The 71046-nt window shown below is 43.0% G+C and overlaps 2 protein-coding genes across 2 annotated transcripts in view; both read right to left on the bottom strand.

The window, feature by feature from the left end:
- prdm2a (PR domain containing 2, with ZNF domain a) overlaps positions 1–4065 on the bottom strand; it is an 8216-nt gene extending 4151 nt beyond the window's left edge. The window contains 3 exon segments of the mRNA XM_061075448.1: positions 1–1553; positions 1556–1652; positions 3853–4065. The exon segment at positions 1–1553 is cut by the window's left edge and continues 2504 nt beyond it. Coding sequence (XP_060931431.1) covers positions 1–1553; positions 1556–1586 — 1584 coding nt within the window. The 5' untranslated portion in view covers positions 1587–1652; positions 3853–4065.
- A 23405-nt stretch (positions 4066–27470) lies between these two features.
- On the bottom strand, positions 27471–70834 carry LOC133005659 (forkhead box protein J3-like). Its single transcript, XM_061075406.1, has 11 exons — positions 70472–70834; positions 56424–56498; positions 54340–54423; positions 47433–47534; positions 44152–44316; positions 39397–39610; positions 34647–34940; positions 31718–31819; positions 30167–30439; positions 29027–29131; positions 27471–27922 (listed from the first exon to the last, which is right to left on the bottom strand). Exons 1-11 carry the CDS (start codon positions 70832–70834, stop codon positions 27807–27809), a joined length of 1893 nt encoding a protein of 630 aa, XP_060931389.1. The 3' UTR covers positions 27471–27806.
- Positions 70835–71046: the final 212 nt, after the last annotated feature.

The raw sequence follows: 71046 nt of genomic DNA, 5'->3' as shown, positions 1-71046 counted from the left end.
GACTATGGCAAAGTCGGTAAGTAAAGAATTATCTAGACTCCCCAGGCTTACATTTTGCTCTCCGATATTCATGAAGGTTTTCGCCATCATGCACGAATTTAATGTTTCTTCTGTCAAAACTGCCTGTGAGACTAAATTTATTGTCAGTCCACATTCGCCTAGCCTTCTCTGCAAACTTAAATCCAGCACAGCATCAGACAACGCTAAATCTTCATTTCTTTTGACTGTATTAGAGAGATCCAGTGGTTGCTGGTTACAGGAATTGCCACCAGTCATGGGGAGCCAGCTCTCCGTTGAGACGGGTTTCACTGCTGGCTCCTCCACAGGTGGTGAAGCATCATCTTTCTCACTGGCTGTTAGAGGCACAGCGGAGATCTGCTGGGTCTCCATCTGTCCTGTTCCTTCAGCAACAATATTTCCAGTGTCTGACACTGGCGTTTCCTCGATGGACGTTGAGTTTGTTGGAGATCCGGTCCGTCTTTTAAACCTTCCAGTTCCAATGGGAAGGACGGAGAGAGAGACGGGCGAACAAGACTTCTGACCCTCTGTGATCAGGGCGAGTGTCGGATGAAGGCCCTCCTGCTTCTCCAGAAGCTGCTTCAGCTTTGGGGACAGAAACACTGTTCTTTCTTTCTGCAAAACTGTGGACTCTGTATTCAGGGGAAGCAGAGTCTCAATCAAAGATGACACAAGCGATGAGGAGGAAGTGGACACCACCACCTCAGACTCCAGCTCAGTTTTAATTTGTGGTAAAAGAGGTGGTGTTGCAGTTCTTCTCTTGGCCAGTGGTTGACCAGGTATCTCTGAGACTGAATCTGTATTCAGAACCTGGCTGATATGGGCAGGGTCCAGAATCAGGGCATCCAGTCCAACTAAAGCAGAGGAACCTGAATGAGCCTCAGCTGCTTCACAGCTACTTAATGTACTTGTTGACACAATCTTTCCATCAATGTAGAAGCTGAGATTCTCTGAAATGTTGCTAGAGACATCTAGCATGTATTGTGCTTGTTGCCCTGCATTCTTCAGAATGGTTGCAGATGTTATATTTTCCCCAAGTTGTGTTATCTGTTCAGCTGCTTCACTGAAAATCCTCTCAAGATTTTCCTCCACAAGCAGCTGGGGGTTTTCTTCACCAGCAAGATGCTGGTGTGCCCCATGTTCGTCTGGCTGAGCGATGTAGTCTCCGGCTGTCAACAAGGAAGTATAAGAGCCTGCAGGGGATGAAGTATAATGTTGCATGACAGAATCCAAAGGCTTCATTATCTCAGGCTGCAACTCCCCTTGAGTTGTACCTGAAGACATGCTGCCGTTATTGCTTATATGCACATGTTCCTCGCTGTTTGCCAAAGCATGGACGTGCATGTGTCCCTCCAAGCCTGGTTTGCTGTTAAAATGTCTCTCACAGTGCTGACAGGGAAAAGCCTCCAAAACTTTCTCAGTATCCTGATGGGGATGTTTGGGAATATCTGGGTGTAGAGACTTGATCACGTCTGGTTCCATGTTAGTTTCAACTTGATTAATATCCACCTCCCCTATATCTGCACTGTTTCCAGATTAAAACAGTACGAGTGAGGGGAGTCCTCCATCTGCTGTGGAAGTTAGATCCAGTTTTCTGATGTAGGTTTCACACAAGACTCCAGTAGATATCACACCTGTTAAATAGATGAAAAAAATACTGTTATTTAGCAGAACTGCAATTTAGCATTGCATAAAATAAACTAAAATGTCAAAAACATCATATACATCTGTGCAGTCTAATCATTGAAACTTTACAATGCAAATCAATAAATTAAAACTTCTATTAGTTGTCCTCCTAATCAAATTGTTATATATAAATTGTTTAACTAGTTATATCTGTAAGAGTATTGTATTTATCACTTATAATATAATATTGCCACTAAATAAGACAACTGTACTGTAAAATATTATATTAGACAGGTGGACATTATATTGTATAAATACCAATATCAATACCTTGATGTAATTCTTTCGATAATCTATTTGTTTGGGCATATTGAATTAGCCCTTAACATTATTTTAGAGTAGGTGCAATAGAGGGCACATACACTGATTCACACACACACACATTAATTCAGCACTACTATATGCTGCGCTTCTTCTATCATACACTGCAATGGCATGTGGCCACATGGCATGTGGACTGGGGGAGCCAGGGATCGAACCCCCAACATTCTGATTAGTGGACAACCCGCTCGACCAACTGAACGCAAGCCGCCCACAGCACAGAGGGCCACCCCTTATGGTTAATATCTTAAATGCTACATAAATTCAAGCATGCATTTAGTTAACAGAAACATTAAAAGACTGTAGAATTCTTGTCACACCATCTTACCATTTTAATGGTCAGCGTAAGACAGAGGGCATGTTTGAATGGATTGATTAACTTTTTCCTTTCTTTTATTTACAATATGACGTATTTGCTCAAAGCTAAAAACGGTCAGAGTGGACAGTCCTGTCTTGGTAACTTTAGCTTCTGTTCCTCAAGTAACGTTTACATTAAGAACCAGCAGATGCAGCAGGAGCCCACACTTTGTAGATCTGTTCATTCCAAGTTAAAAGTGTCTCCAGCCTGAGGGGAATCCTGTGGTACGATGGAATGTCTTAACTGTCCATTTATTTCTTTATTATTTTGCACTAATCAGTCTGTCATATATAATTTGTGATGTTGTCAAGGAATGTTTGTGTTTCTCTTCAATAAAGTTCTAAAAAAAAAAGTGTCTCCAGTGAGTACAGCTAACCAGTTTAGGATTACCTCATCCACCCCGGTAGTGCCACCTTACACGTACACCACCTGCTGATTCACACATATCAACTGCCACCTACCTACCCCCCCCCCCCCACACACACACACACACACACACACATACACACACTATAATCATATATTAGAGCCACCACTGTTGACACTTTACGTCTGGAATCTTCTATTTTAACTACATGTATTTACAACTTCTTCATATTATAGAAGTATGTATTTAGATACAGTAAATTCAAAATTATATTGGTTTGACAAATGCCAATATAATGTTGCTTGAACTTTGTGAAACACCCCCATCTCGTATTTAATTTCTGAATTGAATCCTTGCAGTGCATTCATTTAACCCTTTTATTCTGATAACCACTGAACAGTAACTTTCATTGTTGGTAATGTTTGCATTTTGACTCATCTGCTGCCTGCTCTGACAAAATGGCAGGTCCATGATGTGTGTGGCAGGGCTGTCGTGCTCTTGAACCATTCATTTATTTAAAAAGATCATTTTTTCTTTCATCTACCTTGCAGAAATATTACATAAATAGCGCAATTTCGTTTTCAGGCATTTGTGGAGACAGAAGAAATGTAAACAAACACTATATAGCTCGAGTTTAAAAACATTATTTCTCGAGTATTCTACGCGAGCATGCAATAAAGCACACATCAAAATGTCCCAGAGTCACCTGATCATTTTTAGCCCGAAACCGAAATTAGTTCCCACACCATTCATGGCCTGTGTTTATTATTTAAAACCGATTATTTTAAAATACAATTCGACACTTATTTCCTTTCATCTGCACTGCAACACATGGATTTGACACCAAACAGATGCTCTTCTATTTGTTTGATCTTTGATTCGGTTTAGCTTCGGGCTGCGTTCACATCACGCCTGCACCTGGTGTGATGACGCTGCCCCCCCCCAGTCCTTGCACCATTGCTCGCTGCTCTCACAACACGTCGTCACTTCGAGAGGCGGAAAGGTCAACACACGCTTCTCCAGCACAGACCCCCGCACACACAGGACAACACAACCCCAAAGCAACACACAACCCACAGCTCACAGCGAGGGCTCCACTTACCAGGTGGAAGAAATCAGCTGTTATCGCCATTAACCCACTGACAATATGCTGCTAGCTTCAGTGCTAGCCCCTAAGCTACAGCTCGTACAGTTCGCTGCAGTGACGTAGAGAGGGGACGCTGCAGTTCCCGGACATACTCGTGTTCTCAGTGAGAAGCAGCAGGAAGCTTTGATATAATCTTCTCATGCAGGTTGTGGACATTGGTGTGTGTTTTTTTTTTCTTCCTCTCCTCTTCCTTTAATGCACCAACAAGCTTCCGGCGCTCTCATTGGTCAGAGGATGGGGGATGTCAGATTTGGACCAATCAGCGACCGGTTTGTTAAGCTGCGGGACATCACAGCCCCAGACAGCTGTCCCCATCAGTGACGTATGGCTGCCCCCGCCCCCACCCACTTGTATTTACTGTTTCATTCAAATATACTGATATACTCTCGTTTATAAATATAAATAATAAAACAAGAAAGTATCAGAATATATATTGGAACAACTCTTCAGATGCTCATTCTGTCTCATGCTAGTATTTTTAGTATTCGAATTGATTCATGTTGTGGTTAGGTATGCACAATATGGATTTTCCCGGGCAATAACTGATAACTACATAATTCACAGGGCCTATACAGGCTATGAACTTATTTTTAAGAAGCTTCACGTTTCTTAAAAATAAGTTCATAGCCTGTAGTTTAAGAACCTGAGGGTACAATTGCTAAATATAGTAAGAGAATATGGATGAATTAATTCTCCATTGCTAACACAACAAAAACAGTTGTGACTCAGTTCTGGCTGTTTGTTTAGTTTTTTTGTGAAGTACATCAGAAAACTGCAAACAACTCTAGGTGGAGAAGGAACATTTCAAGTTATGGGATTTGAACTTGTAAACACTGAAAATTTAAATAATTTGATTTGTAAATAGAATTGGTTTGTTAATAAATGTTAATAAAATGTTGCTTGAAGTAAGTAAAACAACACTATCTCAAATTTAATTTCTGAACTTAATCCTTGCAGTGCATTAATTTAACCTGTAGAGAGCGCCACATAATCGAGTCTCAACCATAGACTGTCTCAACATAGAGATGCATTTGTGCCATTCAATTCACTTACAGTGGGCGTCTGGCAGTGATCATTTACATCAAACACATAGTTACACATAGCTATATTATAGTATATTATATATAATGTTTGTATTAGATCATATTAGATTACATTATATTTGATTATATCAAAGAATAAGCGGTATAAAAAATTAATGAATGCATATTAACCTAAGGCTTGAGACAAATGTATAACAATAATGAACCTATTAATTAACATTTTGTCAGCAGAAACATTACGGCTTAAATGCTGTCTTATTTTAACCTGCATGTTCATAAAACATTTACTTGATATGATTTAATCTTGCAGAACTTATAAGATAGTTCATTGGCAGTTTTAATGTGGATGTTTGAAGTCAGCCATAACGCAATCCTTTCTTGAACACACATTACTGCAGTCCCACAGCTGTAGAGTATTCTCTATTCTCCCCAACAATTGTCAATTGACACACAAGTCACACACTGATAAGACTCACACCTACACTGATAGAGATTGTTCCCTATGGTTTCACATGGTTCCACCTCCAGAATCATACCAGCATGAAAGCTCGTCTTGGAAAGAATCTGTAGGAGTTCACCGGACCCCATAGGTCCATCTGGGACATTGCAGAGCACATGGGTGGTGCTCTCATGGCCCGTCTCTTGTTCTAATAGATACGTGGGTTGAGCAGCATTTTTTCGCAATCATACCACCAGACCTCTGCAAAGCCATAATGAGAGATCACACAAAACAGGCCTTTACTCAGGCTTCTCTCCTTCTCTGCGTTTAAGATCTAACTTCCCAAACACCGTCTGACACCAAGTGTTGCAACATACAGTGGCTCTTAGGTTACAACCTTCAGTCATCTGTTAAATCAGTGGCCGGCTCACTGTGATCATGTTTGTCTACAGTCACTCTGGACATGTCCGTGGCTCCGGCGTGTCTTTCACAGTTGATGGCAGTCACAGGTGTTGAATTATGGTGAAAAGTTCCCGACTGGGTCTGCTGGTCCGACACATATGTCAAATCATTAGACAAGCAGGTGCTGACCGACTGGAAGCCCTGGCGCACACATGGCTAAGCAGTCAAAGTCATAGGAGGTAGTTTTGCTGCAGCTAAAAGCAAATCAACATATCGGTAAATAATCAAAAATATGAGAAGTAAGAAAAGCGATGCTGCTTTGCACTATGGCAGTCAGTTCCTACCGTAAATCAGTGCTCTGGCTTGAGGCCCAGTGATAATGCTGGTTGGAAGCTGCAGTCACATGTCACAGGATCCAGCATCCCCGTTCTAAAAAGACGTCAGAGTCGAAACATCATCTGCCCCGGATCGAATAAGCAACTTGTGCCGCTGCCAGTTTTAAGGTTAACATGCAACACCTCACCTGGTTTGACTGTAAATAACCTTGCTGGCATGTGTTCTCGTAATGTTGAAAACAAAATTCACGACAATCGTAAAGGTATAAATATTGAGTGTGACAGCTGGGGTTTGGTTATCAGCAACAGATACAAGTAAACTGACAATCTGGGGATAGAAATATGGAACTTTTAATTATTTGTTTGCATTACCAACTGCATCAGGACAGAGGATTTCAACACACATTACCCTAAACCGTGTATTTTCACATTTATATGAGTGTTTTAGTGTACATTTGGACCGGCAGGTATGGTTTTAATGTATGTGAACTATATCAGTGATGAACTTTGGATCTCAGATGAATTATCATTTCTTTTGGTGTTGAAGATAAAGGCACAATTAAAAATTAGACACTATAATTGTTTTAACCTTACCCAGGTTAAAACCTTTTTTGTTTTGTTTGTAAGTTTGTGTGTCTGTGAGCAAGATTGTAAAAAACCTACCGAATGGATTATCACAAACCTTGGTGGAAGGATGCCGTATGGCTAAGGGAAAAACTCATTACATTTAGTCATGGATCTAGATCAGGGTTGGGTGTATGCAGGATTTATTTTTCACTTTTTTTAACATTGCGAGCGAAATTTTCACTAATCTTCTAGCGAGTACTTCGTGGATCTTGATGGAAAAAAACAATCACATATAGGGAACAGATTTCTACAAGTGTGTCTAATTCGGTGCGACTTGACTTAATTAAAGGGGACTGTTGTTTCTTGGCGGAAGTATGCGCTCCCCTGAGTGCCATTCTAGTTTTAAAAAGAATTCCTTTAGCTTGAAGATGCCGAATGGTCTGAAAGTCAAGTTAAAATCAAACAGGAAACTCAGTGATTGTGAGAGAGAACTGAGACAAAGTGTGCTCCAGATTCGATGTATGGCAACGCATCCTGTGGCAGTGGGCGCCCGGTTCGGGCCAATGACTCCACGCACAATGAAACATTCACCCTCACCCTCCACATGAACATGCAGGACAAGAAAAGACAAAGAGGGAGAGGTGGTCCACAATGTGTCTGTGTATCAGGCGGATCACAACGCCGGACTCTGGCATGAAACAATAAGGATCTCTTATAGAACATGTGTGGCACACAGTGCGGAAACAAAGGCCCGTCTGTTTCTGGACAACAGGTCATGTCACTGGGACAAAATCAAATTTTATTGCTTCATGTTGTGGGACGCCAGATGTGCAGGGAAGAACATGCAAATGAGACGACATCAGAGCACTTGTACAAACTGTACAAAACAAAAGGCCATGATACTGTACATACATACACACAACAGGGGCTCATTGTGCCAACACACACACACACTCACACACACACACACACATGCCACACCCATGCTAATAATCCCCCAAAGACCAATAGACACGTGCCCTCCAGAACCAGTGCCCCTTCTCAGGTCTGGACACACACACGTACACACATGCACACATATTTAGAGATGCACCCTGACCTCCATAAAGTAACACACCACATGCACAGATACTGTACACACATACACACACTTAACATGCCACACACACACCATCCCGTCTCCTCTTTCACTTTCCCCCCCGCCTCTCTGCTGCCACACACAAGTACATTCAGCTCTTCCCTGCATCTCCCGTGCTGCATCTGACCACACACACTAACACACCATGTCTGCGCCTGTCACCTAACTTTGTGCCCCTTCTCTCTCTCGTCCCTGCAGCCCCACCCCACCCCACTCCATCCATCCAGCCCGGGGCCCAGCTGTCTGCGGCACTCAAAACCCAAGGGGGCTCCGGGCTTGACATTTTCCCCGTGACATCTCAAACCCAGGCACTCCTCAGGTTTGACATGTGGCGCTCCTCGCACGCACCCAGACCCACATACTGCTGCTGTGCCCGGGTCACTATAGGATGGCATACATGACAACTCCATGAGCTGCAGACTTGAGCAACATGCATGGAGAAAACCTTGAGGTGTTTACCCAAAAAACTTGTCTGTCATATGCTATGTTGTAAGCATATCCTATATATACTTCCTTATTTTTATCTGACTTAAAACCACATTTTTGAAAAGTCAAGCCCCAGATAGAGGTGATATAAAGATTCAAGATTCAAGATTCAAGATTCAAGATTCAAGATTTTTATTGTCAAATGAACAGAGATAACATGAAGTAGTCACTGTCAATGAAATGCTTGGGTCACACACTCTCTTTAAGCAATGCTCAGTAATTTCAACCCAAAGAAAATAAAATAAAAATACAAATAGTATAAAATAGAATAAAATAGAATAACAATGAAATAGAATATCAAAAATTTAAAATAGAAAATTGGATACAGCCAATCACATGATAGTAGCAAGAAGGTCCTGACCAGTTGAGGCCTTTCTGTGTGGACTTTTCATGTTCTATCTATGTTTGTATACTGGCTACATTTCACCCACATGTTCATCCAAAGACTGAACTGGCCACCCAAGATAGCTTATATGTTTAAATGTTTCCGACTAGATGCATGACATCAACCGGATGTAAGAGGAATCTATTTGTCCCAGTATGACATAACGTTGTTTATATTGCCAGTAACCACACAATGGACACTAGACACATAACGTGCATGTTTGAAGGAGTCCACTGTCGGATGTTTAATGTTCGTTTTGTCCTGTTTTTTTTCCAACATTCAACAAGAAGACACAAGCGGTATATTCTTCTTATTCTACTTATTTGTTCAGGCCAGTTTATAGCAACAGTTTGTACAAATGTTGGTTTAAAAGCTATATTTGTTCAAGAGAGCAGAAAGAACAACAACAAAAAAATTGTATCCTAGTTAAGTAACGGTATGTTGAGATCATAGTAGCAACCTAATAGAGAGGAGAGGTCGGGGCCAATCCCTGCTGACATTGGCTGGAGGCAGACACACTCACAACCAATCACACCTACAGTTAATCTAGAGGCTCCCATAACGCCCAATGTCTTTGGATTTTAGGAGGAAGCTGGACTACCTGCAGAATTTGTTTTATAATATGAGCAGCAGTTATAATTAAAGAAACCTTGGTGGAGATATACCAAGGCTTTTATGGTAACTGTTATCACCATAGAAATATATAAAGACTAGATGTCTCGTCTGCGTTGCCGGCCAACGGAGTCGAACGTCCACACATGGCGGCCATCTTGCCAGAGGTTGCTCGCTCACCCATAACATTGTGTTGGTTGTGGTAAATAACCATAACCTGCTAAATTTTCAACCGATTTTTAAATGGTTTGGTTTGTTATAAACGCCATGTGGTGACGTCCGGCTCCGTCGAATGAGACGTCTTCTTTATATATATCTATGGTTATCACATTATCTTAATATATGTTTCCTTTTTTTTTAACATTTTTTGTCTGGGTGTCGTGTATAATAATAGTAATAATAGTAAGCTTAATGATAGTAATGATATTAATAACAGTCCAATAGAGTCCAATTGGCGGATGTGAGGCAGTGGCAGGTTATACAGTATATAGTATATATAGATATATAGTATTGTGGATCTTTGGTTATATTTGTATTGGTATTATTTGTTGTATGAACTTTCACTGCACAGCTGAACCTGTTTGTGTCTCATCTTTGTTTGACTGTAAACTCGATAAAAAACTCATATTGACAGTGTAGGATTCCATCGTTCATTTAAGTTTTTCTCTTTACAAAGTTTTTTGCCAGTTTGATAAATTGATGAGAGGGATCACACACAGCCTACAAGCCAAAATGTCTCATAAGACACACATCCTCACCTGCCAGAGACCAATGTAGCAGAATGAACCCTCCTGCCTCTTTATTTATTTTCAATCCTCCGTTGTCATACAATCTGCTCTTTCTTTACACAGTCAGGATTATAATTTGCTGAGTCGGCGCCTACAGTTTTACCTGCAAATAAAAAATGATGAGCAGTTTCGACCACACTCTTCTGTGAGGAATATGTCACAAACCTGCAGCATACAGTCGGCTATAAGCAACTGTGCACTTGTGGCTGCCGCAAAAAAATAAACACCCATGTCTTCTTTTAAATGAAAAATACACAGGTCTGGTTTTATTTAGGGGGAGAGATGTTGCCTCATCCATCTGTCTAGAACAGAGAGGCTTCTTCCTTCCTCTCAGACGTCTTCAGTCACCTCCAGACCAGCACAGGAAAGAGGTGGGAAACTTTGTGCGGTGACTAAACTCTGATGACTCCATTACTGGGATTCGTTTTTACCAGTAAACACGCACACTCACAGGTTCTGTGTTCAGATGTAGAATTCACACACACTTACATTTAAGTCTATCCACCCCAAATGAGGCAGTTTTCAAGTTGGACAATTAACTATGAGACATTAATGTGTGTGTTTAGTCGTAACTATGTGTCATGAATCTGACTGGGACTCTTTTCTAGTGATTCACACACTTTTATGGTGAGCTGCCTTTCTGGGACATTCTGCTGGCGCTCGACTGTTATGATTGGTTTAACATGTGCTCATCCGCACAGAGAGGGCACAGAGTTGGTTGCTTCTGAGTGTTTCTGAGTGTGTGTGTGTGTGTGTGAGAGTGCAACACACATGATCAATGCTGGCGTGCCCACCCAGGAAGTGACTCCACCCTCTAGCGATGTACAGAATTCCCCCTTTTGCTGAAGGGGAGAGAGCGGGAGCTACTGGTGAGCAGCTTCACAGCCGTGGCCCATAGCCTCACCATCTGCCCCTCTCAAAAGACTCCATTGTTCCCAGCAGTCTGAGGCGAGAGAGAGAGAGCTAAAGGGAGCCGTGGAGCTGGCTGGCGGGGCAGAGGTTGGGGCGGTGGGCGTTGGACTGCTGCCTAAAACCACACGGAGGAGAGGGAGCCAGACACAGAGCATCTCTGTGAGACTCACAGTCCACTTTTGGAGCCCTGCCTCGGCTTAACAGCGCCGTACGAAAAACTCCACAACATGACATAAAATACACACCTAACTGTCAGAGGGCTCAACGGACTCAACGGTCCGAGGCCGCGTGGTCGTTCATATTTGATGATGTTTGCCTACGCTCTGAAAAAAGAGGTTGTGTTTTGAACATCTGAAGCGTTACTTGAATGGGCCAATCAGAGCAGGCCGCTGGACGTTGCCCCTGTGAGCTCGCTGATGATGTGTATGAGTTGCACTTGGAAACAGAAAACAAGTGTCATGTGATTTTAACCGTCACAAGTATTTGAATAGAGAGCTGCTCAAGGACATGTTGACTTTGAGGCGTTGCCACGGTAACTGCGTAATCTAATTGCTATGGAGAAGGATGAGACAAATGACAACAGAAAGAAAAGCTGTTCGGAATTCATTTGATGAACCGGAGACAAAAGGAAGCGTTCAGAGAAATATGTTCTGGAGTGTTTTCAGTTTTTTATTGAAACAGTATGAACAAAAACACTGCAATTAAATACAAGGTTCAAACAAATCAGATGGCACAAATTAAAGACCTAGAACTGATAATATGAGGCAAAGCAGAAGGGAGGACGCGGACACATGTCGTTGCAAACGTTTGCAGTGTCTAAAGCCTAGTCATTAACCATTACATCACTCAGTCAGTGCACATATTAAACCAGTTTGGAAAGCCAGCAGAGCAAAGCTGAGACTTCATAAATTGTACACCCATTTAGCGCACGTACAATTGCAAAAAATAACAAAAAAATGCGGGGGCATTGCTGCCTAACACTGTGCACTAAAACTAAGTGCAACTATAAAAATGTCCTCCTGTGCACACAATCTGGGGTTAGCCCAATGTAAAGACTGGACGGCTGTTCTGGTAATCTACCTATTAACACAAGTACTGTGAGCACACTGTCGAGACAATGCAATCACCACGTCTAGCAGCCGCTGGGTGAGAGGCTTCCTATGGACCGAGCCAGGAGTCCACAAAGCTGTTCTGTTTTTGGAATGGGTGGCAGTTAAAAACTACATGTCAATTCACATTAATAATGCACTTCAAAACTTCAAATCCTCCAAACGTCCGAGGGAATACCAGAGACAGTGGCACAAACCCTTCTGCTAAATGTCACAGATATGTATTAGGTTTTTATAAGTCAGTGTTAACGTGGGCAGAATGTCGCGTTACTCTTGCAAATGAGGTGCCTTTGTCGTTCCTGTTAGCCCCATGCTAGCCAGCGCAGCCCGCGGGTATCGTCATGTCAGGGAGAGAAAAACTTCGGCACACAGTGCTTCATACAGTCGGCCGACATGTCGGAGGATCTGGCTACATGAGGAAACGATTTAACTGGTGCTCAGGGGCGTCTTAAAGGCCACAACAATGGTCTGTGTGTACTGTGTATTCCATAATATCAAATGCTAGCCTAGGCAACTGCATTATGAGAAAGTCATTAGCTGTGTGCTGTGTCGTCCCCCTTACATTGTATATACATCCTGTGGAATTTGTAACTGTCTCTCTTGCATTTTTCCTGTTCCCACCATCCACGTGTGTGTTTAATTTCCTATTGTTATGTCAGCATTTGTTATGTCCTTCACACACTTAAATGCAAATCTAAGTCAGTCACTGAAATAGTTTAGAGGGGAGAGGTTACCCCCTGCATGTCAGATAATCCCCTGCTTCTCTTTCTTTCTAAAAAATGCATCTGAAAAGCCCTGAAATTCTTTGTGACATCCTGCTGTCACCTCGTTTTGTTCTCCCGGTTGGGGGGGGGGGGGCAGGGGAAGCCACAGCCTTTCATATCTGCAGCTTTGGGGGGTCAGGGAGATAGCGGGGGGGAGGCGAGGATGTCTGCTCATGTACCCCTCTTGTCTCACACTCATACAATACACACATAAATACACACAAGCCTCCCTCCCCCTGTTTTTTTGTTTTGGTGTTTTTTTTGGCAGTCCAGAGTCCTGGTTAGGTCGGTTTAGTTCTGGAGTCGTGCTTGTTTTAAATGATCAGAAATGACGTCACAGTTCAGTAGTTCAGGATTTCCAGAACCTTGGGCGCTCTTGCTGCTTTGCTGTTTTTTTCTTCAAGGGCTGTGGAGTTGAAAAGAGAGAAAGAAGGAGAGAAGAGATAATTAGCATTGAGGAAGATAATCACAGAGTCGGTCACTGGTTGAAATGGGCGGTTTAGTGTCTGAGGTACAACTGGTTAACTCCGCCAAGATGGTTACGTTTTCAAAACTACTGAACAGATTTCCATGAAACTTGGTGGTAGGATGGGTTATAGGACAAGGAATAATCCATTAAACTTTTGGGCATATCTGGACTAGGGGATAGATACAGGATTCTCTTTTCTTCAGGGCGTTTTTTTTAAGATTTGTATTTAATTGTCAGAGAATAACTCAAGGATCTTGATAGAAATGTTTTTTTAAAGCGACTGAAGTTTAGGGGTGTATTCAATTTGGTGTGGATCCAAATAAAAATCCGTCCTGCAGGCCTTGACGGAGGTATGTGCTCTGCTGAGAGTGATTCTAGTTCTTCAGTTCATTTCTCTCTTCACTTGATTCAAGAGTAAATTCAGTTGATCCATTATGAAGGCTGAGGAGGGCAGGATTAAAGATGGAGGTCAATACACAAAAAGGAGACAGCATAATGCTTGTGTAAGAGGCATGTTTACCAACATTTTTAAGGGAGACATTTTGCTTTACAGGTTGTTTTAGTGTTGACAAGATTAGAATTGGGACATTTCCCCATTTAGAGGCAAGATGTAAAGATATACAGTGAAAAACATTTTTTTTTTAAATAGACCGACAATCACTCAATGATTAGTACCCGAAATAAACGGAGCTGAAGCCTTCACGTTGCTGCCCTCGTCTGACAAACACAAGCCCTATGTTCAGGGATCAGATTGAGATTCTGCTCGGTGACCACCGGCCACACGGACACAAACTGAGTCAACAAACATGTTAATTTTAAGGCCCGATAGAGACACTTGTCGCCACCAAGGCCAGATTTGTCCTCCTATAGGCCTGTGGGTCTGTGTCAGCAAAAGGAGCAGCAGCCGTTTAGCTTTGTCAGTAGTTTTTCTTTTTTAGGAAGGGGGGGAGGGTGGGGTGGGGTTGGGCATCTGTTACACATCTGTGAATCGAGACAATGACGGCCAAGGGGGGAGGTTAAAAGGATCAGTGGGGAGAATCAAATTGTTGAAAATTTACAGATTTCACAGTGTTGTCTTTTTTCTGAGGTCTTTTGTTCCGGGGGGACCTGCTGTGACACAAGAAACATTTGTCGTTAGCAGGACATGCAAATACAGTCTTCTCAGAGTGGTGGGGGTGGGATCTGGGGGAGATCTGTCACTGGGATGGACCCTCCGTCCCATCATGAGGAGAAGGTCAGCGCTGGCACTGGAGTCCAATTCTGGTTAACATGCATCCAAGGTCGTCTTATCACACAGCCCCAAATTACCCATTACATCAGTGCCTGTGTTTACTCATCATAGGACCAGTGATGACTCAAAGCTCATGCAGCTCCACTCCATATTGAGAGGAAGTGATGACTCGCTCCACAACAATCATTCTAACTGTGCGCATTCATATTGATTCAACCTCTGTGTACGTGTGAGTCCACCAGTTAAGGCAAAGGGAAGAACTTACGAGTATTTCCCCATCCTCCTGCATGCAGCTGTCATCACAGCGATGACGATGACCACTGCCAGCAGAGAGCCAATCACGATGCCGGCTACCTGGCCGGAGCTCGTGGCCTCTGGGAGACAGAACGACAAGAGGGGGTCAGTTTTCAAGATTTACACAGGATGAATCAGGTTCTATCCATCCATCCATCCATCCATCTATCTATCTATCTATCTATCTATCTATCTATCTATACATCTATCTATCTATACATCTGTCTATCTATCCATCCATCCATCCATCCATCCATCCATCCATCCATCCATCCATCTATCTATCTATCCATCCATCCATCTATCTATTTATCTATACATCTATCTGTCTATCCATCTATCCATCTATCTATCCATCTATCTATCTATCTATCCATCTGTCTATCTATCCATCCATCCATCCATCTATCTATCTATCTATCTATCTATCTATCTATCTATCTATCTATCTATCTATCTATCTATCTATCTATCTATCTATCTATCTATCTATCTATCTATCTATCTATCTATCTATCTATCTATCTATCTATCCATCCATCCATCTATCTATCTATCTATCTATCCATCCATCCATCTATCTATCTATCTATCCATCCATCTATCTATCCATCTATTTATCTATCCATCTGTCTATCTATCCATCTATCTATCCATCTATCCATCTATCCATCCATCTATCCATCCATCCATCCATCTATCCATCTATCAATCCATCCATCCATCCATGAGAAGATCAACATCTGAGGAGAGGATGATACATATGACTTTAAAAACCTTCTCTCTCACATCAGACAGATCACGTTATCTGACTTCACACTTTGCTCTTCCCGTGCTTCCATCCCACACATTCCTCACCCTCGTCTTCAACGATCACGTCCCCGTCCGTCGCTACCTCGGCAGCGGCCGTCGCCTCGGGCTCAACCTCAGCTGCCTCAGTGGGGGCTACGGTCTCCACAGCAGGAGCTTCAGTGGCGACGGGTTCTGGTTCTTCTGCAGCAGCAGTGGGAGCCTCTGTCTCCGGGATGGGCTCCTCGGTGATGACGGGAGGGAGAGTGACCGACTCGGTGATCTCTTCAGACTGAGCTTCTGTGGCAGCTTCAGTGGCAGCTTCAGTGACAACTTCAACGGCAGCCTCAGTGGCAGCTTCAGTGGCAGCTTCAGTGGCAGCTTCAGGAGCAGCTTCAGTGGCAGCTTCAGTGACTTCTGCAGGGACAGCTTCGGTTACTTCTGCAGGGGCCGCTGGCGGCTCGGTTGCAGGGGGGCCGGTGACAACTGTCGGTTCATTTTGTGCAGCCTCGGTTGCCGCAGCGGTGACTTCTTCCGAGTAGGCCTCAGTGATGAGCTCTGCAGGGATTTCTGTGGGGCCTGGGGAGAGAAATCAGAGAGAAGGTCACAGATGGGCTCACATGCAGGAAGAATGACGAGCAACTCACCAATAGAGACTTTAAACTGGCTGTGGAGATTTTTTAATAATTTGCATTAAAAAATGTTTTTCATTCTGCATAGAGTTTATGGTTTTTTGTCAAAAGATGACACTTATTAGAACAGCAGTAAGTATAGACTACATAAAAAAAAGTTTATGTCAATGTTCCTCCCACTGGTTTAATGTGTTGTTAAGCATGTTTCTTTCTGCTTTAATTTATACATTTTGTGTTTCATGTTTGACACTGTGACAGATTTTGGGATCCTTTTTTTTAAAGACTATTCAAATCAATTTTGTTTTGCCTTTGGTACTGGGAGCTGTTTAACCCCACAGTTATATAAAGCGATGATAAATACGAATATTAAATAGTTGCAGCGACACAGTGCAGTGTGCGCTCCACCTGCAGCTGAAAAGTTTCGGCCTCAGTCCGTCAGGATGGTCAAACTGAAAAAGCTCAATGCTCATCTCCCTGACATGAAGCCATGCCACGACCTTTCCTCTTTCTCACACTCTCTCCATCCGAACGACTTCTCCCGTCATCAGCACACGGTGACAGCGGGTCCACCGCACCCCCGTGACTCCATCTACTGCACATCCTGCCTCCATTCCTCCACCACTCCATCCTGTCTTTGGGGCACGGTCTTTGCGTACAGGCATGCCACATCCTCTGCCTCATTTCCTGTGGAGGGAGCCGCTGTGTGAGGAGAGCTCCGGGAGGCTTGTTAACCCTCAGCTGTTTAACATGTGCAATCATTGGAGGGTGGGGTGGCACGAGATTGTTTTCTCTCTGAGAAGCTAGGATCTAACTTGTTTCTTTAATTATTAGAATAGGATAAAATTATGTTAATGTCTGAAGAGAGCCAGCTCAGAAGTCTGTGCTCGCAAGTAAATTCGAAGGCTCTCATTTTGAATTGAAGGAACCGTATAAAAACGTGTATTTATCCTTGTGTCTTTCATCAAGGTCTGGAATATGAGGCAGCCTGGGTTGAACCTCATCATTTGCCTCCAATAACCCCAGCTCCATCTCCCCGGGTTCAACATCCTCCCAGCCACAACTGACAACTCCGCCTGGACAGCGCTGCTTGGAAGATTAAGGAGCTGGATTTCCGCGTGGCACCAAAATTACGGTCTGCAGTTTAACTTTCCACTGACACGACGTTGGATGTTCTCCTCGGAAAAAAAAATAAACCCGACGTCTCGCTGAGCAGAGAGCAGCGTCTGTGTGAGTCTCATAAACCTCGGCTCTGACATCATGCTCCCTACCATTTCACTTTTCACTCTAATTGTTCTGAATACTTGAAAGAGAAGAGAATACTTTTCTTGGGGATAAAAATAACTCTGAATGGCTCGGACACAATCGGGGGAGTTATTCCTAGTTCTGCGCTGGACGGCGTGTTCATTAGCAACAGGCGGGGGTAAATATAACCAAACATTTGTTCCCGCCCTGGCAGACTCATGATGGGGTTGTTTTTTCTTTTTTCAAACAGCGATGAACGCGATGATAAACGGTCTACGGCCGTACGCTATTTGTGTAATTGTCCCCAGTAACGCTAACAATAGTTTCATTATGTGTACAGTTCCCACAATTAGCTCTGAGTAGTACTTCCTCCCCACTGTGACGACTATCCCGGGCTGATACGGCTTCTTTAGTGACTAACACTTTACTCCCCCCCCCCACCCCCTGCCCTCGCTTCATCTTCATGTCCTCCTCGCTCGTCTTCCTCTCTCCGTGATCCCGCCACTCCCCGAGGATAGGTTCGCTGCCTATACCTTTGAGAAAGATGAATCCCTGGAGGGAAAAGGGGAGAGAGAGAAAGGGAGGGCAGGGGAGGATGCAGGGGAAGCCAAACGGTGGGCGGTTGAAAGGGTGGGGGTGTCGGGGGGGGCTCAGAGGGAACGGTATGTTTCTAAAAGCGAGAAGCTGGGGGGAGCAGCCCCGGCGTCCCTCCTGCTGCTGCCTGGTTTCCACTGGGAACACTGTCTGCCTCTGGTTTGCTGTCTTTCCTCCCAGAGAGACGTGTGTTAGTGTGTGTGTGTGTGTGTCTGTGTGTGTGTACATGACCCCGTGTAAATCCTACGACAGGGTCAGATCTGACAGGACCCCTGGAGCTGGTGAGGGTTTCTAACAACCTGGGTGTTAAGGAATCGGGGGTCCTGGAGTAAATAACGGTCTCTGTTAATGTGCGAGTGTTGTGTTAATGTGCAGCTTGACACCTCTCATACATGGAGCTTTGTGTAAAAATCTCCACACACACGCACACACGCATATTCTTTCAAAAACCCTAGACTGGCATTACGTCAGTGTGGCATTTTGTTCTTATTATTCCACATTTCTCAGCGGTGCGCCCAAGGTCACTTTATCCTCGATTACATCATTTCAAACCGCACGTCCTGGCTCGTTTCCATGAGAAGCAACAGCCTGAAATCATCCTGCCACTCAGCAAAACATCACCCAGTACCACCGAGTTCATACTGGATGTGTGTATGTTCGTGAAAGTGACTTAGGAAAGCATTATTTGGTCGAGGACAGAAGTTTACTGATGAACAGCCTGTTAAAGCGAGTAGAAAAAGATGTAATTCAGACGTGAATGGACGGTAATAACTGTCACTGTGGACGACGCAGGTTTTTAAAACTTCCCTCGGCGGTGGAATGCAGATTTACGGAGCTGTTTCACTCCCGTGGCGTAAATAACACCTCCAGAGAGAGAGAGAGAGGGAGTGAGGGAGTGAGGGAGTGAGGGACACAGAGGTATACAGTGCGAGACAGGAAAGGAGGGAGTAGCAGCTTCCATCCATTATGATCACAATCAGCTGTCACTGAGCCCCCCCCTCCTGTTAGTGTGTGTGTGAGTGAGCCACTAACTCACAGGCCCCTGTACCGGGAGGGAAAGGGTCCGAGCAGACGTGTGCGGAGGGAGTGTGAGTGTCTCCACCTTTCGAGCCCAGGAATGTTTTCGCAAGCGGAGGAGGAGGGGAAAATGTGAGAGAGATACCGGCGCCCTGCCCATGTCGCTGCACTACTTAAGATGCTGAGCAGCGTGAATCCCCCCCCAGCTGGAGCAGCAGGGCCCAGCTGAGGAGATACCGGGGCGTGCCATGCACGGCACTGTGGGGAGATGTGAGGATTTCAATATTTTAACTATAGGTTGTGCATGACAGAATTCTAAACAAATAAAGATAGAATCATTGTACTCTTAACAATAAAGATAGGAGTAGTTTGAGCTAGATATTATGCCTTTGTACAAAGGATTTGATAATAACCTTTTCCTTCCTAATGTATAATCTACAAATTAGAATGTATGTGCGTCACATTGTTGTTGCCTTGTGTTGGTTTAGTTGCTCCGAATGTGTGTACAACCAGAACGTACAGCCGATAGAGCAGACACATAATAATCTTTTCTCCAACAACCACTGTTTGGCAATCACAGGCTCAGCTGTGTCAAGGGAGTGGCTCCTTGTCACTTCCGTATTCCAAAAGCCAGGAGGAACGAAGATCTACTGTTATAAAATGGACAGGCGCCGGATGTTTGTGGAGCTCTAATACGACGAGTGTATGGAAGCTAGGGTTGCAAAATTACGGGAATATTCAAAGTTGGAAACTTTCCATGGGAATATACGGGAATTAACGAGAATATACGGGAATATACGGGAATTAACGGGAATTAACGGGAATAAACTGAAAATTTTGTGGATAATTTATACTAACTGTATTTACCTTGTCATATACAGACATAAATATAATAATTTTGTTTTGTCATAGGCTGATTTGAGCCCTGAGGAAACTCTGGGCACTTGACTATATGCTTCTGCATCGTTGTGTAATTCTTAACATAGGTCTTTGCACAGTATTTTCAAATGTACACAGCCTTTCCTTCTACATTGGATGGGGTGAAATGTCTCCACACATGAGATAGTGCACGTGGCATTGTTCTGTAGAATAAGATGAGAAAAAAGTTTGTAAAAAAAACACATGGAGCCCATTGTTTTGCTGATTAATAACCTGATCATTGCTTCCTAAATAAATACTTGATTGACAAACCGAGTTCGGCTCATCTTCTCTTAAAGGATAAACGAACACGCCTAACAGAGACGGGCCCTCAGCCTGCTTGTGTCTTATCACAGACGCAGCACAATGAGCACCCACACTTGTGCAGGAACTGATTTGTTCTCCCCACCCCCCCCACCCCTTCCTGGTCTCACTCAGATAAGAGGAAACGCAGCTACATCCCATCTGGACTCCATCACCAGGGGCAGCAACTGGTACCAGACCTAAGAGGGTCTTTAATCTTGGGCCTAAGGAGTTCCTGAAATGTAATGATTCATGACATGCAACCATTGCAGGGATGACTAAATAAACAGCGTGTGTGCTGGAGCATCGTTCCACGCTCGAAACTCCCCAAATTCACATTCAAACAAAACACTTCACTCGCCCTGACCTCGGTGATTCCATCCAGCCGGCCTCCTCATGTCTATTCGTAATCTCTCTAAAACTTCCACCCAGCCGCTCTCTCAGTGTTCCTTAATCAGCAGCTCCACTTTTCTCTGGAAGGTGGGAGAGACGTGAGCTCACGGAGGAGACGCCTCGAAACTCCACAGGGAGACTCACTCCTTTTTTTTTTAGTCCTGTTATTGTAATGCCACTCTCAAGTCTGATGGAAGCTGAAAGCCACGCTACTGTTTCCGAGTCGCCGGGCGCTCGGTCCAGCTCTGAAACGGCCTCTGCCTTCTTTCCATAAACAGATGTGTCTTTCTCCCTGTGGAAAGTTTTTCGGTGGGAGTGTATGACTGAGGGCTTCTTTTAAAAAACATTTTCGCAAAAACGAGACTTGTTGACGTGAGAAGCGCTCGCTCGTCGCGGCTCCTCTTAAAACTGGCATGTGTCTCATAATTGGAGCGTGAGCGCAACACTTGAGTCACTTCCAGGAGCGGGCACGGGACAAAGGCCGCTGACCTCGCCCTTCAGCGTCCAGATGTGACGGGGATGTTATAGGCCCAGGAGACGCAGACAAAACTCATTAAGAAGGAGACTGGAAGAGGGGGTGTGGGGGGGGGGGGGGGGGGGGCAGCATTGTGAGGCAGGAGGTGAAGTGTTTTACAGGAAACGCGGGACTTGCTAGTTAAGAGAGCAGGGGCGACGGAGCTGAAAGAGCTCGTTTGAGAAGCTTATTTTGACGTTTTCCTCGGGAAAATCGAGAAGGCCGACACGAGAGTGGTTCTCAAAGTTTAAGGGCTCCTCGTCAGAGCAAACCTCCATGGAAATGGAGCAGGCATGCCGTCCCCGGGCCGGCAAAGGTTGCCGTTTAAAAGTAGACCCAACCCCCCCCCCCCCCCCTCTGTCTCTACTCTAACCCCCCCGTCCCCCGGGGTCCAGTCTCATCAAGCTGGAACAGGGGAAGGGGAGTGAGAGTAGAAAAGGCAGAGAACTGTTAACGGGGACATATAATGAAAATTCCACTTTTGTAGTAGTGCTTCTACACGTTCATTTGGGGATCTGGCATGTCTACCGTCCCAAAAACTCTGGAAAAAAACAACTCCTGCGATTTGTTGTGGTTCCTCTACGTCAGAAACGATACGCTAGAGTGCGTCCAATGGGATTACGACCAGAATACACGTCATAGTCAAACCATACCCATGTAGGGAGTCTCTACATACTACATACTCCAAACAGGTCAATCTGAGGAGGGCTGTTTTAGACAAGGTAACAAGGGATGCTGTTATAAATGATCCTTGTGGTATTTTGACCCAAATATGTTTCAGACATTTCATTAAGACCCCAAGGAACCATATCAACTGTGGTCAAATGGGCATAATATGTCCCCTTTAAGAGACATGGGAGGGAGGGGGGTGGGGTTCAAGTGGTAGAGCGTGATACCCCGACCGAAGAGGGCTAAATGCCAAGGGGCGGCACGGCGCACAGTTTAATAACATGTGGGTCAAAAAAAAAGAGAGGGTGGGGCGCCTCCTAAAGCTCATCACGTAGCGGGTGCTCGCTCCGTGCCTGTCTCTCCTCTGGTCCTCTCACATGCATACGAGCCTCCTTATAGAGCCTCTCTCTATTAATACACACACGCAACACGCAGCCCTGCCCTACAGCAAACACACACACACACACATACACACACACACACACACACACACGCAGCCCCTGGGCAAACTGATCTGGACAGGGTGAAGGACAGAAAGAAAGATGGAAAGACAGAACAAAAGACAGACAGAGAATAGAAATAAACAAAGACATGGACAGGAAGACAGAGTGCTGAAAGGCTCAAAGGATGGAAAGACAGAAAGACAAAGAAAAACAGACAGATAGACAGGAAGACCGAAAGAGGACAAGGAAGGCAGAGAGTGGTAGACACAAAGACAGACAGGAAGATAGGCAGGAAGACGGAAAGGCTGAAAGATGGAAAGACAGCAAGAAAGACAAAGAGAGAGAGAGAGAGAGAAAGAGACAGGAAGACCAAAATAAATAATAGAAAGACAGGAGGAAAGAAAGAAGGGAACATGGACAGCAGCGATGCAAAGTCAGGAAAAAGGAGTGAAGTTGTGGCTGCAAAAGAGCGTGAGGCAGGAGGCCGCTGGATAAGCTTTCACATAAATGTGTACGGTGTGCGTTACAGTTTACAGCCCCCCCCCCCGGTCCGGTCCCGTCCGGTCCCGCCCTCCCTGCCCGAGTACGAGCTCTGTTTTGTGAGGCTTCAAAAGGATATTCCTTTCTTTCTCTTTACCGGTGCCAAGAATTTAACAGACACGAGGCGGCTGAGCTGCTGCTATTATATCACATTTCTCCCTTGTGTCCACAAATCAAACTTTTCCTTCCCGGGCCGGAATTCGGGAGTGTGACGTGAGAACGAGAGAAGGAAGATAAGGGAGACGTTTGGCTGTGAAAATCCACACAGATTATCCATTTGAGCTCGTTTGATATTTTAACACCTTGAGTTTAACGTTTTCAATCTATTGGTCAAACTAAGATATATTTAAAAAGATCATTTAAAAGTAAAAGCATGTCAAATATCAAGCGGTTTAAAAATGATTTCAATATGATAAACCATTTTTTAAGTATTCATGAATGAAAACAGATTGGATTTCCTCAGTGAGACCAGCCTCCGTGGTGACACTGTTGAGTCGGGGGGGATTAAAGCAGACAAAGAGTGGTGTGGTTCGGGCACATGGAGGCAGAGAGGGGACACGGTGTGCTCACAGCAGCACCCGGTCTGCAGACAGTTTTACTTACTTGCGTGTGTGAAGGCGCAGAAAGGGCCGGCCAGGGCCAGCAGGAGCAGCAGCTGGACATTCATGGTGCCGAAAAACTTTGTGTCTCCTCCAGTCACGACCTTCAGGAACTCCCTCGGGGCAAAGAGCACGACACCGGAGCCCTCGAACACGCTGCCGCACGCAAACCAGACACACGCCAGACACACACACACACACACACACGCCAACCGGCCTCTCCGGACGACGGGAAGGGTGACACACCAAAAAAGGTCAAGGATAAAAACAAAAATGGGGTGTTCACTGGAAGGTTTGAGGAAAAAAGTAAGAAGGCTTGAGATCCTTTTTGGGCTCGGAGGTGGAGATGAATGGGCCGGGCCGGTCTCGCAGCTGGAGGACGAAGAAGAGGAGTGGTGGAGGGATGTAGAGAGGACCAGAGAAAAGAGAAGGAGCTCTGGGCACTTTGAGGAAGTAGAGAGAGAGAGAGAAGGGGAGTGTGAGAGAGAGAGTGAGAGAGAGAGAGGGACTGGCACACAGCTGGAGAGAGGGCTGAGCGTGTAACTGCCGGAGCTAGGATTGGAGGAGGGGGGCTGGTACTGGTGGTGGGGCTGGGCGGGTTGACGGAGCAGGGGGCACGGCGGCTTGGGAGGAGGGTCTCTGGGTCGGAGCAGCAAGATGGATCAGGGTCTGCAAACCCTGCAATATCAGCAGCGCTCACACACACACACACACACACACACACCACTTAGACACACAGATACAGTGTTATCAGGACCAGACAGGCACTTCAACCTGTGACTGGTCAGCCTGAGAAATTAAATGGTTAAAGCTTTTATGAAACAAAAGAGACAGACAGACTGTGTGAGCCCTCTGCAGATAATCCTGAAACACCAGAGTTGAGAGCCAAGAAAGTTAAAGTACTTCACTGTCAATAAAAAGCAAACGCTGAATGAAAGAGGCGTCTGTAATGCATCTGTATCAACCTTTACAATCATCAGTCTTTATCTTGCAAAGAAAAGTGGCAGGCTGACCGTTGAGAGAGAGAGAGAGAGGGAGAGTGCGAGCTGCTTTTCAAAACGGGTTTCCCCCAAAGACAAGAGCCGTAAATACAGTTAGAACACTGTGTGACTTTCACACAAGCGAGCATGGGTGGTCTGCTGGGAGTTTACAGGCCGCGCCGGTCAAACTAACTGTTGCTCGGACCGAGGCTGACACCTGTTGGACAACAAGCTCCGAAGGTCACAAGAAGCACAAAGTTATCTGGACAAGCAGATCTCTCCTCTCGGGGAGTTGTGGTTTCACTCCCATTAAGAAACAACTACTGAGCCAATTTTAAATGATGCTTTGTGAATGGGTGGGGCTTGGCATAAAAGAATAACCTATTTCATTTGGGTGCAGATCCAGGACTTTTTATAACGGTGAGAGATTTCAAAAATTCATGGATCTTGATGAAATATGAGGCATGTTTAGGAGACTAGTATGTATGAGTTTGTGCAATATGATGCAGATCTAAATAAAAATCGGTGTCTAGGGAACTTAAATGAGGTTTCATTATTGTTTGTCAGCAGGACATTCTAGTATTTTAATGCACCTTAAAGAAAACCAACAGTAATCCACCTAACAACACTTTTCAACTGTTTAGTTTGGAATCAAAGATATTTTTCAATTTAAAATGTGTCGCCTTTTGCCCTCGACTTCAGTGATCTAATACAGATCAAACTATAACTGTTGCTCGGACCGAGGCTGACACCTGTTGGACAACAAGCTCCGAAGGTCACAAGAAGCACAAAGTTATCTTGACAACCTGATCTTAAGGATCTCTCCTCCCGGGGAGTTGTGGTTTCACTCCCATTAAGAAACAACTACTGAGCCAATTTTAAATGATGCTTTGTGAATGGGTGGGGCTTGGCATAAAAGAATAACCTATTTCAATTGGGTGCAGCTCAAGGACTTTTTCTTAAGTTTGAGAGATCTTGATTAAAAAATGAGGCATGTTTTGTAGACTTGTACGTATGAATTTGTGCGATTTGATGCAGATCTAAATAAAAATCTGTATCTAGTGAATTTAAATGAGGTTTCATTGATGTTTGTCAACAGGATCACAAAAAAATGCCATTCTAGTATTTCAATGCATCTTAGAGAAAACCAACAGTTATCCACCTAACAACACTTTTCAACTGTTTAGTTTGGAATCAAAGATATTTTTCATTATAAAATGTGTCCCCTTTTGCCCTCGACTTCAGTGAACTAATACAGATCAAACAAAAGTCTTCAAAGCAACATCAACAAATTTATTTTCTAACGAAGTCTGAGCATCGACCAGGAAATGAGAGATGAGTTCATATCTAGGTTTAACTGATATCTGTGGGTTTATGCAGACTGAATTTAAAGAGGACTTTTTGGCAGAAGTATGCAGCGTGTTAAAGTTAAAGAACAGCTCAGCAGCTTGTCCGGCATCGCTCCAAAACAACAGCAGACGAGAGGTTTCGCAGTAAAAATGGTCAATGACATTTTTAATAAACACTGAAACAGAATTTAACTGTTGAACCGCCATACACAGATTATTTATGACACACAAAACGCCAAAGTTGTTCCTGTTTTTTTCTCTTTTACCACTTATTTACAATATACTGACGGTATGTACATAGTATGTCCCCTGAAGGACGGATAACAAAATACTTTCTCTCCATTCGTTGTTTTCATCGGTCTGTGTTTTTCAAGGGCAAACAGGGGGAACATACTGTTATTTACAAGGACAACAACACACAAACATACAAGATATATATGCTGGTCACTGTAATACAGCATTTAATGGCAATAATACAGAGTATTTTTCTTTTTTTTTTTCTATAGCGAGACCTTATTTTTGACCAACCGAACAATCACTGAGATCTTCCAAGGCAAAGAGCACTTTAAGGTCCCGTGTTTCACTGCGTACCCACGTTATACAAACAAAGTATTGGTCTCTTTATGTGTATTTTTTTTAAGCTGTATGGAGCCAAAGGAAATCAGAGAGGACAACACACACTTGTACACAAAGACAAAAGTAAACATCACAGTAAAAAAAAGTTGAATATCTCAAACTTTTGCTGCTCCATATTCTTTTTTCTGAATGTCTTTTGAAACAAAGAAATAAAATGTTTCTCTTTTGCTAGATGCTGTCGAGCTTCACGTTGTGCAAAAAAAAAAAGGGCTCATCTTCTCCGAGATGAGGCGAGTCACAGCCGGTCTCCTCTGCCTGTTCATAAGTGATATGCATGTTTCCTTAAAATGGATTATACCTCAGCGAAGTCCGAGTGTCTTTTCTATTTCAATCAGTGGCCATATCATTCCACACTGTTTAGCTTATTAGCTGACAAATGAGGATTTGGGATTCCTCACCAGGACACTCGCTGCTCGCTAACCGGACGCTAACACAGAGTGCTGCACAGTCGACCTCACATAGAAACGGCAGAGATGTGATGATGTTAACGGATGCAACACCCTGAGAACATGGCATCATGGACTGTCACAAAAAATGTAAAATGATGAAATAAAGTGGAGAAAGTTTAGAATCGATGAACACTGTGACAGAACTAAAAACAGATTGTGCCGCATAGAACAATCTTTGAGGCAGAGGAAGCAAAATGGTGGCTGTGTTTGACCAGCAGGTGGCGCTCTGCTGCTTTTTTCCCTATCTTTTTTTTCAAAAAGTAATTGGACAGGAGCTGTATTGTTCAGTATTAGTGAACAAAGAAATGGTGCAAAGAGACAGAAGGATGTAATTCATAAAACCAGTGCAGTGTGTGTATGAAAGTCATATATATTTTTTTCAGATCAGCCACCGGTGCTGAGATTTCACCGACACGGGACACAAGTTGCAGCAGGAAACGTAAAAAGATGTAAGAAAACGAAGGGTAAATAATTCACAGACGATTCAACAACACTTTGGCGACTTGTAACCCTTTTGGCGCTGAGACACACACACACACACACACAATATGAGACAGTTCAGAGAGCCGCCGGCGTCCTTCTGCTCTGAAAGACGTGTCCTTTGCGTCTTGATTCGGTCCAATCCCGTTTTTTAAGTCTCATTTGTTTGATTTGATTGTCTTTAGAGTCATCGACCAGTGGAGCCAGAAATAAAAAGCCAGCAAGATTAGAGGAAAAGAAATCTTTCCGTTTGTTTTCTGGTGGATTGTCTTCTGTTTTGTTACACTGGTGTCAGGAGCAGGTGTGCAGGTTCCTTACCTCACCTGTCATCACATGACGTCTTCATGTCCCTCGACCTTCATTGTCTCTGTCCAACTTACGGCTCCATTTAAACAATGGAGTCCCAGTCAAAGTCGTCCTGGATGTCGTCTGCGGCGAGCATGCGTCTCACCTGAAAGTGTCCCGGAGGCAGCGCGTGCTGCTGGCTCAGCTGGCTGTGGTGACCTGGACATGGACAAAGATGAGAGTGAGACTTAGTCCTGATAAATTCTGTGTCACTCCGATTTTTTGTATTAACTATTATTGTATTTACAAGAGGTTTAGAATAAAAGAGAATAGTTTGTGTAAGAATAAAAACAGCATCAGCATCAAGCAAATAAAGGACATTAATTCTAATGTGGAGACATAGGTACTGAGATGGCAGCTCAATGATTTCAATGACTCACTGATGCAATTTCAAAGCAAAAACACTACCAAAAAACATAATGTAATCCAGCAGGCCAAACAGGCAAATGTATTTTATTCAGGGATTTTAAATTCAATTGTTTAGGGAAAAGTTCAGAAAGGTGCGGATTAAACAACATGAAACAATTTTAAACTTTACTATGTCTTTGTTTTGTTGCATTATGTGAACAGTGCATATCTTTATCTTTTATTCAACTGCATTCATGTGCTGCTCTGCGTTTGTTTGTGTGGAGAAATGCTTGACTTCATTGATAAAAAGAAACCAGTCAGAGAGTGAACAGGGACTCCACACCGGATGCCCCAAAAATAATGGCTGTTGCCACTTGAGGGTAATTGGTCAGTACCAATTAGCCTGTGAAAACATCTGTATGTGGCGCCTGTTTCTCTGGAGGAGCTGTCATATTTGAAAAAAGTAAGATCAGGTTCCAGTGTTGGTCTCATACTGGGGATTATAGATTTCAATCTCAGTCAAATCAAATTTTATAACATTTCCAATCCATCTCCTGTGAGTCCCTGACTTTATGAAAGTGCAGCACTACATGACTGGAGCACTGTTTCCAACATTCACTGTGAGGGCATTAGTGCCATCTAGTGGTACAGCTGAGTATTGCAACCAATTGAATGGTCTCCCCCTCCCTCTGGAGGAGAAACTCCAGTGGCCTTGAGATAACATAAAAATGTGGAGGTGCCTCTCTGGAGCCAGAGTTAGTTTTGTCTGCAGAAACATGGAGGTGTAACATGGTGGAGCTCTGTGGAAGAAGGACTCACTCCCTCTGCAGATTAGAAGCAAATCACATTCTGCACCCTGCATTTCTAGCAGCTCCTCCCAACCTGTTGAGAGAGATGTGTGGGTGGGGGGGTTACCTGTCATGGTCGGGGCCGTGTTGCTCATAGGAGGCATGTGGGGGTATCCCGGTGGTGGGCCCATCAGAGAGGAAATGTTCTGTCTCGAGTCCATGTACATGTTCCCTGTGGGAGAACAGATAAAAGGGCAATGACTAACTGTCAGATTCGAGCCCGACATTCTCACATGCGTGTGTGTCTTCACGGTATGCAAGCTGTGATCACGTGCACACACATACCACACACACACACACACATTTACTGGCATCTCATGCTTAGCCACAGCCACTCGGCATAAATATTTGTTCTATATAATGATCTTATAAGATATTATCCTTTTGGGGCTTGGATATTATCAAATTATCAGGATTTCTAAAACACAGCCTTGTTTGATCTCAGTGAAACAATGATCTTGAGAAAATTTAGAAAGAGAGTTTATCTCATTCTTTTTTCCTTCCTTTGCTTCCTGTTTTTCTTCGATTATCCCAAAAACTGGAGATATGATATGTTTTTTTTCCCCTCAGGCATTGAAATGTTGAACTTTACTTTCACAATGTCCACTTGTGCTTTAGCTTTGTGTGTCCCCTTTGCAGCCCAGGAAAGCTATGGCGGAGCAGGAGGGGGGAGATGTTAGAGAGAGAGAGAGAGATCCTCCACCCGGCTCCTTGAGAAGTGTCACTTCTCCCTTTAACAGTGAGGTAGTGAAACTGTAAACTACACCATGCTTCACTTGTACCTTTAGGTCTCAAGTTTAGAAAATACAGCCCCCTTTTCTGCAGACGATTTCAACTTGCTGTTGAACTTGTTGTTGCTTTACCAGGCTGATGACATGCGTGCGGTACTTCCTGAATGTTTTTAACGATGTCCTTATTTTCCAGGTCTTTCAAATCACCCGAGCTCTGAGACTTTGAAACCTTTCTTTCAGTGCAGATATTTTAAACAACCTGTTACAGGCGCAACATAAGTTATCTGTGCAATAAACCTGCTAAGCCTGCACATATTATCTTAGCATATTAATTTACTAACTTCCGTAGAAGATTTGTGGTGATTGCACTTTGTTCAGTACGTTATCATATTGCACATTAGTATATCTTTATAATATACTGTATTTTGTGTTTTACTTTGTGCAGTCTCCCACCTGTGATAGAACAGTACACTGACCTGTGCTGATGTGTTGGCCGTGTTGGTTGTGTTGCCCGTGCTGATTGTGCTGGCTGGCCTTCGGGTGCATGGCCCCGTGCGGCTGAGCCGGGTGCTGCGGCGCCCCTGGTGGTGTCGGGTGTTGGACCTGAGCTTGTGGGTGGGCGGCGCCCTGCGGGGGGATGACCCCCGTGGCCGTGAAGAACTGGTTGATGGAGGAGCACAGGTCGGCCATCTGGGCGGCGTCCAGCGACCAGTTGTTGAGCTCGGCCTGACGCATGTTCTCCTTCAGACCTGACTCACACAGACAGAGGAGGCGGTGACCGACTGTGACAGACGCTCACTGTTTTGAATCCTAAACCAAATGTTCTCAGTTCGTCACATACGTGTCCTCATAAGCAGCCCGAGTGTTAGATACAAACATTTGAAATATAAACTTCACTTTTAACTTATTCTAACTGTGTCACAACTTTATCTTTGAAGCCACAACGAATACTGAATAAAATATAGTACATTTCAAGCTTCCATTTTCTGTGGTTGCACAATCACAACAAAAACAAAACTGTTGAAGCTATGAAACAATCTTCTGTGAGTTTGAATCGTGCTTCCTCAGCTTCCAGGATATTGAATGTTGTGTTTCGTTAATCCTTATTTTTGTGTTTATTCTTGTGTCAATGGAGAACTGGCAAAGTATGAATTTCATTGTATGGTGCAACGTTTTACTGACTCTTGAATTGAATCTTGTTACATTTCCTTAATGTAGATCAAATTCAGGTCTCCTATATACTGAGCTTGTGGTGAAAACACTCCTAACTGTTAATATCCCATTTATTTTTATCATATATTATTGTAACATCCCATCTTGAAAAAGGCTTGGTCAAGACCCTGAACCCTTTTTATTACTTGCATCTTCCAACAAAGACACAGCCGAGCTTCTACTCTACAGATCGTCCTGTGATTTCTCTCAACATCAGCTTCATGTGTCTCTGTTTTGTGTTTAGGATGAACAGACACAAGAGACGCTGCGTTCCTGCTCTATGGAGCTGAGCCAGAGACGGCGGCGGCGTGAGGGAGGTCAAGCGCTGCGAGAGGAGCAAGAGAGAGAGAGGCAGCGGCCGCCTGTGTGTCAGAAGACCGGCCGTCATCCTCCATCCTGTGTGGATGTTGCCGGCTTTGTGCGCTGACCGTGATAAGAGGCTGTTACTGAGCTGGGGCCTAATTGGATTATGCACATCATACAATTGGTGTGTGTGTTTGTGTGTGTGTGTGTGTGTGAGACAGTAACAGACTGTGGCAACCTCTCAGATGGAGGATAATGACTTTTATTGGGCCAATACTAATACAGCAGAGGATATTCAAATGTTGTGCCTCGAGGGCGAGTTGATATGAAAGTGTAGAGACGAATCAGAATGGTTCAATCAAAACAGCAGATCGGCATCATCATCTGTTATCGGTTTTATCTGTTCTGTGCAGAAAGGGCTTCATTGATGTCCCTTGCCATTCACACTTAGCGGTGTGCGTGTCTGCATGTGTATATGTGTGCGTGTGTGTGTGTGCATACGTGCGTGTTACCTTGAAACGGGGAGAGGTCAACGTCAGCCCAGTTGTAGCTGGTAGCAATGCGGCAGCTCTCCTTCAGCCAGTCCAGGTTGGGATACCAGTCTGATGAAATGCCTGGGACACACACACACACACACACACACACACACACACACACACACACACACACACACACACACACAATCATATTTGCAGCTGTGATAATGTCAATCATTACAAGAGATGATTAAAGTAATTATCTTCTGTCCCCTGACATTTTCCAACAGAAAAGCAGCAGTGTATCTTCTAACTGTGTAACTGTACACCAACTATCTCATCATTCTTAAAACAGCTCCACAAATAAAAGTAGACGACCTTAGTGTGCGACATTGCCTCGTCGAAATATACATGAGCTAAAACTAAAGGTGTAAACAGCAGGAAGTTTAATGTCTGGGGCCATTTCTTTGGTGGACTCGCACACAGAACATAAAAGATTCAATCCGAATTTTCAAATGGCATGAAGGTGCAAGGACTGGGAATGTTTCAGTCCACGTCCACAGTGCAGAAAGAAAGAAAGAAAGATCTCGTTCTGCACTGGGGGCTGAACATGGATTGACACGTTTGCACATTATGTCACTGTATGCAAAGCGCTGCAAAATGTGTAACACAGTCAAATACAAGAAAAATACTGATTTGATGCAGCTCTGCAGTGCAGTAAGAGATCCTCTGCATTTGTAACATTAATACATTTATATTTGATATATTTTACAGATGTATTTTATATTTTATATTTAATTGAATGTTAAACTGTATATATTCATTTTTTTGCTATACCTGAGATAACTGTTCTGCATATGAGCATTGACGTCTATTTCTCACTATGCTCTCAAAATTGAAATGTCAATGAAATCATAAGATAATTAGTAAATTAGTTGACTAATTGATTCTGCACTCAAATAAGAGCAGCGCAACAATGTAAAATGAGCAGAAACCGATTAAAAATAAAACAAAGTCAAATTAGCCTCAGCTCCGCAAACAACCACAGGGTGGTGCTACTCATCACGCAATAAACTACAGCCAGAGCTCTGCTTGTGAAAAAAAGAGGAAGAAGAGGAGGAAATGCTTGGCCCTCACCGCCACAGACTAAACAACAATACATTTTAAGACTGTGGATCAGAGAGAGAGGGATTGCTTTGATTCATCCTGCGCTTGGTGGAGGGGAATACTAACCGAGATAAATAATGTCTGAACAGCCCTCTTCTCTGGCCTGAGAGCTGTGGTGCAGAGGCACAGGGGAAAGAGAGAAGGGAAAAACAAAGACTAGGAGTATGAGGCAGAAAAGCCTCGTGGAAGCTTTGGAGATGCCTGTTTTGTTTTTGATCAGCCCAGCCGCATCGTATCAAATGCTCTGGCACCTTATAGAGGAGAAAGTATAATATAAATGCAGCAAGTCGTTGCAGACGCAGCCTCAGTCTGATGTGTTGGGTGAATTGTGTTTTCTCCAACATGGCTTTGGGAGTGTGGGGAAGCAGAATGATTGTTTGGTGCTCTGCTGCAATAACATATATATGAAACACGAACCTACACTGTGCACTCTGTGGGTTTCTCTCCTTGTGTTCTTATACATACACAGAAGTCCCTGATAGATCGTGGTTCACTGATAAAAAATGAAAGACTTGAGACTGTTGACAACCGCGTGAACAGAGTGTTGTAATAATAGAAGGACCTTCAGGATATCCTACAACGGATTAATCCAGAAGTAGATAAACTTTGCTGTTGTCATCTCTCATGTAAAATTTGTAGAAACTCAAGTTAAAGCCAGTGATGCTAACTTTGGAGCCATATTGGCACCAGTTTGAAGACACATTTAAAGTAATTCGACTCCCCAACACCTCCACCTTGTATATAAAACAAGGAGATTTCCCACTTTGCTGCTTTCATCTATGGTCATCCATACTTATGTTACAAAACTAGACATTCCGATACAAGCATAGGAAATGCCTCTGCTGAAAAGGCCGGGTCGCACATCGGCGAGTACGTGAATCGATGTATCCATCCCATTCCATGTCTTTAAAGTATAGTATTAATTACTGCCATTATCTTTTCAGTAATTATCCCTGTCCATACTATCGCACCATGACAATGCATATCACGTGACCACTCGCATACACTGGGCATGTGCGTGTCGGTGGAAACAGGAAACAGATTGTGTACTTTGCAGTTGGTTGCTTAGTTACAGAAAATACTACAAACGAGAAATATCAATGGTGAAAAAGTAAGACGGGAGGTTTGTTTCCTCGGCCTGTCCACGAACCGGTACTGACCAGTGGTGGTCGAGTCGTGGCTGACGAGAACAAATCAGGAAGTGAATGAGGGTAACGGTCATAGTTTCAGTTTTTCAGAATAAAACACGGCCAAAAGTGTTTCCACAAATCTCTGTTTAGGTGCTCAAAAACTAGTAGTGTGAACTGAAGACGTTAACGTAGCAACAGTGATGCATTCTAACTAAAACATACTAGTGTGAAAGTAGCATATGATGTGAGTATTAAAAGCCATTCAGAAAAACAGTCAGTCAAGGAGGAAATATGACTACTCATTAGCAAGATATCTTAAAATGATGGTGATTAATTCATCATCAAATAACTCAATAGTTCTTTGTGTTGTGAAAGAAAACTTTCCAGTGCAAGTTCTGTATGATAATGTAGAGAATATTTGTGATTATAGCATTTTCATACCACTATGATTGCATAAGTTCATCTTTGAGTTGTTTTTGTTAAATCACAGTTAACCGTCATAGCGTGAGTTGCTCATAGCTGATTCATTCAGGGTCAATCATGGTGCACTGCTGTCTGCCACCCTGCCTTTCTTATTGCAGTATGCTACCAGCAGGGGTCACCACCGTCAGGAATGTTTAACTCCGGCACACGGGAGCAGGGTGCATGCTCCCTGACTCAGTTCTCACCTGTTGTGGGGCAGGTCTGCCCGGTGTGACTCTGGTGGGAGAGAGACGGGAGCTGCAGGGAATGTGCAGGGTGCTGTTGGTGCTGCCCGTGTGGACTGTGCGCCTGGTGCTGCCCGTGGGTGGAGTGAGGGGAGAGGTGCTGCTGAGGGTGGTGGGGGTGGTGGGGGTGGTGCAACGCTTGGCCGTGGTTGTTTTGGAGGTGGTGACCACCGCTGCTTCCCGCACCGGGGGAGTGCTGGAACGAGCAGGCGGTCCGGGCCTGCTGGCTGGAGTCACCGGGCATCCCCATCAAACCTGCCGGAGGAGAACAAAGGATAACCAACGGGACTTCATCACAAAGAGTTTGTGACAAAGTGAAATAACTGTTGGAAATCTAGGGACATGATGCACTTTCGACCTTGAACTGCTGTCCATCCAACTTTGCCCTTTTCGTCCAACTAAGATATTTGTCTTCTTCTTTTCCTACAAACAGATTCCCACCTACTGATAGTCAGCTGAGAGCAAGGCTGCTTTCAGACATATACTGAACTCCAGTCTGTCTCCTGAAATTCTCCAGGGGGTTCGTATGTGAGAACTCAAATGTATAAATCAGTTGCTCCAGACATTCTCTGGAGTTTCTCTTGCTTATGAAATTCCCTGAATATTAAATCATTCAAGCATATTTCTTATGCCCACAGCTTGTGTGTATGTGTCCTCAGAGCAGAGAAAAAGCAGATAAATGCTGGAGAGTTTCACAGGTTTGCACAGACCGACTCGTCTTTTATCGTACATACAGGATATGACAGAATCTAAATCTATTGGAGGTTGGGTCTTAATTTGTGTGAGGATTGTAGATCTTAAAAAAAAAAATTCCTCAAAGGAAATATAAAATAAAATAAAATCCTCTAGAGAAGTGTAGGATGAAATGAAAGGGCTGATAAATCATGGAGGGATTAAAGTGGGGTAAAAGTCTTAAGGCTGCTTGTAAAAGAATTAAGTTGGAATCCATTACTAACCACAACATTGGTAGAAAGCCAAACACAAAGTGGCTGACTTGTCTAAACTTTTTTATTCTTGTTACGACAGAGGACTTTGAGACCTTTGAATTGTCAGTGCGTAACTACTAAGATAATCACGTTCAATTACTAGTTGCATTTATAATACAAGTTATAAGGCTTGCACTGTCACGTTGTGGTCCACCTTGTCCTTGGTTTGTGTTTAAACCCATGTGTGTGTGTGTGTGTGTGTGTGTGTGTGTGTGTGTGTGCGCCTCTCCCTTGCCAAAATGGCAACATACCTGAGACTCTTCCTCCAATGAGAAGCTGAGGCTGCTCTCTGAAAGTTTCTACTTGCTTGTCCTCAGTACCTGCCCCTTTAAATACTGTGTCTACAAGTGTCTGAAGGAGAGGGATCGCAGGTCCTTCCTTCCTGCAGCAGTAGGATTATACAACCAGCTCTGCTCCCAGTAAAAAATCACATTCACCACCGTCACATTGGACTGCACTTCAACATTTTTAAGTCTCAACTGTGCAATATTCATGCTCATGTGCAATTTGTTCACAGTAAATATCCTCACACTGCATATATTTATTTCTGTCTTTAATCTTAATCTTACATCTGCTTCATCATCCAGCTGCCTGCTGCCTGATCTGTGGTTCTGAAACCTGCTGGACTCTGAGTCCATGTCAGTCCTGTTCACTGGATCTCAGAACAACATCCATTCTGCCTTCCAGCTTCAGTTCATACATTCATTCAAGTTAGACAGTACATAACTGAAAAGCTCTGCTTCTGTGCTCCGTGCAGAATTTCTAAAGGCTCATAACACGCACAGCCCAAAAGTTAACTTTTCATCACAGGTGCTGACAGCTGCAGGTAGCTGCCTCTGAACCTTGTTAAATTTTCAGACGATGCCCCATTGGCGCGTTTCCCTCCGAACCACAGTTTGACCATGGCTACGCTTTTCCCTGTAGTCGCACATTGGCAATGGTTACCTCTTTGTTTGATTGTTTGTAGAAAAGATTACGCAAGAAATACTAAGTAGGGTAACACGAAACTTGGTGGAAGGATGTGGTTGGGGTCAGAGACAATCCCATTAAATTTGGTTGTGGATCAAGATCAGGGAAAGGAAATAATTGTTCTGTTCTGTTTTTCACAATTTTCACTGTTTTCCCAGGGATAAGAAACTTGGAAAAGATGTTTAAATGCACCAGTAACCCGCTGGTCTGTGGTGTACTCTAGCTAGTAAAATTAGGTTTCTCAAAACTGTGATATGGGCTTAGTCAGTTTGATTGAATCTCAGGGAACTGTTGGGTCTTGGAGGAGGTGTGTGCTATTCTGAGGTCCATTCACTTCCATTTCCTGTTGTGTAAGCCGAGTTAAGACTAAATGATTCTTACAAATACTTTAGTGTTGAACGGTCATTGAAGGTTGAATATGAAGACGGAGTTGATTTTGAAGTGTGGCCAGCAGAGTGCACTGTCCTCAGAAACATCTTCTGTCACTGCTTTTGTTGTTATGCTGTTGCTCTAAGTGAGTCTTGTGATCATCTGCGGTTTGGTGACTTATCGCTGAGAGCCAGGAACTGTGGTGTTCAGATCTGTTTAAAGATCGGTGAAGTGAAACCGAGGAACTCCAGCTCTTTTTGTGACCAACAAACCATAAGGAAATCAATGAGCTCAGTGAGTCTCTGTGAGCAGAGTGAATTTCCACTGCTGCCACCAGGGAGCTGTTACACTTTTACCTGCTTGTGCATTATTTTTTTATTCCAATTCCTTTATTTCCTGTGTGATACATCAATGCTTTATGAATCAGACTGGCACTCTGGGAAGCATATATCTATGTCTTCTTATGAAACCGCAAATTCACTTGATTTTACTTGGATCTGCACCAAATTACACACTCATAAATATTACTCCATTAAACATGTCAGATTCTTTTTCATCGAGATCCATGAATTATTCTCTGAGAAATAATGTTGAAAAAAACCCTGTCAGACAATGCTGAGCACAGGGTGACCGAGACGTCAGACACAAGCATGATAATGCAAAAGTGTAGACAACTGCAAAAGTAACAACACAACAACAAAAGCCACACAACGGAAGTGAGGATGTTGACAATGAAACATGCAGAGTTAACTTCTGAGTCAAGTGAGTCATCATGAGTCAAAAAAAACAGTTGTCAGTCGCCACTGAAAATGTAATGCTTGTCTATTTCAGCTGTTACTGTACAGGTGATTGGAACACCCAAAAAGGAAAAACTAACCTGTACCATAACACCTGAAATAGACAAGCATTACATTTTAAGCGGTTGATGATTTGACTGGGTTTTCACCAACAACATATAACATGACTGCATCAAGAAAAAGAGTAACTCTGCTCCGTTCCATCTTCAACATCTGTTGTCCCTCACTTCCGTTGTGGTTGTGTTTCTGTGGTGTGGCTTTTGTGGCTTTTTTGTGCTTGTGTGAATTGCTCAGCCACTGAAGCCTCCTGATCTAGATCTGCAGCAAGATGTTATGAGTTCTTCCCTGACCCATACTGCATCCTTCCACCAAGATTCACAATAATCCGTCCTGAAGTCTGAGTGTAATCCTGCTAACAAACTAACTAACAAATGGAGGTTAGCTATCGTGTTATCAATTCATTCACTGGATGTCTTTGCATAGTTTTATAAGTGTCTTGTTATTGTTTTCCTCTCTTTAATCAATGGTACACAAAATGTGAGAGTTGCTTTTGATTTTAACTTGGCATTAGGGAAAGTAAAGTTCCATTATTAAAGCTGAATTGTAAAATGATGTTTCAAGATGATACAAATCTCTTTTTGCATATTTTGATTCTTTCTGTTGTTCGACCAGTGATTAATGAATATGAAGCAGAATACGGACCTGGCAGAAAATGCCTGCACCCCCACCTGAGTCAGATACAGTTTGGTGTGTGGACGTGTTTCTCCGAGGAGACAATGAGCTCTGCTGTCTGGGTGACTCACTGTGACTCAAACTCTAAAATACAATGACTGCAGACACTGCTTCCTGCTAAGCGTCACACTTCAGGGGCCCTTTCAAGCATCTGCTAAATCCATTTCTTCTTCTTTCTCTTTGTAGGTCTCTGTGTTGCCAGTTTTTCTTGTCTTCCAACTAACTTCTCTCATTGTCTCTTTCTGCGAGCGCCCCTGACCACAAATTGAATGGGACCCTGCAGAGCTCAACAGAGTGCGTCAGCGTCTTCGGCTGCAGGACCTGCTTGGACGTGTACGGGGGGGGAGAAGACAGCGAGAGAGGGAAGGTGATAGGAGGATGGTGGGGGGTCCAAGTGGGAGGAGGCCTGCTGACCTGAAAGCTTCAGAAAGCAATTAGCGAGATGCTTCACAAACTTTAGAAGCAATCTAATTAGCTGCTATCAAAGCTGCAGAAGCCCTTTGCTCTGCTCCACTGCAGATGTGTTTTGAGTTTTTTTTCCTCCTTCTGTTGAATTCTTGCTCTTAATTGCCTTTACTCATTTGACTGAGCGAGTCGTAAAATGCAGATATGCGGAACAACAGATTGTTTGTTTATTAAAATACAATAGAGTAGGAGTAGTGCTCGGTGGAGGTTAATACTGGAATGGTTTGGCCGCTGAGAAAGCGATGTTAATTCTTCTCTGTTTCAATGGCAGCTTAAGCTTGACAGTTAATTATGCGCATGGAACCTGACAGAGGTTTTTATGAGTGTCAGTACACATTTACACGTAAACAGAGCCCACTAATCCACGGGGCGTGAGCGAGAGGTGAGACGCACCTTGCTGTGAGAAGGACTGCTCGAAGACGCACTTGTAGAGACTGCGGAACGAAGCGCTGAGGTCCTCGAAGTCCGAGAAGCAGAGCGGCTTGTCCCGCGCCTCCGGGACGGGCAGGCCGTACTGGGGCTGTGGGGGGGGAGGGGGAGGCGGCGGCGGCTGGGCGGGCGGCTGGAGGCTCAGGGACTGGGACGACGGCTCCGTGTGGGAACTCACCTTTAAAGACAGACAGAGAGCAGGGAGGGACGGTTCAATAAGACAGATCAGAAAATAACTGAAGGTGCTGGTTTTTTATAACAATATATCAAAGACTGAGAGAATGTGTCCTCCTTCATTTTAATGAAAACAAGAAGGTGAAATACTGGGTAAGATACACAACACTTTATCAACATGAGCATATATTCAAACTTTCCCATACGAGAGGGGGGCTGGGGAGGTGGAATCGCAGCCAGCCTGCTGCTATACGCCGACATTGATTTTGTGACTACTCTTGCTGCTGGAACAACAATGAATTAATGTGGAACAACAATGCCCCCTCATTCTGTGTTGAAACCTTTTATACCAAATGTCAAGGTGGGAAACAGGTGGAACATTCCCACCTTGAACAGGCTGCATGAGAAGGGCCACAGTGAAGTTCCTATATAAAGCAAATACTAAATTGAAACTACACGACAATTGCGGAGATGTAAAACAACAGTGGCAATGATAAGGTTGTAAAACACAGACTCATTGATAGTATCATCAATTGATGTGCAGTGTGTTGTTATTTGAGAACTCTTGATACTTAGATTTCCTTTCATCGTATTTTATCCTCTCATTAGTATCTGTTGAAACAGCCACTATGCTCTATCTCAACCTGAGACTGTGTTTTATCATTCAGAGTTTGAGGTTGTTTTGGTCTATCTGAACACAAAATAACATAAAGAAGAACATTTCACCGCTTTGGAAAGGTGATGCAAGTGATGTAAACTTTAATCCTTGAAAGAAGTTGTAAGTAACGTGTATGATCCTTTAATTGTTTAGCTTTGACCGGTCGGTCTACGTCAGGTTCTGTACCAGTAACAGTTCAGTTGAACCAGTGTTACCATGAAGCAGCAGACACATTTAAATATCCTCCAACTTCACTGTAAGAAGAGAAGAAGAGGCCATAAGGCGAGGAGTGAGGAGCGAGAGGCCACTGATGTCAGCACTAGGGTGGTCTGCTGCCTGTCAGTCAACACACAGGGAAACAAAACGCTTCAACAAGCTGTATCTAAAATGAGAATCCTGGATTTGAACTGGGAGAACTGTGCTGTAAATCAGACAAAAAAAATGTAATCCATTAATAATAATAATAAAATTCAGACTGCTATATTTTTATTTAAATCAGAATTGTGCTTTTCAAATCAAAATGAAATAATCCTTCAACTCCTTTCTGGATGCAGCCATCCAGAGTGATGATTATACCAAATTCAGTTTCAGGCAGTTCAAATGAAACCCTCCTCTGGTGCTTCCTTTCTTTTCATATAAACACATAAAAACAAAAACATAGCCCTTGAAATTTCTATCCCATATTGTAGATGCAGCCTGTCTTCCGCCACCCTCAATCATCTCATCCCAGCTGTCAGCCTCCTCACCATCCACCCAGCAAATACACACAATTTGCTGTGATCAGCGTGCCCCCGCAAACACGAGGCAACTTAGCACGACACATCCCCCCCCACGCATCCACCTCCACCCAACAATGGCAGCCTCTCCCGTCAACCCGCTCGGTGCCTTTTTGAGATTTCTGCCAGCGATGCCACCGGTAATCACCGTCAGTCAGGAGGGTATCACCTGCGCCAGGTAATGAGGCAGAACTAACCCCGATCCCGCCGGACTCGACCACAGATGAGGTCTGAGACAATAGAGGAGAAGGGCGGGTGGGGGGGGATGCGGAGGAAAGAAAGCGGCGCGGGCGGGAGGAAAACAAAAGATGGCCTCTAGAAATGGGAGGTTAACGAGATGAGATTGCGCTGACCTTTGCTAATGCAGGTGGGAGGTGAGCGGGGGGGAAAGTGATTGATGGTAAAAAGGTGAGCAGCTGTTACAAGGGAAATATAATGAAGGTGGGGTTTCAGCCATTTGGACCAAAGGCTTTTAGAGTGAGACAGGTCTTTAAAATGGTTTTGTGTTCGGTTTAAAGGGACAATTAAAAAACACAAAATAATCTTTAATGACTAGAATGGCGTAATGAAGCCGTGCCAGGTGCACAGAATGAAATAAATCGTATGTGTTATCAATGGTTTATCCCCTGGGATAATGAATGCACTGCATGAATTCAGTACATTTACTCAAGTATTGTCCTACCTAGACAATATAATTTTGAGGTACTTGAGTATTTTCAATTACTGCCAGTATAGACATGATACTCAACCACACAGTTGCAGTTCCAGGAAAAATATATATCCCCAAACATCCCCTCAGATTTATATTGTGAACATAACATGTTGCTCAAAACCCACTGGACATAACAGTTAAAGTTAAAAGTAGTTTCATATTGACCAGCAGTATAATTCAGCTCTACCCTCAAATTGCAAGAACAAGCGAGCAGGGTGTCAATGTAATGAAAGAGGCTCCATTCTCTCAATGACAAATCAGTGTAACATCAATATGATTGAAGCTGTTATTTTAAGTTTCTACTGCTTTAAATCAAAGACTCCAGGCTCATTGCAAAAAGCACCAGCCACATTTTCCTCATCTGTCAAATGATATATGATGTGATAAATATATCAATTTGTTGTTTATTAATATTGTTATTCCAATAGTTTGTTCTAAATCCAGAGTTCTCTTCATGGGACAGTTTACGTGATGGGTCTACTCCCTCCTCCATAAAAAGATTTATTATCATCTCACACACACACACACACACACACACACACACACACACACACACACACACACACACACACACACACACACACACACACACACACACACACACACACACACACACACACACACACACACACACACACACACACACACACACACAGCTTGAGACTAATTAATTACAACAGCCAAAGGTCCTTGTATTGTAAAGGATTAGGAATCATTTCAACAGCCATTGTAAAATCAGGGAAATTATGTCTGTGTGTATCTGTGGCCTGCCAAGTCTGGAGTGTGCTTTACACCGGCCAAGACCATAGGCACCATTGTGGTAGACGATACGGCACTGTGTGTGCGTGTGCGTGTGTATGTGTGTGTTTGTGTGTGTGTGTGTGTGTGTGTGTGTGCGTGCATGGCTGGTGTGAGTGTGTTGGCCACCGGTTACATCCGTTGGCTCAGGCCTCAGACATAAACAATAACAGTCTCGCACAGCTCTTCCCCTGAAAAGCCACAGAATCAGTCTCAGTGTTTAATTGCAGGCTAACAGACTTAGTTTACTTTTTTAATTGTATACAATTCTGACCCTCTGTTTCACATTTCCTAATACTGGAGTGGTCAGTAGGCATCATGCATATGAATCAGAGGTGGCTCTGTCAACACAAAAGGACGATTCCGATGTTTGCTACCGTTTTATTTCCGCATGAGAGAAGGACTTTTTGCAGAGCGCACCAGCATTTCCCCCAGAGGAGTGTGAGAGGTTGCAAACATATTGGTACTGATACTTGGCTGTAAATCTAAAATGCAGCATGCAAGCTAAATAATCACTGCATGAGGTTGCAGCTTTCACCAATGACTCTGCACTTTCCACATCTCCAGGAGGAAGAATTGACAAATCTATTGTAGAGATTTGATTTGTTTGAAGAGCTAAATCGTTTTTCAACTCGGAGTAAGAGAAATATGTTGTTACCTCTGCCACACAGGTTATATTTCTGTTAGCAGGATTACGCAAAAGCTACAGAACAGATTTCCATGAAACTTGAAGGGATGGCAAACGGGCCAAGAAAATAAATCAGTAAATTTTTGAGCGATCCAGACAAAGGGGTGGATCCAGGTTTTTTTATTTATTGATATTTTCGATTTCCTAGAGAATGATACATTGATGAAAACCAGGTATATTTAAGGGACCGATATCTGAGTGTGTGCCATTTGATTAAATTAAGGACACTGTTGGGGCTCTCCTGAGTGGAATTCTAGTTAATTGATGCATCTTAAAGTAAAACAACAGCAATACAATGGTCCATTTAGCATCATTTTAATTGTTTAGTTAGTAGGCACTGCCTTTTTCAGGCTAAAATGCAAGACCCGAGATACAGCGTATAAAGCCACAGTTAAATTCACTAGATCTGGATATTTATTTGGATCTGCGCCAAATACCACACGCTCATAAATATCAGTCCCCTAAACATGCCAGATTTATCATCAAGATCCATGAATTATTAAAAATGTTCAAAACCCACAATATTAAAGAAAATGAAAAAAAATGCCCTAGATCTGTTTCCTAGTCACGATCGGCACCAACATTTACTGGGTTCTGCTTTGGGCCATGCTCGGCCTCTTAGCACCACCTCAGTCTGGGTGACTGAGGGACTGAATCACCCAGATCATGTCAGAATCAAGTCGACATGCGATAACAAATATTTCAGTGTGAATTCTGGTAGCTTCAAACTTGCAATTTCAAGATAAAAGACCGAAGACAAGTGGGAAAAAGCACTGGCCATGCTGCTGCCGAGTCAGACGCCAAGCCTGTGGCAGATGCAGGTCAGTGGTTGTCCTTGTGCAGAGAGACTAAGAAAAGATTTGATTCTCCCGCAGCAATCAGATTGTCGGCCGAAATAAAAGAAAGGTCTTACTGGTGTGTAGCTGTGTACGCTGCTGCTGCCGCCGCCGCTGACGGCTGTGTTCAGGTTGTTAAGGTTGACAGACGCCAAACTCTGCTCTGAGAGACTGTTGCTCAAGCTGCCGCCCAGACTCCCGGGGCTCTCACTGCCTTCTGCCTCGGGGTTGTACAGCGCTACCTAAATACACACACACACACGATCCACGTTAATACACAACCACAATAAAGTATTATATACTGGGCCAACGTTCTACATTTTAAGACAACGCACCACATAAACTTCTTCACGATACATGATTTTCTTCCTCATTTCCCCTTTCGCTACTCTTTTGTTTTGTCCATTTGCCAATTCACATCCAGACTGCACACTGCCCAACTCCAGAAGTTACCCATGCACCATTAACTGATGAGACAATTCATGGGGAAATATGGAAATTAAAGTGCTGAGAGCAAATTAGGCCTGCTGCTGCCTAAAAGCCCAGAACCCGGACTTGCTTTTTCCCTCTGTTAACATGTTGATTCGGATCAAGTCTCCTGACCCAGAGACCAGTGGGTAACAGAAATGACTTTATTATCTGAGAGTCCGACCGCCACCACCGACGAGGACACAAGTTTCACTTCAGACTGCACATCGTATCGCGGTGGCAGATCACAAAGCTTTTAAAAGCAATGCCTCAGGACTATGCTGAATCATATTTCTCATGTTTTGTTTGACTGTCAGTGCTTGTGAAGCAGAGCGCCAGCATTACCTCCAGGCTACATTTAACTGTATAGACATATCTGAAAATATAGCCCCGGGGTGAGAGACAGCATTAGAGGCTCTCTGGGGCAGTTCTCTACCCACTAGAACGCTTCGTAGCGGAAGTGTTTCACCGAGTTTGAATGCGTGAATCTGTAATTCTCCTCAATGTGTCACTCTAGCAACAAGGAAATTATTGTGTAGCTTACATGAATATTATATGCGGTAGAAAAGAAAAGAAAAAAATAACTGATTATGACCAAACATCTCTTTCTTGTTTCAAAACCACAGGGTGTCCAGTGCGGGCAGAATATTAGTGAATGTGTTACTGAAGAGGCTCTGACGCACTGCTACGCCTGCAGGATGCCACCTGTCCGCATGTAGGTGGATTCCATTGATTTTGGCATCAGCATCATTAAGGTCTTCCTCTCACTGCACTGAATCACTGTTTCAGAATGTACAGTGAGGACAGTGAGTAAAACAGAAGGAGTACATGTAACTGCTCCTTACAGTGAATCAACAGTGTCCTGCTGCCTGTGTGCCGCAGGGAGAAGTTGCCACACTTACAACTTGACGTTCATTTGCTTTTTTAGATTCATATTTTAGTCTATGAAATGAATAACTGTGCTATCACCTGTTCTTATAAACCTTAATTCTGTTTTAGAAACAGACAAAAAACTCAACCTCAAATGATCAGAAGCCGAGAAGTGCAGCACATTTTCAAACCGAAGCAGATTGACCAACAAGTGCCTCATATTTTATGTGGCCAAATGTCATATGAAATGAGTGCATGCCTAAATAATACCTAAGATGTAAATATATTTACATATACCTGAATACCCTTAGTGTTAAATATAAATCAAAAGGGAGAATGGAAAACTACAAAGGCGTTAAATCCAGACATCCAGACCAAACACAGATATGTGAGCTGCTGCTGCTGAGGGATAGATTCTCTCTTTGGTCGGGGTCAGACGAAGGGGGATCATTCTGTGTCCGCCAGAGGAGACACACGTCAGAGGTCCCAGTTTCTTTTTGACCTCTGACCCTCCTGCAGAGAGTCACACCCAGCTTTTCCTTTCAGTCAGTGTGTTAGTGGATGTGTCATCGCTTAGGAGTGTGTTTGAAAGTGAAGATCTGTAAAACAGCCCAAGCCTCTGATGCTGAGCCTCAAATTCCAGACGGTGTTTATAACCTAGACCTTTTCCTCAAATATATGACTACATCTTACTGACATATTCATTACTCAAAATCATTATGATTATAATAAGAAATTAATATTCATTAGATGTAATGGCAAATAAAGTTTCCGTATGTAAAAGTTGCAGATCGTGAGTCATATGATGACTATTGTATAGCAGCAGCACAGACTTGATGGTAGCTCACATTAGGGTAATGTGGCTTCCTACACTTTAACTTGGGCCGCTCATGTTATTTTCATTATTGATGATCATTTAGTTTGCATTATCTTCTCATTTGATCAATTCATAATTTAGCCAGCAAAATAAGACAAATATTGATTCTAATAGTAAACAAATGCTGATCAGAGCTTCCTGCAGCCAAAAGATGAGGTTCAAGAGCAGATTACTTTTGCAAAACCTTTAAGTTAGATGTGTTCAACATGAAAAAACGTATACAATAACTGCCATTGAGTAAAAACTCCAAATATGTATTTATATGTGAATATATATCTGTATTTTAGAATGGGTGCCTATATATTAATGGCCGCAAAGTGTTTTACTTCAAGAACAGGAAATTCAGAAAAGTTATCAGTTCCCACTCATGCTCTTTAATTGTCTCTCTTTACACCTGACGTTCACTTCTGTTGTGGCGATATACAAAGAGTGTAAAGATTTGTCTTTGTGCCTCTGTAGCTACACAGCCTTCCTACCAACAGCCTGTGCTGGTGTCAGTGTTATTTTAACTGCAGTTAATCATTAGCTTCTCTGTGGGCAAACCAGCCGCACAACAAATTTGGACAGCACCTGTACTCTTGTTCCTATCACCTCCGCAGAGGAGGGGATGTTTTCACTGCCGTCTGTCTGACAGGAAATAGACCCAAGGAAAAAAAACCACTATGTTAACATGGTGTGTTTGGACGTTAGCATTAACCTCTGAATAGATGAAGTGGATTGTGCAAGAAAGAACCAACATGCAGGGTCGGTGACTGTTCCTATGGTTTTTTTTGTACTGTTCAAGTTCAAGAGTTCCAGTATGAAAGTCTTCGAGAGGCTATGAAATCGTATTTGTTTCCAGCCGCACCACACACAGTACAATTGATCAAATTGCATCACACTTAGTGAAGTTAGTGCCAAGATGCACTTGTGAGATCAGCATTTAATGCATTTTAAACTGAAAATATATAACATATATATAAATGGAAAGTAGATCAATTATCTCCACAGAAAGTATAACACAACATGACCCTCCAAACTTAAAGGGAAAGTCTTTAACTCTGTGATTTTGGATGCTGCAAATTTACACATCTACAGAGTGGTCTGCCCATACATACAAATCTCAACACACACGAATACACACAGTACAAGGTGGTGCCATACCTTGTTGGTTACAGCATTGATGGCCAGAGTGGGAGACGCCCCTCCTGACATGATGCAGTCCATCCTCAGAGACTCCGACTCCAGGCTGTAAGGAGTAGATGCCTGCCGGAGAACAGATTATCAAATAAATAATTAAGACTCCAAATTAATCTTTGCTTCCAGTGCATCGCCAACAAAGACCTTTTGACATGTCACAGCTTTAAAAGCACAGGGCGACACAGTAAAATCAATACAGGCTGAATTCCAATTAGCTGCTACAGTGTCAGGGTCATGGTATTTGCTTATACCGACACACAGAAATATCTTGCTGGGAATAGAACAGAGCCATTGTTAATGTTATCAATAACAGATAATCTGTAAGTGGTTATTTCATCTGACTGTCATAAAGGATCGCAAATAGAAGATTTAAATAAGATCTGTTTTACAACATTATTATGCATATTTATGTAGCAAGGCACCATTTCTGAAAGGAGGTTTCAACTCAGTATTATCCAGAAATTACTATGTTCATGAGAAAAATCAGTTTCCTCCTAATTAGGATAATCAGCTCCTTAAATTGCTAAGAGTTTAATGGCAAAACGTTGTATTTGCATACAACGGTTATAAATTTGAACTATTTGGAATAAAGCGTTAAGGAGTTATTGCACTTTCAAGGAAATCAGTGTTTGGTCATGAATATGAAAATATTTGCAAAGAGATGCTCCCAAATCTAATCAGATCATCTACTACAGATGAGGAACCTGTGGTGTAAGTGTGAAGAGTGGCACAGAGTGTCATCGTGGTGCGATAATAAAACCAGTGTGATGCTAATGAACACATGACTGCTAGCCTAATACACAGTTGTTATATCCTATTATATTATTCTATTATAAACCAAAGTTTGCGACACTGAATTAATCATGTTTCACTAATGACTCCACAGTCTAGTGGTGGCCAACAGTGCAGAATTTGATTTTGATCCAATAGCCATTATAAGTCATATCTATATCAATACTCTCTGGTTATTTTTGGGCATGAAATGGGAAAAGAGAATGGGGAATTCCCATTCCCTCTGCTGCATCTGATGCACTTCTAGACTTTATATTTTGAATTCAAACAGGTCATTAGAGTTCGAATATGAATTTTTCTGTTGAATGCATGTTCACATTTTGAATAAAAAGTGAGATCCCTGCCAGAGTTTCATAATGATACAATAATATTTTACAAAATATGAAGGTCTCAAACTTTGTTTTGTGCCGTTGCTTCAGTGTAGAGCTACGTGCAGCAATCTCTACCCCTCTCACACACACACATGCACACTGACTATCAGCAGCACCAGGATAAATCCTGCAGGCCCATCAAAACATCCATAACATTTGTACCACCATCTGCAGGGAGACATGATTCCAGACGCATGTGTCCTGGCGTGTGCACTGTAGCAGTGACAGAGATGTCATTATTCCTATTTTAAGTTTGTGTCCCATCAAAATAGTTTCAATGTCGTTATTTACTCTACAAAAATATATAGATCTGTTTTGAGCAGTTTCTGTACTGTCATGTAAGGCAGAGATATATGTTAAAAAAGGTGAATGCATCATTAATAGGCGACTTATAAATATAATAACATTTTCACCAAATGCTTTGTCAAACATGAGTATTTTCTCTGTTAATTGGGATTGGTCAGACCACTCCTATCAGAGGCCATAGGATACAAATGAATGACAATAATCCCAGAGTCATCACAGGGAAGGAGGCCTTTATCACTGCTTGAGGCTTGTAAAGGGCAAGTCAAGAATTGCAGAGTGCAGTAGTTCAAGTTATCTTTTTATTCTGGTGACTAAGTGCACGAATACCTTTTAACCCTTAGCTGTTAAGTGTTTCCTATTCATTAATATGCAAAATAATTTTGAATATGTCCTCCACTGACTGCACACGCAGGAGAGTGACAGTAAAAATGAGGAAAGCAATGAAACGTGACAACGGTTATGAGAATTTTGTGAAAGATGCCACTTCACGATTCTGTAGGAAGCTTCCTGAATCATCACCGCGCCCCGGGCTCCTCTATGTGAACTAGTTGAGGTGCGCTTCATTTAAAAAGGCTGGACTTTGGACACTTACACAGTCTGGACTGTAGACACATCACTACACTTGATAAGATAAATCAAGCCATCCTCATGTATTATTCACACATCTAAAATGTTTTCACCAGCAGTTCATTTTTTCAGCGTTCCTCACACAAAGCTAAAGTATGAGTGTGGGGATATGGGGAACTATTCAAAGATCGATGAGGGGCTAAATTGACGCCTGCAGAAAAAAAAGAAAGAAAGAAAGCAATAAGAAAATGAGGACAATATTTTTCCTCCTTGTCTGACTCCTTTCAGGGTTCAAGGCGGCTCGCCTGCCTTCCCAAACTGCTTACAGTAAGAGGATTGGTTGGCAACAATGCAATCTTTAATTTATGATAAACTCCAAGCGAAACGGGTTGTCGGTTCCCTGGTGGAGGCACTTAAAAAGAAGACAATGTGGAGGTGAAGAGAGGAGTGAGGAAGGCTTGTGGGAGAAGGAGGGGAAAAGAGGAAGAATGGGTAGTGAGATAATTGAGTGGTGACGGACAGACAGAGGCAAAGAAGAAATGAAAGGGGCTGATTATGCTGGGGGCACAGGTACTAAACTAAGTGTACACTGCCTGTCTACACATTTATACAATGCATTTATGCAGCTGACGTTTAGCCTCGCTGTCAACTTCAAATATTTCCACTTGCACAGATGCTGTCATCAGGAGACTTTAAAGACTTTGACTGGGTAGCCTAGGTGTAACCAAACCCCAGTGAAAACAGCACGACATATTCAGCCCAGGGTTTTTTTCTTCTTCCCAGGCCGTAACACTGCTATAAATCTTACCACTTAAAACCTCCCTGTTTCTCCTTAGCCCATGTGACAGCCCACAGTGTGTCTGCCAGCGGTGCAAGTGAGGCGTAAAAAAAGGGGTCGAAGGGCCCATCCATGTAAGAAGAGATGACAAGCCTCTGAATTAATTAATGTTTGTAATAAAAAAAAAAAAAAATCGTTGGTGAAGAAAATATGTCTAATGGCAGCCCCGGGGCCTTCTGTGGTAATTAACTGGAACACAAGCCTGGAATACTCTCCCTCCTCCCCCTCTCACTTTTTTCCCTCCTTCCCCTTGCAGCTTGACTTTTTCCTCATGCTCTCACTACCTTGATGTCTTTTTCACTTCTTTTCCCGCCTGCATCCTTTTTTTTTGTCGCTTCCTTCTACCCCACACCCGTCTCTGTTTTACCTCAATTCTTCCTCCCATGAACAACTGTGATTGTGCACTTTGCCGATCCCCGCCTGCCTGCGCTCCCTGGAGAGGAGACGGCGATACAGGCAAGGAGGAGGCAGAGACGGAGGGAAAGAGTGGCAGACACACACGAAGATAATGATCAAGATGCACAACCGGTGACACAGACACGGGATGAGGAAGGAAGGGAGATGAGTCGTTGTGCTGCACCGTGATGAAAGAACCTGCAGGTTTTCTTTAATGCAATGACAAAGGGAGTTGTGGTGTACATTCCGAAAAACCTCAGAGAGCTTCAGCGACGCTGTTTGGATGCAGCCAGGCCCGGCACATCGGCTGATTTCACTAATTGGTTGCTCAACCATGGCTGAAGAAAGTGTCGTCGTTCTACCTGGAGACGAAGAGGACCTAGATTCCTTCTAAAATACTAGAATAGCACTCAGTAGAGTAGATCCAGCCACACCAGATATGCCTGATTTTTTTTCATTAGATCCATGAATTCTTCTATGTGAAAATTAGGGGAAATGCTGAAGAATGTTAAAGAAAGTAAAAACTATTCCTGGATACGCCCACTGATCCGGATCCGGTACAAAATGTCATGGTTTCTTCCTTAACCCATCTCACATCTTTCCACCAAGTTTTGTGGTTATCAATCCGTATGTTTTTGCATATTCTTGCTTACAATCAAACATACAAACCAACCAACACAAAGGAGCGGAAACCTAACCTCTTTAGCAGATGTAATTAATTAGTTTTGTTTGTTTACTCACGTAAAAATGTGTAGTATATACTGTATATTGTTGGAGTTTGAGCTGAGGTGATGCTCAAAAAGGAATTTCATCTGTTTATCATGTTTCTTTGTACGCAATCTGTATTTTGATATTTCCATCAATACAACCAACACTAGTTTGAAAGACACAGACAGCTAAATACAAAATTTACAGTAACCAGAGATAAAGACTCAAAACAACATAGATGCGAAAGATAGAGGTTATGTAAAACATGTGATACATCATGATGCTCACTCTGCACTGCGTCTGTATTCAGGTTAATGACTTACCAGCAGCTGTATTCTGCCGAGCTGATGCAGGGTCACATGTATATTTAGCCTCAGGAGCTGTCAATCAAACTAATTTTCAATCCTACAACGTCACTTAGGTTTTTTCTGCTGTTTCTGTGAAATCCTGGAAATAGCAAGAGTCTGTGGTTGATATGTTATAACATGCAAGTCAAACCCACCTGACCTGGAGAACATACAATCATGACATTGTTTAATTGAGAGAACCTGCTTGACTTCTGTTCTGGCACTTGGCATTAGAGCCCGATAGGTTTATCGATTAGCCGATATTAGTCTTTCACAATCATCAGTATCTTGTTATATTTTTAACAAGATGTGCATTAGCAGTAGTGCAGTGTCTGTGCTAAACATGCCTGTTTGGAATGAGCTGTTTGCTTTGCTGGTGAGGCTGGTTGCAGCTTTCCTCCTGAAACTATTAAAGTGACCTGCATTTAACTGCTGCTCGGCTGCAGGACTCAGTCCACAGAACTCTGAGCCTGCACCCCCCCTGGTGCTGTTCACCTGTTTATTCAAAGTTCGGTGAAGCTCGACACAGAATCTCAAACATGAGAATCAGATTTCAATGCTGTGGTTGTGAATACGCCTGTTCTGGTGACCATGCCCTCTGTCAACTATTATTAATTATTAGATAAGATTGTACATGCATTTTTTATTTTTATTTAAAATTGTATATATATTTAGCTATATTTTTTGTTTTCTTTTATTTATCAAGCCTCAATTACATTTCAGGCTCTAGTTGCGAAATACAAAATGGGGGGAGAGAATCCTATATTAAGTCTTGGTATCAACCAAATGGTACAAAGCAAGGACAAACCTGCTTGTTCACCACACACAGGAAAATGGTGTATATTTTTGTGTCTTTACAAAGTAGTAACACAAACAGATCCTATTAAACTATCATCTGGTTCTGGTGCAGTGGACAGTTAGACTGATAGAGACCCTTCAAACAAGCGTAACGTGCAGAAGAGAAAACAAATCCACAAAGGGAGGAATACAGGAACCTGCATGTTTCATTATCTCCACAGTGAGGTTAATTAGTACCACAGGCAAGCAGGTAGCCTACCACATGGATGTGAGTGGTCAGCTAGTGGTCAGTGGTCACTCTCTCAGTAAACGTACAAGTGTGAAGTGTATCTTTTCCCTTTCACACCATGTTCTTGTTTTTTTTCCTTGGTATCATTGATCTTGCTCATAATCCCGGACCCTGTGGTGCAGGTGCTGTGGGCACCATGAGCTCCTGGTCAAGAAAACTAAATGTACACCACTGAATCACTCAAATTACACATAGAAGAATAACAAAATGAATTTACTGATGTGTTTTAAATGGTCATTTGATTTGCGTTATTCAGTTAGACTCTAACTGTTAGAGTCTGATTGACGCAAGCATTTCACTGCGCCGTCATAGCTTAAAACAGCTTCCTGATCTGCTGTTTTATCCTTGCATCAGTGTAGCATGGAAAAAAACGACAAGTCAAATATTTCTGAAACGTTTCAAGTGCAAAGAGATTTTCCCAATGTGCTCCTGTGTCATCTCACACTGCCACATCAGCGAAGCTTTCTCTGACAGTGCTCGCATCTTTTTGAGACCCAAAAACGAGGTGATACATCTCAAGGGGTTTATCCCATTACAATACATTTCTGACACATATTGTCCGCAAAATCATGACTTTGATGATGGAAACAGATGGTTTTGTTGGGACACACATGGTTTTGCAGCATTCTTTTTTTCTGTAAGTCAGTCTGCATTGTACTTCTGGAGATATTAAGACCACCGGTAGCTGCAGAGTGAGTGCTCCTCACGTTCATGCTGCTCTTTGACATTAAATCATTCCACTACCTCAAGTCGTGGGGTCCACTCCGTGATGTCTGCGAACACAGACTGGATGTTTCCCCATTTTCTCCCATCCTTCATAAATGAAGCCAAAATATAACGGATATGATTTTGAATGGAGTCCGAGTCTGCGCAGTAGCAACTTGGGGATGGAGCCGTGGTGGCGCATTTATTTGCTCGACCAATCCTGAGTCACTCTCATGTGTCAATCATGACATTTCACCTTGTTTTTATAACATCTAATAACTAATTAATAATAACATTTAAACATCAATGTGATAAGAACTACCTCACATCAACCATCTTAGGTTTCTGTATCACTGGATTTACAACCTATAGTGCAACCAGCCACCAGGAGGCAATCAAGATATTTTGGCTTGATTTCTCTGGACCTCTCATGGCGTCCATCTTTACAGTCTTTCTTAACGGGCTCAGGCAGCTGCAGACAAGGACCCAGGCCGAGACTGAGTAAGAAAGAGGCAACTACTTGCTCAGGGTCAGAATTAGCTCACAGCAATTAGCATGCATCAGCTCTGAAGGATAACTTGTTTTGTTTACTACATTCTGTGAACTTTACCTTCACCCTGTACATCCTTTACAAAAACCTAGCAGTTCAAAAAGTGTATTTAATATTGACATTGAACCGACAGATTCTTAGTATGGTGCGGAAATATTCATCACATCATAGAGCTTTTAAAATCAACGTGGTTCAGGTACGTACCCTTTCTCCAGATCGTGGTCTTTTCTTGGGCCTGCTGGGAACTGTGTCTTCTTTAGGGTTGGTATCTATGGCCCAGTAGGAACCCTGGAGAGTGAAACAAACACGTTGTGAGGTCTCATGTTTGGTGGAAGTTGCTTGATTATTTCTCATATGCTTGTGATTCTTTGTAGGTTTAAGACCATTGATAAGGAGTCAATGGTGATCGGTACATATTCTCTCTTTTTGAATGTAAAACTGGATCAGAGTAAAAACCTTAAAATTCTCAATTCACAATTTCACACGGTGCTTGAAAATACTTATAATTATATATGAAGTATATGAAAGACACAATGTCACAACAAGAGGACACCATAAATAAACTAGCACATATTCCATGAGGAGATTAGGTTTTGTTCAGGATCCTGTCCAGCTGACTGTTAAAATCACTGTATTTAGTAAATAATTGATTCAAGCCAGTCAGTAGATCATAGAAATGGGACCACTATGTATGTACCAGATGTATGGGTATTATTAATGTTGTATACATTTCTATAACTTTGTATCTGTCAATTTATGTTTTATATCCATCACATTCTCTGACACATTTTCATCCGTTTCTGATGAACAGTGCAGTGGATGGATCTCCCTCTCGTCTGATAAAACCAACGTATCTGTTGTTATTCCAGCTCTGTATCCAATCAGTTTTCTCTCGCTTTAGTTATACTGCAGCGCACGCTGCTGCTTCCTCTCCCCAGAAAACCCACTGAAATCCTTTTGATACACAATGTTTAAAACGCAGCAGCCTCCAAAATAAACACATACAGTGAGAGAGGAGGAAATCAATTGCTTTTAGGTCCTTGATTTCCTCCTGGTCTGATTTTATTTTATTTTCTCCCTTTCATTTTTTCCCTCTTCCCTCCCAAGGAGGTCCAAAGCTGCAGACTGAATTCAGGAGGTTCATCTAGGCCACACACTCACAAACACACAAACAAACACACAAACACATACGGCCCGCTCCACACCTCCCTCCCTCAAACTCACTTCTTCTCCTCCCCCTGTCTCTCAGTCCCACATCACTGAACAGTACACAGCCAATTAACGTTAGCACATGCATGATTTAGCTTCTCCCCTCTCTCTATGGCTTCAAACAGAGCGTGTACGTTCAACCTGGCACAGATGACCCCCCCTCTCTTCACTCCACCGCCGAGGTATCGACCGCTTCGATCCACGGTCTGAGTTAAGGTGCGAGTCAGGTCCAGGTCGGTCTAATCAGGGGGGAGCCCGCTCTCCGCTTTTTTTGTCTTTGGCTGACTATGTGCCTCCGCTCAAGCCCAAGGATTTTGTTTGAATTATTTAAACCTTCTTCCCCCTAATTCATTTTTCAATGGCTCCAAAATCCCCGCAGCCTGGAGACTACTCCCCGCACCCCCACCCCAAACAAAATGAGTTGAGAAAGCTCGATGAAAAAGTTTGGTGCACACCGATTAGTTTTGGTTTGGGGCGGATCGCTCCTCATGTTAACCATGTGATGACCTGACATGGAGACATTTGAGCGTTTGATAAAAAGTAAGGACAAGCTTCATTGATCAGCTGTAATTATATACTTTCCCCTGTCCGAGGGATTCAGCACAAACAAGGTCTTGACATATTGTTGTTATCAAACGTAAAACCTATCAAAAACGTCCTCTGATTGTGTATGTGTGTGTGTGTGCGTGCGTGCGTGCGTGCGTGCGTGGGCCTAATACAGTTTAACAGATGCGTGGATGGCCTTGCACCTGAAGGAGTGTGCCTACATATACATATTATTCATTACTGCCAGTGTCACATTATTACTTGGCAGAATCAATATCAGAGGAGCCACGGAAAATAAAGAAAGCAGCATTATGCATTCAGCACAGCCCGGGCTACGGAGCTACAAATTGCTTTTAAGTGCGGACACCGCGCACACACGCGGCACGAGGGCGAGCGAACACGTGAAAAGTAATCGCTGTAGCCTCTGCCTTATTTGTAGGTCCGCGGAAATAGGTTTGCATTTTACTCTGTGAATCACACCGTATTTCATGCTGTGCTTTTCAGTCGCATTACATTGTTTGGGAAATACTTACTTTTCCAGGGTCGTCTTTGGAGCGAGGCACTTTGAGAAAACACTTGTTCAGGGACAGGTTGTGTCGTATAGAATTCTGCAGGCAGTGACAGGCAGTCGTAGAGAAAACAGAGGGAGAGGAAGGGGAGGAAAAAGACAAAACATTGTTACAGAGTAAATCCATTAAATCCACTTTTTCCCAACAAGTAAATTACATTCACACCAACATTACTATCAACTGACTCTAGTCTATGGTGTTCACTGGAAACACACGACCCTTTGCCTTTTTGAACTTAACTGTCCTCTTCACCTCAGCAGCAGAGGTGTCACAAGAAAAATCTGAGGGGTCAGAAATATTTATTATACATAATATTTAGTTTTTTTTTTCTACTTCTCTCTAATTCTCCTTTTCTTGTCTCAACAGTTTGAGAAGGAACAATGACCTTGGTTGAACTGCTCATCAGTATTTTCAACTGTGTATAGCAGTATGCAGTATTTGTTTGGGGCAAATCCACATTTTCTACGTTTACCAGTAAGAGGACTTTTACAGAATAAACATTGCAGAAAGGATGTGCATTTATATTTACATTTTAAGTTTATCTTCCTAATTCATGCTGTTATTTTCTTTTTTTATTCAAATTTATCTATAATGGAATTTATTAAACTTTAAAATATCACGAGGGTTCGTTAACAACATCTTAGGAATCATTGCTAATTTTTTTTTTAAATTGACAAATCCTCCCAATATCAACGCCAAAAATATCCCAGCCATGTTGCACATTTGAAGCCAGAGTCTGCGCAGTCACAATCTGGGGATGGAACCGTGGCAGCGAGGTCTTGCTAATACATGCTCTCAACCAATTGTGAGTCAGTCTTAGCTGTCAATCATGACGTGTGATCTTGTTTTTATAATATTAAATAACTAATTAAAACCAAACGTACCAGACAAATGAGCTCTTAAACGCATCAGTGTGATGAGAAATACCCATCTGCTAACTTGGAGGAGGCCTATACTAATTTGTCAGACGTGTGAGGGTGTGGATGGGAGTGTGAGTTGTTGTGTGGTGACTCTGACTGGTGTTCTCTGTGCTTTGAATGGATTATTTGAATAAGTGAATGGTACAAGTTTGAGCTAAGGACTGGGTGTTAAACTGGACTTTGTGAAAATTCTATTTCAAATATAGTTCTGGCCATAATGAGGGCGAGCTGACATTTCTACAATTTGTAACACCTCGTATTGTGCGAGTGCATTTGTGTGGTGTGCATGAGATGGAGAGAAGGGGGGGGGGAGCGAGAGAGAGAGAGAGAGAGAGAGAGAGATGGAGAGAGAGAGAGAGCGAGCCTGAAGGAGAGAGAGAGCTAACCTGACATGAACCTGATCTCCTTCAGGCTCCCGTTCTCTGCTCATCTGCTGCTGTTAATTAATACCACTGGGGAGGAGGAGGAGGAGGGGAAAATACAGAGGGATGGGAGGAATTTCTCTTCTCCCGTGTTCCCACTGCTCTACACTTGCTTTGTTTCTCCTACAACCACCATCTCGCTCTCTCTCTCTCTTGCTCTCATGTCTCTCGCATACCATAGCAGCCGAGTCCACCTCTGCCTCGCCCCTGCTCCTCCCGCCAGAAAAGCTGTGGCGGTTCTCGGCTCCTCTACTTAGCGGGTCACTGGCTGCTTGCGGCCGTCCATCAAGGAAACGTGTGACAGTCTTGTGATGAGAAAGGATCGGAGGACTGCCACCAGCTTGGCACACAAAGGCAACCATCTGTTCCAAAAACTTTCCTGCGGGAGGTGGCGGTGGATCATTAGCACCGAGTCCGCCCGTCACTTCGGCAGCGAGCCCGTCTAGAACTTTACCTCCACCTCCACCGACTGTTTGTTTATTTACACACTTCTTCTTGCTGTTTCTACACACCCGTGCATGACTTGCAACCCTGTGTATTTCCGTCATTGCAGTGCACCCATTTCTCACTTTCATGCATTTGTATTCTCTGTTTAGGCTCAGCCGTACACCGAAAAGTTAAAAAATCTCTGGGGAGTATTATTTCTAGGAGGGTTTAGGGCACAGGAAGCTTGTTTTTCTCATATACACTGGTAATGTCAGGAAAATAAACATCACGTTTTCAAATCAAATTAATTTCCTTAAGATGTTTTACTTGAAAACAAATTCCAGTAGATGCTCTAACGGTGAATATAAGTCATCACCGAGCCAGGACACCACAACAAACGGTATTTTCATCCATCCATTGCCTATAGTGCTTATCCCCAGGAGCCAATGGGTGAGTGGCAGGGTACACCATGGACAGGTCTCCAGCCAATCACAGGATCGCCGTACAGAGACAAAAACAATTTCCAAATACAGCCATTTTGGATTCTCCAATTAACCAAACCCTAATCTGCATGTCTTAATTGTCTTTGGACTGTGGGAGGACGACAGAGTACTCAGGGAAAACCCACTGAGAAATGGATGGAGCATTCGAACCCCGTACAGAAAGACCCCGGAAGCCTGAGAACATGTGAACTGTCAAAAAGAGAGCCTGGCTGAAATGTTCTTCGAGTGAGGCACATTCTTGCTGTGAGGAACACTGCGCTAACCGCTGCACCACCTGAAGGGAACGTGAAATTTCATGAAAATCTAATATTCCCTGATACGAGTCAAAACATCATCTCGTGGATTTCATGTTACCATGGTATTCCTCGTATTTATGTTTTCTGCCGTCACTGGTTTCATAAGAGGGGAATTAACAATGAATGCTGCTTGTCAAAATGAACCTGTAATTATGTTGTTCAAGCTTCAATTATCTCCCATTAGTTACTGACAGAATTAAATCAACATGTACACATTTCAAGGCGAAATCTACATCCACAGTATTTTCATATCATATTCATATTCAATTCCATCTAAGATTTGTGTACTTTCAGACTCTTTGTACTCTGAAGTCCCATACACAATATACACACACAGACACACACACACTGTTGCCACCCACACATTTTTTTTGAAGGTCAATGACACTTAAAAACTGCTTCTTTTTTCTTGCCAGTGACAAGAAGCTGGACATGAAAGGACCAAAAAATAAAAACACAATTTCACCACTGAGATAGTTGCAAGGACATGCATGTACGTACGTGTGTGTGCTGTGCATCTTTGTGTGTGTGTGTGTTTGTGAGACAGCGTCTTTGTGTGTATAAATGCGTAGTGAGATGGGAGAACATCTTTCCACCCGGAGAGCACATATTGTTCACGTTGATGCTTGAGTGCGACTGCCGTCTTCCCTACATGTTAAGAAACAGTAATCTCCTCTTACTGAATAGGAATGGTCATCATCAATAAATGCACTGATTAGCAGTGCTGTGAAGTAAAATAATGAGATTCTCTGCTGTGTCCTCCTTCCACCCACTCCTCTCCCTGCCTGATTAATGAGCTTATCGGGCCGGGCCGGGGCCACGCCATTCCTGCCCAGCAGCTGATAGATCACACAGTCACCAGCATCGTGTGTGAGTGTGTCTCTTTGTGTAGGAAAAACAGTGAAGAGGACTGATGGTTTATCCCCATATCTTTGGCATCAAAATAAAAAACACAACATAAACACTCATCGTTTCCACAGCAGGAAATTGTCTGTAAATACAGTTAATCGCTGTTTGCTTTCTCTAAACGCAGCGGGTCAGACAAGCTATTGGCAGGATCGACGTGATTGGGGTTTTTCTGACACTCTCGGGTTTTGTACACAAAGATTTGGTCTTTAAAGCTGAAACATAAGCTCAGCCCAAAACATATCAAACATGTCAAAATGTTTAAAACAGATTAGATCTGAAAAGTAAATGTTTATGTAACTAAATACGTGATGATAAAAGATGTTAGAAGATGGTATGATTTATAGCATGTTAAAATAAAAATAAATGTATTGATTTGTGATACTGCCTTGGCAATAACATAAAAATGTATTAATCATTATTTCTTGTGTCTCAAATCATTATGAAATTTGATATTTTAAAACAAAAATCTGCTGTGTGTATGCATGATTACACTGTGTATATGATTTTGAGTGAAAACTAGAATGCACATGCATCCATCTATTGTACAATCTACTCTAAGGCGTGCAGTTAATAATAATGATTATAGATCGGTGTGTATGTGTGGTATGGTATATACAGGATGTATTGTGTGTGTGGTAGTGGATGCAGCAGCCTCGGCTTAACATAGGGCGCAGCATCGTGGACATGAGGAGGCTAGTTACATAAGGTGGACTTGATAAGCATGGATGACTTTCTAACTAAATGCAATGTGATATAATGTGATGTGTGACAAAAAGTCAGGTTTTGGAAATATGCTTTTGGGTTGAGGTGTGTATGTGTATGTGTGTGTGTGTGTGTGTGTATATTTTCACACAGGGGAAAAGTGAAGTTACATAAGTGGGTAGGTTTGGAAGATCTGGGTCATGGCAGCTGAGTTAAACACAAAGGGGCAACAGGAGGTGACATTTCCTCAAAACTCAATTAAACGGTCTTGAGAAGTGATGTGTCATAAGCGAGGCAAAAACACTTACAACTCAAAATAGAATTGATGACAGTGAAATGGTTAGCTGGTGAAGCTGGGCGCTCTGGAAACGTCACATAGAGCTTCTTTGTTGGGGGATGTTTTTTGCGTGGCTAATCTTCCAGAGGTCACAGTGTGATTCATTGTCAGCACAGGACATGTCAGGTGACTGAGATTCAAAGGTGAAAGACTATGTGCATCCCAATGAGAAAAGTAAAAAAGTAACAGCGACTCCCATGTAACCTCAGCTATTACATAATAGATTTGATAAAGTAAGAAACCGCCCCGTTTTCCGCTCGGCACCTGTAATGCAAACTCAACACTTCCTCCACCTGATTCCCATTAACCCACCTCCCCAGCTGTTCACAGGGAACAAGCTCTCTCTGTGCCCTGGAAGGCTTTTATTATGAAAAGTCTGCAGGCTGTGTTGGGCTTCACTTACTGCTGCTTTCAATATTAAGTACAATAATCAGTTAAAAGTAATCAGTCAGTATACCTTCAGACACGCACTGAACTGCAGTCAATCTCCTAAAATTATCCAGAGGAGCCGTATGAGAGCAAACGTCAATTGTTCCAGACATTCTGTGGAGTTTCTCCTGCAGCCACATAGATAAAACTCCAGCTAATGTCAGAATCAGCCCACGAGAGAGAACAGCAGGGGATCCTCCAGAGGATTTACCGCTAGTGAGTGGGTGTGATGAGAGGCAAAACAAAAATAACAACAAAAAAAGATGGCAAATATCTAAGGATGAAGAAAAAGAGCCAAAGACGTAGAAGACACCTTATGAAACCACATTTAATTTCACTGTTTTCATTGTTTTGGAAGCTTCAACAAATTACAAACACTAATTTATAACAGTCTCCTAAACATGTCAATTTTTTATAATAATTCTTTGAGAAATCAAAAAAAATATTGAAAAACTCCAATCTTGCAAGGTTATAGAAAGAAGCACTTCCCTGGTCCAGATCCTCACAAAGTATGAATTCTTCCCTGACGCATTTCACATCCTTCCACCAAGTTTCAAATAATCTGTCCAGTAGTTTTTGCATAATCCTGCTAAATAATGGACTGACACACACCCATCAAAATATAACCTCCTTAGTGGTAAGAATGCAAATTACACTCAAATACCATCACAGCCTTTCTGTAAAGATGTCAATACTGTGGATGTTTAAGTTTTTGTTTGACAGTAAATTCCCTGATTTGGCTTGATAAGCAGTAACAGGAGCCTCCGGTTAGCGAGGTAAGACAACCAGCCTTAATCTCTGTGGTGGTGTGAATCCCTCTGAGACACCTGGTCAACTGTGTCTCTGCGGGGAGACAGGGGTCAAAGGGCAAAGGGTTTGCTGGCCAGAGAATTAACCTATCGAGCGCTGCTGAGTCTGACATACACGCAGACAAACAGATGCACACCTACGCAGCAGTATTCAGGAGAGTCTCTCCCATGCCCTTCAGGATGAAAGTAGTGTGGTGTCATTGAGGTAGTCCGTGTGCGCCCACAGACAGATCCAGAGACAGAGAAACAGAGAAGGGAGAGAAGGACTGAAGAAAGAGCGGGAGGAGATATTTGGAGAAAAAAGAGAGGGGGTAGAGATTTCGCTAACTTTCAGCTGAACCCATACAGTGCATGAGGAGGGTGAGATGTGGGGAAGTTTGAAAGGATAAGGAGGAGGAGGAGGAGGAGGAGGAGGAGGAGGAGGAGGAGGAGGAGGAGGAGGAGGGAGGTTGCAGGGAGGCACAAAGAGAAAGAGCTGGAGTCAGCAGGAAGAGGGAGCGCGGAGGTAAACGCGCACATACGGACAGGTGTCTCAGATGTGAACGTCCCCTGGGTTCTGAGCATCATCGAGACTCCTTATTATATCCTGATGGTGACGGAGTGACAGACGCTCCCCGAGAATACGGGGTTGGATACAAGTCACTATGCTTCAAACCCCATCTAATACATATTCATTTCATTTGATGGACCCTTCCCCCGCCCTCTCCACTCCCTCACTGAACTACTTCACACAAGTCATCTATAAGACGAGAGGTGTGTGCGTGCACGTGCGTGCGTGTTTATATACTGTTGTGAGTTCTTTGTGTAAGCATCAGTTTTGCTTGAGCATGCACATGCACCAGCATTTCTGTAGGCAGGTGTGTGCACCTGCGCATGTACACGTGTACTGTGAATATGTGTGTGCATGTTTACAGCACCACCACAGACAAGACATGTTTTTGCTGTATGTACTGTATCCAAACAAACTTTAAGTTAGATTATTGAAAAGCTGAAAAGGTAAATTTCTCCAAACTTTTCCGTTCGTATGCTCACATGGGCTCCCTCCACATTTCCCGGGCATTTTACTAAGGGGTTGTCAGGATACCTTTAGGAAAATGTCCGGAACACCTGACTCCGACATTTGCGTTCTCACATAAAGCTCCTCTGGAAATTTCTGGAAAATGTCCAAAGTTCAGTGCACATCAGTCTGAAAGCAGCTATAGGGAGTTTTCTTAGAAATATCGCCACACACACACTTGATCGTGGGGTCTACATGTTTCAAACCAGGAGAAAAGAAACATCTACAGATTTCTCTAATGCTCTATGAACTACTCTGATGTTATTTAAGGTCTGACAAAAGACAGGCCCGTGTCTCTTTGCTGCATGTGAACCTTGGGACTAGCGAATAAGCTCATTCTGTGGTATAATTATTGCATTCCAGAGAGCTAGGGAAACCAGCCTTAAGCCTATTATTAGCCATATGGAGGGTGCTACAGGCCTGGCTGGTTAGAGAGGGAAATGTGTTGCTGGACGGGTGCCAAATCCTCCAGGAGATAGCAAGACAAAGTCCTTGCTTTTAATTAAGAATTTAATACTGAGACTGCTATTAGTGATTAGTATGTAATTAAAAGCTCTAGCAGTGTTTCACATACAAGTTTAATTAGATTTAATTAGAAAAATTATGTTGCAGGCTATATATTTTGGCTCAATTATCCAAAGATGTTTTCATGTAACAGAAGTGAAAGTATGACTTGTGTTGTATTGTTTTTGCGTTAAGGCCTCACTCCATAGATGAGGAAAGTGGATAAAATGTCTGTTTGTGGATCCTTTCTCTAAAATGATTCCAGGAAAAGTCTGGGATATTGTTGTGAGGGGGTTTAAATGGACAAGATTATTAGATTTGGTGACTTAGTTGTTATTTGGATAAAGTACAGGATGGCAACAGGATGGTCTCAATCATATTCTGATTTCCTTAATCATCAAAAATATGCCATGTAACACAGAGCATGCAGTATAATGAATTCCACCACTTATTTTGGTTCAGTAATTCTGGTGGTCATCAAATGTTACAAACACTTGAAAAGAAATGGATTTAAAATGTAATTTACAGTTGATTGAGTGAATACCCAAATATATATGGTCATGAAGAGAATGAACACCAGTATCTGAATGTCCGTTCATAAAATACTTCATCATGTTTGAATGGCTTTGTACTGAGACCTGTTAAATGTGGACAATAAACCAGTTCAGGATCTATTCTACAAATAAATGTGCCTTGCTTATACACTTATTTATATTTATAATAGTTACTTTATTAATTTTCTAAAATGCAAGAATTTGTGTTTATCGTTGGAACACACACTTTGGAACTGTAGTGGGAAGCTACAGTAAACCTGCATTCGGGTAAGAGAAGAGTAAAAAAAAGCTACCTTTACTTTTCATTATGTCTATTATTACGTATTTTTTCGAATTATTTTAAATATGCACTTGTTGGCACTTGTTTTTAAAACTGCTGCTTTTTTGTAATTTTTTTAACTGTTTCAAAGGGAACACGGGTCCTGAGAAAACCAATTCTGTTCCACTGTACATTTTAAAGCTGTAGCTGGAATGACATAAATAAACTTGAAACTGAGACTGAAACTGAAACTGCAACCTGGTAAAGGTTACAGTTTGTGGCTTATTTTGTTTTCTACCGTTTTATTAAACTCACAATCAACAATCAGCTCTAATAGCAAAGTACTAACGATATTTTATAGCATAGTTTTATTATGATTAGGATTAATTAACAGAGGCTTGAGTCCTCCTGCAGCTGCCGCAGGTTCAGCTCTGACTCGGCCCTTTGCTGCCTTCCCTCTCTCTCTCCCCACTTCCAGCTTACACTGTCCTATCAATGAAGGCACAATGTCCAAACATACCTGGAAAAAGGTTTAATATGAATTACAACAACTCTATATATCATATATGTTATGTACTATGTATTTCTACCATTGTGTCAAAAGGGAGACTTTGACCTTGAGGCCTGGATACACACATCTGGACAACAGACTGGTTGACTTTACATTAAAACTGGGAATGCTGGGGTGCATGTGGCTGTTCTGTATGTGTTACTTAGTGACGAGGGAATAAACACACAGTCAGAGGTGAGACTCAATAAAAAAAAAAAAAGAAGCAGACAGCTGTGTCATTTTCCCAGTCACCATTATCAGACTCTTTTAAAATGCCTCCCTGGAAAACACAAACATGACCTACAGAGACGTAAGGAGACATAAGAAGACAGCTACACACACTCATGTCTGACCCAGCGCACAAACAAAGACATCAACCTGTACACAGAGCCACACACATGTACACACTACACACACATGGACTCACACTGCACACTGTTTTCGAAAGATCTTCTCCAGACTGTCTCAAAGCTGAGTCACAGCTGAAGTTTCACCACAGACACGGGCTCAGGAGCCTCGGTGCAGCTCCAGCCAAATAATGACTCCCAGCAGCCAATGACAACAGCTTTCCTGCACATATGTGAGTACACTTGACACTGTGCGCCGACCTCCACTGCTCTCACTCGCAGATCTCTCGCAGAGCAGGCAGGAGAGGATGGAAGCCAGAATAATGGCCCAGCGCTGATTCATATCAGGTGATTGTCTGTGTTCGGCCAAAGGCCAAAGGCCATCGCGGTTCTGCTGCCCTTTACAACGTCACATTAGGCCCAGCTAATTTGCAGGCAATTAGCCTGGCTGCATGGGAGCTAGCCTGAGGCGACTGGTGGGGTCGCAAGAGATCAGGTTAGTCAGCACAGGCTGCAGAAAACCATTTGGTGGAGGTACAGGTTTCGACTTCATTTCTGAAGCTGTAAATAATGAGAAATCCTTTGTGTGTGACTAATATAATGATGAGGGGAGATTTAAACAACCAGCATCACCCATCATTATGTTCAGAAGGGACAACATAGACATGAACAAATCAATATATATATATTTAACTTATTCATTTAATTGGTGAGTAATATGCAAAAATAATTTGTGAAAAATAACCACCACCAGCTGCTAGAGTCAAATGTGACATGTTTAAATTGCTTGTTTCAGCCGACCACCCGTCCAAACTTTGTTATGCTCCATAATGGAAAACATAAAATCAGAATAACAACCTATGTCACAACAGATCTAGAAAGGTGCTCTGATGGTGCATCCCTCCAACAAGGTTAATGTCCTATCTCACCATGTCAAAGCAGTGTTTACCATATATTTTTGCTTGCCACAGTTTTCACAAACTAAAACTCTTTTGTCCACTTCTCTGTTACATTTGCACCATTTCTGCATTGTATAGCCGTGTCATCCATAAAGTTGTTACAGTCCACGCAGACAGTCAGACCTCAGGGTTTCACCTGCAGTTGTAAGTATACCCACAAGTGACATGAAATGTAGTTCTGTCTCTTACATGAGATCTTGTCTTTCATTCTTCAGTCAGTGCACCTTACCATCGTAATCTGTTGCATGTGAGACCGACCTTCGGGCACGTGCGTGCACCCCCGCTACCGGCATAGAGTGAATGAAATCTGTGGGAAACACTGAAACCTAAATGAAAAGAAATTCCTGGATTGGTCCATTTATTCAGATCCGCTCCAATTAATGACTTCTTCCTTGGGCCATATCCCATCCCTCCACAAGATTTCATGGAAATCGGTTCAATAGTTTTTGTGTAATCCTTCTAACCATCAAACAAACAAACAAGCGCAGACAAAGGCATAACCTCCTTGGCGGACGTAATTAAGATGTGAGTGCACTTATTAAGACAAAATTTAAAAGAATACTGAAGGGGATGTTCTCAAGGTCAGATTTTTGAGTACAGTCCTTCTCAAAACACCAAAACCTTATTACATTACAGAAGACTCACTGTTACTAACTAAAGAACAACAGACAACAGACAGGGAGCAAGAAAGAGAGGCCCCCCCGAGTGGCTGATGGTCTCCCGCTGCACGCTCATTATGGGTTGTGGTATAAGTGGTCCCTAAAGTGAAAAGGACACGTGGGTGTGAAGGGGCTGCGAGGAGATGTTACAGAGGCCTGGGAGAGTAGAGCGATGCACAATGTAGGACACTGACAGAGAGAGGCAGAGGTTTGAAAAGATAACATAGGGGAGATAACACCATTTCCAGAGATGGAAAAAATACATATAATAGAATGACGCAGCCTGATGCAACGCTGTTTGCATTCCACTCTAGTTTACAGCTTTTCTTTAAAAATGCCATCCATGCATGTTACACAAGATGAATTTAGAAGCGTCAACAAACTCCGTACACAAATAGCTTATGCAAGCTTGTGCTGTTTAATTTTGGTACTTTTTTTTTTGTTGCAGATTCTAAACCTCCTGCTCAGCTCCGGAGGAAAACTTTTCATCATCATTACTTCTCAGATGAAAAGAGCTCTCCATATTCATACCAGGCTACCACACAGAAATCTCATGAGCTCGGAAAGCGACATGATTATAACAGCTAACTAGATTCACTGCTAAATGCATTTGAAAGTGTGTGCGTTCTTGCATGTGCGCGTGCGTCTCCGTGTTGGTGTGTAGATGAGACGCATGCAGCGAGCTTATGTTGTTTGAGCAGCGTACAAATGTGTGTGATTTCTAAGGATGGAATCTGATGTATACGTGTGTGTGTGCCCGCATGTGTGTGTGTGTGTGTGTGTGTGTGTGTGTGTGTGATGCCCTGGTTTCAACTCTGCTGTTCCTGCACTCTCACATTATCATACGGAGCAGACGTAGTGCGTGTGCTGGGTTGTAAAACTCTCCTCTGCTCTCTGACAGTCTCCCCCCCTCATCTCCTCTCCTGCTGAGCTCCCTGTGTGTAATCTGTAGACTGCACACGTACACTGCCTACCTGAGTGGGAGTCTCTGCTGGTGGACGAGATTGTGTGTGTGTGTATGGGCGTGCACGTGTATGTGTGGCAGACTGTGAAGGGAGCCGCGCACCGTACCACGTATGAGATGTTTTCTAAAAGCTCAAGTGCTTCGCCTTGAGTCTTCACATTTAGAAAACACATTTCAAAGAGTGTACTTTGCAACATGTGCATGTGTGAGTCCACCGTGTCTGCAGAACATGGCAGCCACACAATCTGTGTGCCTGCGTCCCACTGTGTACAGCTGACAGCAATCACCTGAACTGGAATGAACCAGACTTATGTAACTTTCCCCGTGATGGCCATGGCTGGTATTAAACAAGCCCCACTGTGTTTACTGTGCTTGGTCGGGTCATCGAGGAAGAGAACGTCTGCAGCCTTTTATCAGAGACAAATACAGAGATGTGAGTGGGGCTTTACCTCGAAATATTGGAGATTGTTCAATTTGTTATAGTTTATAAACAGGTCAGTGGCTGTGAAGATGAGTCTTCGCCACACAAATGTGAAACACTGTATTATACCATGTAACAATCTCAATGTAGAAATAAAGACAAACTCAATTTGCATATTTCCGAGTATCTTGGAGTCTTGTAGATTTTGGAAAATGTATTTTAAAATGATGAGGGTATTGGATGCTATTCACTCACAAAGCTCAAAAAACCAATTGGTTATTGCATGCACAATGACGTAGACATGACAGATTTCCCTTTCATACACATTGAGGTTTGGTGACTCTGGAGTCCTATTCTAACGATAGGTGTCGCCACTGAGAAACCACACCACCAGAAAAAGACCATGAAGAAGAAACACAACAAGAACCAGTAACAGTAGAAGCAATCTCCCTTCAGAAGCTCCCTGGGAATCTCGATACTGGGGTCATAGACACGCTGTGCATGTCAAGATAAAAAAGTCGGAGGTGCAAGACCAGCCAGAATGAAAACGGAAATTAGGAAACTTTGTGTTAAGTATCTTGCAATGAACTCTCTGCACTGATATCATAGTGTCTGAACATGTGAAAATTAAACCAGAAGGCCATCAGAGTGGTGCTTTACTGATGTTATTATAATGCAGCTACACATTGAATATAATAAAGGTACAATTATGGGAAACAAACACATCCTGGCACCCAAATACAACCAGAAGGAAATAGGCAGCCATGAACCGTAGTGAAGAAAAGCCTGAATGGTCTAAATAACCCCTATCGCCTCTCAGAGAGCTAATTGATTGAATCCCACATGCAGGTAAAGGAGCTCTGCCAACACAACCTGGCTTGTATTATAACCTTTTTGTCTCCATTTCTGGCGTGCATCTCTGCTTAGGGAATGCTGCGTTGAAGATTATAGACAGGGGAACAAACGCAGGTTCATGAAAAGGGAAAGAAGAAGAGAGGAGAGGAGTGAGTGACTGAGAGAGTGAAGGAGAGATGCTGGGGGAGGTAGTTGTGGTGGTGGAGTGCAAGTGCTTGGGAGATGAAGATAGAGAGTGAAAGAGTGAGAAATAATGAGAGAAGAAGAAAAAATGCTCCCGCTCTCAGAGAGACGAATAGGGTGATAGTTTGCAGACAGCCTTTTCAATGTGTCAGTGGAGGGACTATATCCATCCCCTTCTTCACTAATAAGGTAGAGAATCCCCAAGACACATCCATAAGGATCTGTTCATTTGTCTCCAATAACACAGCCACCTTTCTGCTCATATTAGCCAGGATTTGCATAGCTACATTTACATAAGGATTTAATAATGTCGTCTGAATGAGACGAAATGCACCCGTCAATCATTCCTGGTTCACTAAAAGGTTTCTGTGCTCTTCGAGGCAACCACAGGATCTGATTATTGCATTTTGAGGACTACCAACAGGGTGAGGGGCTTGATTAGGTTTTATACAAATTGTAATCCAGTGTGAGGTTAGATTTCTTTTATCAAATCTAGGTTGAGCTTTTGATATTTGAAAATGATTAAAAACTTAACTTAACTTAACTTGATTCGATGGAGATCTACAATCAGCTTTTGTTGGAGGTTAGAGAAACATCACGAGTAGCTAAGACTTGAAAATGAAGATGTGAAGGATGAAGTATTGAAATAATTGTGCTCACCAATTCAATTTTGCACATCTTCTGTAAATGCAGTTAATTATGAGCTACCACCTCCAAAACTGGAGGTCAACACCAATGAAAAATAGGGAAGCTTGCAATGTGAATGTTTTGCACATTGCCATTTCCTAACATAAAATAGTGAGGACTCGGAGAGATATACGACAGTGTTGTGTTTTTTGGTTAATACATCTCTTAAGTCGTCCTGGAATCAGACCCACAGTGGAACCAGCTATCAGAACCCAAACCTAATGAGTAAAACCCAAATCACAGAGTTGCTCTCGTCTTACCTTCCAGCCGCTGCCTGCCTCTCGGTAGTAGGGGAAGTTGTCACAGATCCACTGATAGATCTCACTGAGGGTCATCCGTTTGCGTGGCGAGCCATTGATGGCGAAGGTGATGAGACTGGCGTAGCTGTACGGCGGTTTGCCATCTCTGTGCTGTGCAGCCTCCTCCTGGTCCAGCGTCGTCCCTGGGTCCAGATGAACAATTTTTTTGCCAGGCCCTTGCCCGTGATGGTGACCGTGGTGGTGGAGGTGTCCGTGATGGTGGCTGAGGTGGTGTCCCGTGTCCCCCTTCTGGATGGCTGCCCTCATGCTCAGCTGGGGGAGCCAGTCCATCGAGGTCAGGCTGCTCTCCAGCTCAGAGGTCATGGTGTTCGTAGGTTGGTTGGGTGGGTGGGGGTCAAAGGGAGGACGGGTGAAAGGCTCAGCCACGTGGCGTGTGCAGGATCTACTTTTGGCTCACTGAATGGGTGCTGTGCAGCAGCCTTGGCTCAAGTCTGGAAGGAGCAGGAGGTTTGTTTACTACGTCTATTCATCTTCTTTAGCTGGAGCAGAAAGCAGATTTGGCAGAAACACACAGA

Source organism: Limanda limanda, chromosome 7 (genome assembly GCF_963576545.1).
Source record: "Limanda limanda chromosome 7, fLimLim1.1, whole genome shotgun sequence".
Lineage (NCBI taxonomy): Eukaryota > Metazoa > Chordata > Actinopteri > Pleuronectiformes > Pleuronectidae > Limanda > Limanda limanda.
Note: the sequence above shows the minus strand (reverse complement) of the source record. Positions and strands in the feature narration are given on the sequence as shown.

Excerpts from the sequence above, each read along its gene's own strand:
- LOC133005659 (XM_061075406.1), bottom strand. The coding sequence starts at position 70,834 with ATGACCTCTGAGCTGGAGAGCAGCCTGACCTCGATGGACTGGCTCCCC. Across the intron at positions 47,535-54,339 it reads GACCACGATCTGGAGAAAGG|GCATCTACTCCTTACAGCCT; the intron begins GTACGTACCTGA and ends GTTCTCCGGCAG. Across the intron at positions 29,132-30,166 it reads CGGCCAACACATCAGCACAG|GGAACATGTACATGGACTCG; the intron begins GTCAGTGTACTG and ends GTTCTCCCACAG.